The sequence below is a fragment of the Mesoplodon mirus genome (genome assembly GCF_964341445.2).
Source record: "Mesoplodon mirus genome assembly, chromosome: 15".
Classification (NCBI taxonomy): domain Eukaryota; kingdom Metazoa; phylum Chordata; class Mammalia; order Artiodactyla; family Ziphiidae; genus Mesoplodon; species Mesoplodon mirus.
In genome coordinates this window covers 11,484,162-11,555,580 of record NC_138991.1, presented here as the reverse complement: position 1 = coordinate 11,555,580, position 71,419 = coordinate 11,484,162, and the positions used below count along the sequence as shown (strand labels likewise).

General features: G+C 49.1%; 1 protein-coding gene across 2 annotated transcripts; it reads right to left on the bottom strand.

Annotated features, from left to right (window-relative positions):
* Window positions 1-33,687: 33,687 nt before the first annotated feature.
* UBE2V1 (ubiquitin conjugating enzyme E2 V1) lies at window positions 33,688-65,042 on the bottom strand. Of its 2 annotated transcripts, none has more exons than XM_082645381.1 (4): window positions 64,947-65,042; window positions 46,458-46,606; window positions 36,633-36,758; window positions 33,688-35,356 (listed from the first exon to the last, which is right to left on the bottom strand). In XM_082645381.1, the coding sequence occupies exons 1-4, from the start codon at window positions 64,966-64,968 to the stop codon at window positions 35,210-35,212; spliced, it is 444 nt and encodes a 147-aa protein (XP_082501507.1). In that variant the 5' UTR covers window positions 64,969-65,042; the 3' UTR covers window positions 33,688-35,209. The 2 variants fall into 2 exon arrangements, with proteins under 2 accessions (XP_082501507.1, XP_082501508.1); XM_082645382.1 differs by lacking the exon at window positions 64,947-65,042 and adding an exon at window positions 64,637-64,734.
* Window positions 65,043-71,419: the final 6,377 nt, after the last annotated feature.

Sequence of the window (71,419 nt, the reverse complement as noted above, 5' to 3'; positions counted from 1 at the left end):
GGCCGGGCCTAGGGGAGGACCCATGTGGTAGAGGGCTGGGATTGCCTGGGGGAGAGCCAGACCAGGACGGGGAGGCACTGTCCTGACTGCAAACGTCATTTCTCACCACCACCTCCACCCCACCCGTCTCCTGGCATCTGTCAGGACCTTGATGGATAAAACATCCTGCCAGTGCTTAGGCCCTCCCCTCCATCCTGAGACAGGCGCCAGCTCTGGACGAGTGGCTCTGGGCACCGATGGTTGGCAGGGCCGGTGTCAGAGTTGGCCTACAGAATCCCAGAGCGAGGCAGCTCTCAGCAGGCCAGGGTCATTACGGAGGGCTTCCTGGAGGAGGCGGTGGGGCTGGAAGCTGCTGGCCTGGGAGTCAGACACCTGGGCTCAGACTAGACCCCTACCAGGTCAGTGAATATGTCATCTTGGTCACATCTGTGTTCTCAGCTCCCAGACCAGAACCTGGTACATAGTAGGCACTCAATAAATTTCTGTAAAATGAAAGAACAGAAAACAATAGCTTGGGACTTCCCTGGCTGTCCAGTGGTTAAGAGTCTGTGCTTCCAATGCAGGGGGTGCGGGTTCAATCCCTGGTCAGGGAACTAAGATCCTGCATGCTGTGCGGTGTGGCCAAAAGAAAAAAAAAAAAAGAGAAAACAATAGCTGTAGAGAACATTTTCCTCATGTAAGAACTGTGACCAAGCCTATGAGGTATGTGCTAGTATAACCTCCCATTTTCTATATGAGGAATCAGGCATAGAGCAGTTAAGTCATTTGCCAAAGGTCACACAGCTGTCAAGTGACAACTCGGGGTTCACACCCAGGCATTTCTGCAAAGCATGGTGCACATCAGTCTTGAAGGGTTCAATGTCTATCTCTCCCGTGGGGCCATGAAGGCCACAAAAGTGAAGCTTGTCTGATCCCTGCTCGTTTATTTTGGCCTGGCACATAGTAGGAGCTCAATAATTATTTGTGGAATAAGTTACAAAAGCCCTGTCTCTTTGAGTCCTCAAACAAGTCACTTCTCTCTGAGCCCCAGTTTCCTCGTCTGTGTGATGGGGCAGTTTGTATGCTGGGAATCTGGGCTCTCCCAGGCCCCTGTCCGGGTGGGCAGTGACTGGCCCTGGAGCCTCTCCAACCCTGGATCTCAGGGGTGCCCACTCTGATGGTCCCAGACCTGGCAACTCACCTCAGCAGGCAGGTGGAGGAGCTGGTTCTCTGGGCCTGAGCCAGGGCTAAGAACCTGCCAGCTCAAAGCCGGACAGGGCCTGAGCTCAACGGTCCAGCTGCCTAGCAGGTTTGAGCTTCCACTGGGTTAAGCAATGCCCCACCTCACCCCCAAGGAAGGAGATCAGAGCCCTGTTAAATGGAGCACCTGCTGAGTGCCGAGCCCATCCTCTGAACCTGGCCACTGGCCCGGGGAAGTGGGGAGCAGGGCTGTGCCCATTTTACAGATGGGGAAACTGAGCTTCCCAGAGGGCCATCAATTCACCCAAGATCCCAGAACCCAGAACCTCCTGCTCCAGGCTCTTTCCTCTGCCTGATTCTTCTTTTTTTTTTTTTTTTTTTTTATTTAATTTAATTTTGGCTGCGTTGGTGTGTGTGCTTTCTCTAGTTGTGGCGAGCGGGAGCTACTCTTTGTTGTGGTGCGTGGGCTTCTCATTGCGGTGGCTTCTCTTGTTGTGGCGCATGGGGCCTAGAGCGCGCGGGCTTCAGTAGCTGTGGCACGCGGGCTCTAGAGCGCAGTCTCGGTAGTTGTGGCGCACGGGCATGGGGGATCTTCCTGGACCAGGGCTCTATCCCGTGTCCCCTGCATTGGCAGGTGGATTCTTAACCACTGCGCCACCAGGGAAGTCCCCTGACCCTTCTTAAGTCAGGGAGGGAGAGGTACAAGAAGGGTCCCCCCAGAGCAGGAGGGGGTCTGATGACCCCACAGTCATCAGGAATGGCAGGCCCCACCCTCTTTAAAGGCTCGGGGTCTTTTTGTAACCACAGGAGCAGCTCAACCTAATTTTCAGATGAGAAAACTGAGGCCCATCTTGTTCTGGGTAGTGAGCGCCGCTTCTGCCCTCGTCCGTCTCCCAGGCCCTGAATGATCCCCCATCTCTCAGACGTCCCCTCTCCTGGTTCCCTCCCCCTCACTCTGGCTGCTGTGCCTCAAACACACCAGTTGTTCCCTCACCTCAGGGCCCTGGCGTTCAGGGGTCCAGCTGCCTGGGACCCACTTTCTCCTCTTCACTTGGCCGCTCCTCCTTTTCTAGGTTTCAGCCCAAAACTCTCCTCTTCAGAGCGCCCTGCAGTCGACCTCACTCTAAAATCCCTTCCATTTGTCACCCTTATCACGTCTGAATCATCGGGTTGGTTTCTTCCCTTGCTTGTTAATTCTCTCTCTTCCCACTGGAAGGTCAGCCCCTGAGGGCCGCCCTGTCTGTCTCATTCTGCTCTATCCCCAGCCCCAGCCCCGTGCCTGACAAATCCGTATCTGCTGGATAAGTGTTTTTCAATGAATTTGGACCTGGCTAAGTGCCTGATGCATAGTAGGTTTTCAGCCAAGTGTTCAGCCAAACTGAAAGCAAGTATAGTTTTCAGCTATAGTGACAATGATGGACCAAGGAGGGACAAGTTAGAAGAACAGGAAAGACACACACAGTGGGGTTCTGGTCTTGCTTGCTGTGTGACCTTGGGCAAGTGCCTTGCCCTCTCTGAGTCTGGGCCTCCGTTGTCCCAGCTGGAATAAGGGATGATCACAGATTGTCTCCAGGGTTGCTGGGAAGCCTAGCAAACTCTGTGAAAACCGGAACCAGCCTGCCTTCAGCAGGCGCCCACACGCTCCCCACCCCTGCGTCCTGCGGTTCCCCAGCTGGCCAGGGTGAGCGGGGAGGCAGCCTGCCAGAGTGTGTGTGCAGAAGGATGGAAAACTCCCACTTGCTTCTCTCTCCTTAGGCCAGGGCAGGGGTCCACCTGCCCAAGGTCACAGAGCGCAGGCGGGGAGACGAGGGGGTGGGGATCGGGCATCCTGGGGTCTCTGAGAACAAACCATCCATTGTAGCCTTGTGGGTGTTGGGGGGCTTGAAGGGCCTGAATGAGGGTGAGGAGGCAGGGGCAGGTGTGGGAGCAGGTGTCCATTCTCATCTCTCAGCATCACTCCAGGGGTGCGGGGAGTGTCCCCATGCCCGCCCCAGAACCGGCCTGGCTGGTCGGACATGTGTCCTCTGATGCTTTTGTCAGGAGCCATCACAGACATGAGCCAGGCCCAGGGTGAGGTGGGTAGAGGGGGATGGGAGGATGGGGAGGTAGAATGTGGGAGGGGCCTGAGGGGAGCTGGGGGAGAGGGACCCGGCATAGAATCCCAGCCCTGCTCCTTCAGGCTGGGGACACTGGGCAAGTCATGTCACTTCTCTGAGCCTCTGTTTCCTCATCTGTAAAGCGGGGCTAAAACTCCCCTCTGTGTGCAGCGTCTGTGCCCGTGAATCTTCCAGGCACATGTGAGGGGCAGGGGATGGGAGGCTCTGAGAAATGCTTTGGGACCTCAGGCTGCCCACAGCTCAGCCCCCTAAAAGAGTTTATCATTCTCTCACCCAAGAAAAGGTTACTGGGCACCTACTGTGTGCCAGAACCATGCTGGGTGCTGGGGACACAGGAGTGAGTGGGACAGATGAGGTCCTGGGGGGAGGAGAAGGCAGAAAAGCCATAGGCGAAAGAACGAGCAAGAAAATTTCCAGGGAATTCCCTGGCCGTCCAGTAGTTAGGACTCCACGCTTCCAGTGCGGGGGCTATGGGTTCGATCCCTGGTCGGGGAACTGAGATCATGCAAGCCGCACAGCGTGGCCAAAAAAAACCCAAAACACCCCAAACAAAAAACTCCAGACAGTGATACAGGCAATGAAGAATTAAATGGAGGCTGTGTTAGAGGGTGATGGGGTGGGAGCTGCTTTAGACAGGGGTCAGGGAGGCCCCTCTGAGGCGGTGACAGGGAGGGGCGACCTGGAGGAGGGGCAGCCCGGGAAGAGCTGGCGGGCTCCAGGCAGCCGGCACCACTGCAGGGGCAAAGGCCCTGGGGTGGGACTGAGAGCTCGTTTTGCGTTTGCAGAGGAACTGCCAGGAGGCCCCTCTGTGAGGGGATCCGGCCTGAGGGGACCCTCCTGCCCTGTTCCCAGGGGCTGAGGCCAAGGGGCAGGGCAAGGGCCAGGCTGGAGGAAATGGGGCCAAGACCCCGGCTGGCAGACTCTCCTGGGACTCCTAATATCCCGAGTGCTGGTGACAAGACCCAGTCCCAGGTGGCAGGGGGTGGGGGCCTGGGCCTCCATAAACAGCCGTGGCTCGTAAAGCTGATCAAAGCAGCGGGCCTGTCCTAGGCCTGGCCACTTCCTGCATGGCCCAGAGCAGCCCAGCTTGTGGGAAGCAGCCTCTCAGACTTGCTTTGGGGTCTCTGTGTGGCTAAGGGCAGGTCTCTGAGCTTGTCCAGGCCTCAGTTTCCCCACTTACCTCACAAGGAGGGGCTGAGTGGAATCTCTGGACAGCCTGTTTCATTCTACATCTTTGACAAGAGCTCAGCTTCTGGAACCGCAGATCTGGGAGTCTGAGTCCCAACCCTGCCGCTGTGTGACCTCAGGCAGTGACGCCCCCCGCAACTCTGTCCTCAGCTTTCAGCTGGGGTTCATGATAATATCTACTTCAACATCCTAGAGCATGGAGTTTACTGATGTAATTTGTACTGGTAGTTTCTTGCTTATCTAATGGTAATGGTAACATCCTCAGGCATCCTACTGGAGGAGCCGTGTCCCAGGCAGCAGGTTTGACAGAGGTTTGTGGAGCAGAGGGTGAGGGTCTGCACCCCTCAACTGCTCCTTCTGGGCAGGTCTGGGCAAGGGGTGGCCCCTGAGGCAAGGATTTCCAGCTTGTCTGGGCCACAGCCCAAGGCCCTGGGCAGCACTTCCGAGGCCTCGTGGCCTCCTGGGGCCTAGCCTGGCTTTGGGGTTCTCACCAGTTCTCTCTGAGGCTCTGTTTCCTCAGCTGCCAAAGAGGGGTGAAAATCCACCTGAGGAAGATTTGAGGTTGAAAACAGACCCAGGATTCTACCATGTCTCCCCACCTCCTCTGCTGCCCTTCTGGTCCAGCCCCACCCTCTTATTGCAGCGACCTCCTCCGGGGCCCCCTGCATCCCCCCCTCATCCCCCTGCATCCCCCCTCGTCCCCCTGCATCCCCCCATCTCCTGGCATCCGCCTTCATTCCCCTGCATACTCCCCCTTATCCACCTATAGTACACTTTCTGCTGGAGAACCTGGGTCAGACCACATCCTTCCCCTGCTCAGAACCCTCCAGGGCTCCCACCCCACACAGAAAGCCCCCCTCCCCCCCTCCACAGCCCACAGGCCCAGCGTGGCCTCCCCTCACCCTCTCCACCCCTCCACATCGTTCTCATCCAGCCTCACCACGTAAAACTGCTAAAGCCCGTGTTCAGACTGCCTTTCCCTGCTCTTATCAGCTTCTAACACACTATATAAAATACCAATTTATGTTGTCTGTCTGCTCCATGAGCATGTCAGCTCCATGAAGGCAGGTTTTTTTTTTTTTTCTGTTTTGTTCCCAGCTATATCCCCAGTTCCTAAAAAAATGGTTAATAAGTGTTTGTGGAATGTAGGAATGCATCCTTGTCCAGCTCTGGGAGGCAGGCGCTATTGTATTTTGATTTTATGAAGGAGGAAAGTGAAGTTGAGCAAGGCAGGAAGTTGGTGAGTTTCCCAAGATCTCAGACAGCTGGAGTCAGGGTGATAATAATAATAACAGTAAATAATAATAATACAGCTAAGACATATTGGGCTCCTACTATGTGTCAGGCACTGGGATGTTGGAATAGAAGTGGAAGAAAAGAGCCAGGCACACGGTAAATGCTTTACATGGGATAACTCTTGGAATCCTCAGTGGGACTCTGTAGTAGGGACTATTAAACCCACTTTACAGATGAGGAAACTGAGGCTCAGGGGAATTAAGTAACAGATCTCTAACAATAATAGCTACCATAGCCCCAGTTTACTGAGCTATGCTCTGGGCACGCTTCATATCTGGTATCTCTCATCTTTACCACACCTTCTACTGTACTTTACAACAAAGAAGCCAGCTTCTGAGAAGTGCTGTAATTTGGCACTGGTTGTAAGATGGTATGAGAGAGCTTGAGCCCGTTTCCCAGGTTCTTCTGCCCCAGGACATACCTGGCACTGGAAGGTGGAGAGGCCCAAATACAGAAGCCCATTGCACATTTGGTGCCTCAGAGCCAGAGGACCTCTCTGGTGCCTTAGTTTCCCTAAGTCTCTTCAGGGTCTGGGGCTCAGGCTGCCCCCCAGCATGGAACTGGCAGGGGTCTTCATTCCTGTTCATAGTTGGGACCCCCGCTTTGCCTAGGGAGGGTCTGAAGAAGTGGTGGCAACTCTACTGTGTGACCTAGGGTAAGTTGCTGTGCCTCTCTGAGCTGCCAGCCTCAACTGACTCCATGGAGTCATGGTTTGCTGAGGAGGCTCTGGGAACTACCCACCCAAGGCCTGGCAGCTGGGAGCACCTGCTTCCTGCCTGAGAGGACCAGGAGGAGCAACCGAGCCGCCTTCACCCCTGCCGCCTATTAGAGCCCTGCAAGTCCCCAAGAAGTGGGGTCCAGCCCTGTCCCCCATCCCATTCTCCACTATTCTGGCTGCCTTTTCTCACTGGGAAAGAGCGGTAAATAATCAGGAGGCCGCATTCTCCAGGCTTCCCAAAGCCGGCACCTGCACCTCTCCTGAATGTCTCATTCCACCTTCCCCTGTCGCCTGAAGCCGCCCCTCCCCCCTGCCCCCCGCCCTGGCATTCAACCCCTGTGCCCGTGCCATGGCTCTGCTCTTCTACAAATTGAGAAAGTGAGGTGCAGAGAGGTACCCGGTGTGGTCCTGAGTCCAAGGAAGCTCCTCGTCTTTCCCAGAGGGCCATAGGGATCTTTCCAAAGGCCTCCCCTGTCACACCCTTGCCTGGGGTGATAATGGCTCTGTGGGTGGAGCACACTCTGTGTGTACTGTCCCCTACTTTACAGAAGAGGGAGCTGAGCTTCAGAAGGGCACAGCCACCTGCCTGAGGTCATACAGCCGGGGGGTGGCAGAGTTCTGAGACTACAGAGCGGGAGACTGAGGCCCCGAGAGGGGAAGGACCTTGTCCAAGGCCACTCAGGCCCTGTTAGGGTCTAGATCCCCAGTGAGGCTGGGCCAGAGCTGGAAGCACTGGATCCCAGGCAAAGCTTTCCCACGGCCCTGGGGTGTGGGTGGGGGGACTGCCTGGCATTTCCTGTTTGGTCAGGACCTGAGTGGGGTGATGCGGGGAGACTTCCCGTGGCCCCTCCCCGTTCTCAGGAAATAATCCGGACCCAAGGGCCAGGCCCTCGCCTTCCCCAGGATGCAGTGAGGGGCAGAGGCTGGGAGCTGGTGTCCTGGGTTCCAGGCCTGCTCTCCCTTATTGCCTGTGTGTCCTTGTCCCCATCCCAAAGTCTCTGCATCCTTGGGGGGGGTGGTCCTCATTCTTATCATCCAACGAACGGACTCAGCAAAAGTCCCAGGCCCTCGGGAGTCCCAAGGCCGTGACCCTGCAGAATCACTTCTCCCTCTGAGCCTCAGTTTCCTCCTCTGTCAAATGGAGTCATTGTGGGGGTGGAATCAGAAGCGCCAGCTCAGCACGTTGGAACTCCACGTCCCGGAGGGAGGGAGTCATCCAGGTCTCGACACTGACCTGGCATGCGGGTTCCCAGATGGAGAATTGAAGTCGTAGAGGTCAGGGGACCCACGTGAGGACACAGCCAGCTGAGACCTCTCCACTGCCATTTCCTGGGAGGCAGCTGTGCAGTGCCAAGAAGGCACACCATAGTGTTGGATACTCCAAGTTCGAACTTCAGGCCTGCCATTGTCTGGCTGTGTGGCTTCAGGCAGGTCACTCTACCTCTCTGAGGCTTAGTTTTTTTCTTCTGCAGAGTGGGAGAAAACTAACCTGATGGCAGGACTTCATGAGCTAATTAAGCACGTAAACCACCCATGGCAGAGCTTGGCACCCAGTAGGCCTTCAATTCATTTTAAGTCTTCTTCCCTGGGAGGAGGCGGGGTGAGGTCATCTTGGCTGCATTCAGTTGGGGAAGGGTCAAGAGTCCCAGCTGGGGTTGCTGGGAGAGTGAGGAGCGGTCGCTGCCCCACAGCTCTAGGTAAGCAGGACCCGGCTCCTCTGCATCCCGGCCCCACTTCGTGCTGCCTCTGCTCTCCGGACCTGACCTGGTAGGCCTTGCCTGCCTCACCCCCCCACGCTTGCTCAGTAGCGCTCTTCTCCAGCCACACCGGCCCCTTTTCGGCTCCTCCATCCTGCAACTCATTGCAGCCTCACAGTTTTGGCACCTTCAGATCTCTCTCCCTGGATCTCCTTTTCCCAGTGTTTTTCCTTCTTTAACAGAACTTTTAGTTTTACATTCTATCATTAGAATCTAAAACAGGACCTTGAATCTTTTAGGCATTTAATAAATATTTGGCCCATGAATAAATGAATAGATTTTTATTTTTTATTTACTTTTATTTTTTTGCGGTACGCGGGCCTCTCACTGTTGTGGCCTGTCCTGTTGCGGAGCACAGGCTCCGGACGCGCAGGCTCAGTGGCCATGGCTCACGGGCCCAGCCGCTCCGCGGCATGTGGGATTTTCCCGGACCGGGGCACGAACCCGCGTCCCCTGCATCGGCAGGCGGACTCTCAACCACTGCGCCACCAGGGCAGCCCTAGATTTTGATTTTTGATCTAATATAAGAGTCTTTGTTTTTTAATAGACCCATTCAACCCATTTACATTTATTGTTTACAGGGATATATTTGATCTGTGTCATCCTGTATTTTGTTTTCTGTTGACTGAATGATTGAATGAACGAAGCAGAGTAAGTTCTAGGTTGCTGGGGTGGGCTAGAATTGGGGTTCTCCAAACTGCCCTGGGCCATCCAGGGCAAGAAGAACATGGAACTGACCCTGGGTCCCTCACTCTTGCAATTATTTATTCCACTGCCCTTAGTCCCCAGACAAGGGCTTATCGTCTGTCTCTCCCAGGTGTCCCACATCCCTTCCCTCCTACCCCCACCTCCCCTCAGGAAGTGCCAGGTTTATGATTCTGGGTTCTGAAGCCAGATCTGCATGCTCATCCCAGATCCCCCATTAACAGGAGGCATGGTCTTGACTTACCTCCCGAGTCTTCATTTCCACACTTGTAAAATAGGGGTCACGGTATTAGCTTCCGACAGTGATGATCGTTGGGAGGATTAAATGAAAGAACTTGGGTCAAAGGGCTTAGCACGGTGCCTGGCTTGGAGTAAGAGCTCAGTAAGCATTAGATTTTATTATTTTGTTGTTGTACCTCAGTTTCCTTCAATTGTAAATGAGGCTGCTTGTCATTTCCTTCTAAGTACCTCAGGATCCTGCCTCAAAGTCTGGAGTTGGAGAGCTGTTCAGTCTACACTCTCATCTCTGTCTCCCCAAGGCCGCAGACACAGTCATCCTCCAGGACTCGAGGGGGTCCACAGAGTCCTGACCCACCACCAGGAACTGGGGAGAGGAAACAGTACAAGCTGTAAAGAGAAGTTCATTCCTTCCCCCTGGCCACACCAGCATTACCCCATCACACAGATGAGGAATCTGAAACTCACTGGCTCATTTCATCCACAGACGCACCCTGAGCACCTACTGTGTGCACGCTGTGCTGGGCCCTCTCCCACAGGGCTCACAGCTTAGCGGGGAAGACTGGGAGAAAACACCTCACCCTGTAGGATTTAGATCAAGTGCCTTGCCCAGCCCATAAACAGCTCCCAGAGAACCTACCAGCATCCCTGCTTGTGGGGGTGGGCGGGGGACTGTTCCCTTTCCTCAAAAGGAGAAAACCAGGCCAGAGGGGGGCATCCCGTGCAAAGCCTCCAGCTTCCTAGGGGTGTGGCAGCCTTCCTGCCTTTGCATGGCTGGTGCCTCTGCCGGGAAGGGAAGATTCTCCGCGGTCGCCACGGATCCGGCTCTGTGTTTCAGGGCGTCACTTCCTCAGAGACCCTTCCGGGACGGGAGGGCAGGGTCAGCGCCCCAGGGTTTCCTCTTGTATAACGTGGGTCCCACTCACCCCCCGCGGCTGTCCTCCCTGAGCCTCCTGAGGAGATGCAAGCTTTGCGTTGCGCAATGAGCCGCTGCAGGGTCACACCTCCACCAGGAGACACTCCCACCCCCCCAGAGGTCCAGCCACTTGCTACAGGTGCCCACGGCACCCAGAGCCTCATCCCCCTGAGCCTTCTCCAGCTGCAGTTCTGCACTTTGTTTGCAGGATGACTGCGTTGGTGACGAGCATCCTCTATATATTTTAATTTTTTTTCTTTTTTTTTGGCCACGCCGCGCAGCACGTGGGATTTTAGTTCCCCAACCAGGGATCGAACCCGCACCCCACTGCCTTGGAAGTGTGGAGTCTTAACCACTGGACCACCAGGGAAGTCCCAGCATCCTCTTTAGAACATCAGCTCCTTGAGAACAGAGATCTCGGCCTGTTCCATTCACCATTGTGTCTCCCAGTGCCTAGTACAGAGCCTGGCACATAGTAGGTGCTCAATACCTATCTGTGGAAAGAAGGCAGGAAGGAAGGAAAGAAGACGGGGAGGGAGGGGCTGCAATTCATTCATCCAGTTTCGCATTTGTTTGTTCAGCAAGTACTTATTGAGTGCCAGCTGTACGCTGGTTCTGGGGAGAGAGTGGTGACAGCCCAGACAGGTGTCCTGCCCTCAAGGCGCTCGCTGACTCTCTGGTCACTGTCAGCGATTGTGATTTCAGCTGGTGAAGACTCTGAGGAAAGGTGGAGCCAGGAGAGGGGCTGCTGGGAGGAGGGGTCAACCGAACCGGCGGAGGCAGGGGTAGGCTGGGGGCTCCCCCCACCCCGCCCCTACTGGCAGATGCTGGGGCTGTCGTAACTGCGGGCAGCTCGGGTTGCCAAACGCCACCACAGCTGCGTCACTGAGAGCCTGGAGGGCCCAGAGGCTGAGGGGGGCCGGGAGGGGCGCCCTCACCCAGGCTGGTTTCAGCCCCGAGTCAGACAGAGCTGGGTCAAAGGTCAGCCCTGTGTCCACTGTTAGTCACTCTACGTAATGTGGCTGTGTGGCTGTGTGCTGTTGCAGCTTGCTTGCAAAAAAAGTCCAGAAATGATGCATGAGCAGCCACATTCCCACCTCCAAGAGAGAAATGAAACATGCAGAGACCGTGGGAGACCCCACCCTCCCTCCAAAAGTGACTTCATCCTGAATTTGACATCTGTGACCCTGTGTGTGACTTCACAATGTTACCTTCCTGGGCCTACCTCTGTGTGTCCCTGGGCAAGTCACTTAACCTCTCTGGGCCTTGGTTTCCTCACGCGTAAGATGGGAATGCTAACAGTCCCTCCCTCGGAGGACTGGTGAGAATAAACAAGCCATCTGCGTAAAGTGCTCAGATGAGGGCCTGGCACACAGTAAGTGCCACATAAGTGCTGGCTATGATCATTATTGTCATTGAACACCCAGAAGAGGGGACAGAGAGCCGTCACTTGTGTCAAGGTCACTTCGGGTGGTGCCAGGGTTCACATCAGCGGCTGGCTCTGGAGTGGTGTCGCTCAGGTGCCCAGGCACTAATTCTGGTTCATTCTGTTCCACTTCCTGTTGGGTTTGCCTTTCCCACCAGCTTTGAAAAACCAGAGCCTGTGCCTGGCTTGTTCTCTGCTGTCACCCTGCAGAGGGTGACAGCCCAGGGTCTGGCGACTGAAGGGTGGGTTTGTGGAGCAAATGAAGGGGGCTGTCTCCTCATCTGTATGATGGGTCTTGCAGGCCCAAAGAATGAGGAAGTGCCTGAGTAGTGTAGGTGCTTTATAAACCCTTCTTTATTTCCTCCTCTCCCAGCTGTACTCCCCTCCCCCTCCCCTCAGGGCTAGGCCTGGACCCCACTCACTTCAGGACAGGCATTCTGCTGACAGATTGCTCCCCACTGATTCATTCATTCATTCATACCTTCACACTTTCAACAAATATTTTGAGCACCTACTGTGCTCCAGTCTCTGCTCTAGGCTCTGGGGATACCGAAACGAATAAAACATGTAAAAATCTCTGTCTCCCTGGAGCTGATATTCTGTCAGGAGAGACAGCCATCAGACAACAGTGTGATTCAAGCTAAGATTCCCAGGGGCCCGGGCAGCAGGGATCAGGCGAGGCCCTGCCTACCTCAGTCTGGGGGTTTGGGGAAGGCTGTGAGCTCAGACCAGAAGGCTGAGGAGAAAGTTAGCCAGATGAAGGGTGAGGAGGGTGTTCCGGGGCAGGGACCGGCCTGTGCAAAAGCCTGTGGGTGAGTGGGCATGGCAATTTGGGGACCTACCTGTGGCTTGGCCTGGATGGAGGGGAGGGAAAGGGAGGGTGATGGGGGTTGAGCTGGAAGAGGCCTGAGTTGATTTAGGTTTTACAAGGTTTGCTCCAGCTGCAGCATGGAGCTGGGACTGGAGGGGTGAGGCTGGAGGTGGGAAGACTGGAAGGGAGCCTGGAGTCCTGTCCACCCATCAGAGGAGAACAGGAGGGCAGGCTTCATGCAAACCAAAGAACCCTGGATGTGCCAGGCGGGGCCTGGGTTTCCCTGGAAACAGGCCCAGGATGTGGCAGCTGAGGCTTCCTCCCTTCTTCCAGGGAACTGGATCAGGCGTCAGCATCACCTCCGTCCGCCACAGAAGACAGTTGGGCAGTGGCCCTCCGCCCTTGCACTGCTCACCCCTGTGACTAGCCAGGCCCTTCTGAGAATGGACCTCCCCCCAGTTCCATGTGGCATGACCTCACACGAGGGTGTTCACGGCACATTTAACACCAGCCCAAGATGGAAACAACCCAGTGGTGCATCACCCAAGGCCTCGTCAAAACCACCAGATCCATCCAGACAGTGAACTATTTTGGAGCCTCGGAGCACAGACCTGGGAGCCCGACTGCCTGGGCCTGAATCCCAGCTCTGCTAGTCACTGCTGTGTGTCACTGGGCAGGTGCCTGGCCGTTCTGTGCCTCAGTTTCCCCATCTACAAAATGGGGATGATGAGAGTGATAGAACTTCCCAATAGGAGCACTTCACTCTTATGATTCATTAATTAATCCATGTAAAGCACCTGGAACTGTGCCCAGCACATAATAAGTCCTCTAGAAACCTTTGCTGCCGTTATTTTATTTTTTCTTTAATTTTTATTTATTTTTTGGCTGTGTTGGGTCTTCGTTGCTGCATGTAGGCTTTCTCTAGTTGCGGCGAGCGGGGGCTACTCTTCGTTGCCGTGCGTGGGCTTCGCATTGCGGTGGCTTCTCTTGTTGCAGAGCACGGGCTCCAGGTGCATGGGTTTCAGTAGTTGTGGCTCGCGGGCTCTAGAGCGCAGGCTCAGTAGTTGTGGCGCACGGGCTTCGTTGCTCCGCGGCATGTGGGATCTTCCCGGACCAGGGCTCGAACCCGTGTCCCCTGCACTGGCAGGCGGATTCTTAACCACTGAGCCACCAGGGAAGCCCTGCTGCCATTATAAATCAGCAATCATATTAACATTATGATTATTAGCAGCAGTAGGGGTAGAAATATGGATTAATCCAAGGGAGAAGTGGCAGGACAGAACGTAAAGTGGGCTGCCGGCTGCAGAAAAAGGCAAGAAGAATACCTAGATAGATGTGTGTGTAGACGCTCACACCACCTCAGAAGGAGCTCCGAGACACTGAAAACATTCGATTTGCCTGGCTGGGGAGTGGGGATCTGCGGGGAGGAGGGGAGGGACACTGACTTTTCACTCTACGCTTTTTACACCCTCTGTACTGTTTGAGCTGTGTGTGTGTTTCCTCTGTGCACTTGTATATATATTCAAAACCAAACATGCCAGAAAGCAATTCTGCACGAGATTTCCTCCAGGAAGGCCCCAGCTCTCCGCACCCCCCCCCGCCCACCCTCTCCATCCACCCCCGCATCCTGGCCTGTGTGTGGCCCAGCCTCCCCGCTGCTGGTTTTCAGAGCTCTAGGCCCTGGAGCAGGTCCGAGCTGGAGTGCCCTGCAAGAAAGGGGGCTCCTCGGAGACCCCCAGAGCGGCCTTGGCTCCGGGTGGTGCAGGGTGTGGGGTTGGGGGGGCTCCCGACCCACTGACTGGAACTCCGAATACTCCCCAGCCTGGGCCGCTAATCGCTTCCAGATTGGCGGGGTCAGGGCCAGGGCCGCCGCCGCCTGGCTCCATAAACAGCCCGTCGCTCCAGATGGTGGCTGGCTCCAGCCTGGCGAGCAGGTTCACGGGGGACTGGGGGGTGGCAGCAGGTGGAGGACCCCCACCCTGCCTGGTTGGGGCAGGGAGGCCCCCGCCAGCCGGCCTTGGCTGCCGCTCATCCCCGCTGCCCTGAGTCAGGATGCTGGGCCAGAAGGGGCTGTAGCAGTTGAACCCATTGCTCGGAGGAGAGAAACTGAGGCCCAGAAGGGGCAAGGGACGGTTCCAGGTTGGTGGTTGACAGAGACGTGAGGCGGGGGCTCCTGAGGGTTCACCCTGGGTTTGCTTGTGTCTGTGAATCCAGCACACAGTTGGGGGCACAGTAAAGACCCAAGGAAGGAAGGGAGGAAGGAGAGCAGGAGGGAGGGCGGCATTATGGCCTCTTGGGTTCAAATTCTACTCTGGCTTTTAGTCCCTGAGGGAATAAGTTAGTTTTGCTTTCTGGGCCTCAGTTTCTTCATCTGTGAAATGAGGATGGCTGGAGCACAGACCTTGCCGACTGCTGGAACAGTGACCTGGCTCTCGTGAACTTCTGGGCAGTGCGGGCTGTGTATGTTGCAGGTGCTCAGTGCTGTCTTTCTCTCTCCCTGAGCCTCCTTTGATTCCTGCTTCTCCTCCCCCGCCCCCCCACCCCCACCCCCGGGAGCACGGTGGCCTCCTCTAGGAAGCCTCCCTGGCTTCCACGCAGACCTCGTCCTCTGTGCCAGGCTTTGTGCCCTTCCCGTGGCCTCACTCACAGAACCTCCCCGGCTCCGCGCCGTGACTGGTGCCTGTGCTATTTGCCCCTCTGGCAGGTGAGGACGTGGAGGGTCAGGAGGCACCTGTGCTGTTGTTCCTGCCCCGTCATGGAGGCCACAGGACACGGTGAGGGCCTCACCGCCAGGAACATGCAGAACTCGGTGTGACTGGAGAGGCTTCACCTGGTCTGAAGCCAGGTAATGTGGCTGCTTCCTGCCCCCACCCACCAACCTCTTGGCACATGAGGTGAGGACCCCGGCCTGCTGCTCCCAGGCAGGTAATGGGTTGTGATCCCTAGGGAAAGGCGTGTGGAGCCCTGGCCTGGAGTCCAGGCTGGCCCTGGATGTCCCTTGGGTGGCTGGGCCGTAGCCTCGTCAGCTGAGCAGGGATGCAGCTCCTTGAGTGAGGGCTGAATCCCCCGTTTTTCACCACCTTAACCCTTGTACCCAGCACAGAACACCCTGAGTTCAGCTTTGTTGAATGACTGACTGAGAAGTCATAGTATCAAGCATTGATAAGCCAGCCACTCTTCTGAGCAATTGACTGAGGGTAACTTCCCTTTTATAAAATTTAATTTAATTTTTTGGCCGTGCCATGCAGCATGCAGGATCTTAGTTCCCCGACCAGGGATCGAACCTGGGCCCCCTGCAATGGAAGCGCAGAGTCCTAACCACTGGACCACTAGGGAATTCCCAGGGTAACTTCTTTAATATTCACATAACCTGCTGAGGGAGGGACTATTATAACTTCCATTTTACAGAGGACAAAACAGAGGCTCAGAGAGGTTGAGTGCCTTGCCCAAGGTCACACAGCTGGAGCTGGGATTTGAACCCAGGTCTTCTAGCTCCAGTGCACCCACTCTCAGCCACCTGTTTCCCCTCCCAGGGCAGCAGTGAGCCTGCAATGAGCTCAATGCCCCACACATAGTAGGTGCTTTCCCATGGCCCGCGCCCCCCCCCACCCCCGCCTCCATCGCCCGGTACCTGGATTCAGATTTCGGCCCAGCCTCGAGGTCAGCGGCCCGTTCTGCCCTGTGCCGGGAGGAATGTTCGTGGTGGCCTCGTCCTGGGTCCGAGAAGAAAGGCAGCCTTGTGGGCGAAAGGTGAGCTGCTGGGTGGGCGCGGGGCTGTTTACCCAGTGCCGGGCGTGTGGCTCGGGGTGGCGCCGCTGTCAGCCGCGCCGGCTGCCCCAGGCCTGTGCTGGCCTCCAGATGTGAGCTGGCTCCAGCCGGCCGGGCCCCCCCACCCTGTGCACAGAGGGGCTTTATCAAAAGCGGCTGTGAGGAGGCCCGGGAGGCCGCCTGGCTCCAGCCTGCTGGCTCCACGCCCCGGGCCTGCAGAAGCCCGGCGAGTGAGCTGGAGCTGCCGTGCCCAGGACTTGATCTGCTCCGCCGCCAGCTCTTCTGCTCGGGGCCTATGGGGGCCCAGACGAGGGGTGCAGCCCTCTGTTCCAGGAAACCGAAGCTCCAGGAGCAATCTGGAGGGGTAACAATGCAAGAAAACTTCTTTGAAATTAATTTTCTACATCCCTGAGGGGAAAGGTAACCCACACAGAAAACAAAGTACAGAACTCAGTTAAAATTCAAGCGGTGCTAAGTGCAGAGCAAAGTGAAGACACTCGTGGGAAGGATAAATTGCAGGTTCAGAACAGCAGTTCCTGTGAGCCGGGAGGAAAGTAACTGGAAGGGGTCACCGGGCGCAGTTCTCTCCATAGTGTATTTCTTGGGCTGTGTGGTGAGGATGTTAGTCTTTATGTTTTCTTTGTTGGCCTGAACTCTTTTGTATTAATAAATAATAATAACTGGAGGAAAAGAAAGAAAGAAAAAAACAAGACTTCTTCCTGCTTCTGACCCTTAGCCCTGCCCCTGTTAAGAGTGTCTTCTGGTACTTTCCAGGGATTGTCTGAGAATCCACAAACAAATCCACATCTCTTCTCTTTCCTGTGTTGTTTTCCTATGTTGTTTTTGTTTTACAAATAGTATCAAGATATACATTGTACAGTGCCAGGCTCTTCACTATATATCCTGGGCACCTCCCTGCAGCCTTGTTCTTTTTCACAGCTGCGTAGTATTCCACCCAGGGAAGGCACCTCAGCTTATTCTCCAGGCTCCCCTTGATGAACTTTCAGGTTGTTGCCTGTTTTTGCTACCACAGACCATGCTGAGGTGGACTCCACCCCCATCCATGTCTTTGGGGACTTAGGCAAGTATTTCCTTTTTTTTTTTTTCAGGCAAGTATTTTCTAGATGATCAGCTCTTAGAAGAATCTCAAAGGAGTCCTATTTACTCTTCTGAGAGTCACGCTAATTTGCCCTCCCTGAAGTTTGTTTCCTTGTGTCAGCCCACTAGCTATGCTTGCCGACAGGAAACTGAGACCCAGAGCCAGTCAGCTGTTCTCCGGGGTGAGCGGGGGAACAACCGCACAAGGAATCGCTCCTAAAAAAAGACAAGTCAAAACACCCCTTTCTTGGTTTTGTTTCCTTTTGAATGCAAAAGAGAAACATGTTCACTGCAGAAACTTTAGAAAATAAAGAAAACCGCAAAGTTAGAAAATAAAGCCTCCCTCCCCTGGACAGCCACCGCTGCCCCCACCCAGCCCGCCACCAGGGGCTGGATGCAGACCAGGGTTTGGGCCTCGGGGTGGGCTGGCTTCCTCTCCATCCTTATGCCTGACTTGCTGTGTAACCTCAGGCAAGTCAATCAGCCTCTCTGGGCCCCTGCGTTCTCATCCGTAACTGGGGCTACCAAGGGCTCCAGCCTTGAAAGGCTGCTGTGAGAATCAGATGAGATCCCGTGGGTAAGGGGCGGCCCAGAATAACGTGCTTTGTAAGGGGAGGCCGTGACAAGTTCTCCCCGCACCTGTGCAGCCAAATCCAGGACTTTCTTTATATTCGGATTTTTTTGTTTTTTGGCTGCACCTCAAGGCACGTGGGATCTTAGTTCCCCGACCAGGGATCGAACCCGTGCCCCCTGCAGTGGAAGGACAGAGTCCTAACCACTGGACCACCAGGGAACTCCCCAAATCCAGGACTTTCTCATTGACCCTCCCCCTCAGTGAGCTCTGGTATTTTATTCCTGCTCCACCAAGGCCCACAGCCCGATGACTCCCAGGACCCACACATCCAGACCCAGCTCCATTCCCACCCGACACAGATCACACAGCTCCCGCCTCCGGGCTTCCTGGACCCAGTGGCTCAGCCAGAAACCCCCCATCCAGCCTGTCAGCACCTCCTGTCTGCTCCTGCTTCAAACTAGATCCAGAACCAATGGCTTCTCCCCAACACCCACCACCAGCTTCCCAGGCTGGACTGTCGCAGACCCTTCCTCACAGGTCTCCTCACTTCCCGCCTCGCTCCCTGATAATCTCTCCTCGCAGGCTAACAGGGCGATTTGCCCCCCACCCCCGGGGGACGTGTGGTCATGTCTGGGGACATTTTGGTTGTCACAACCGGCAGAGGGGATGCTATTGGCACCTGGAGGGTGGAGTCCGGGGGGGCTGCCAAACCGTCCTCCAGTGCCTGGACAGCCCCACGACTGAGAACGATCTGGCCCCAACATTAATAGGGCTGAGGCTGAGGACCCTGTGTGAGATCCACATCAAGTCTGTTCTGTGATCTTACCTTCCACGGCTCCCACCCACCTCATCCAGAGAACAGCCAGCGTCCTCTCAGCGGCCACAAGGCCCCATGGGACGTGCTCCATCGCCTCCCTTCCCTCCCGCCCTCCCGCCCTTGGCTCCAGCCACATCAGCTCCTCCCTCTTCCTTGGACCTGAAGCCAACCTCACACCACAGGCCTTTCCTCTGCTTTTCCCAAATGTTCTTTCCCAGACATCTAACTTTCCCTCCTCCCCTTCTGACTCTCTGTCGAATGTCACCTCCTCCAGGAGGCTGCCCTGATCTCCTTATTTAATATCTGCCATTCCCTGAACCCTTCTGCCTTCTTTCCCCCTGGCACTGGGTTCTGATATCTTACTGATTTGTCTGTGTCTGTCCCCCAACCTAGAACACAAGCTCCATGAGGGAGAGACAGGGCTGGTCTTATTTACCACTGAGCAGGTAACGTGACCTCCAGCTCACAGTAGGTGCTCAATAAATGCTCATGGATTGACCAGTGGGCCCTACCTTGCAAGTTCCTGATGTCTGGGCAGCGGCTGTGGACAGAAGACCTGGATACTGAAAGCTGGCCCCTGGAGGATTGGAGGCCCAGAAGGAAATTCCCTGAGGCCATGGGCTGGAATTTCCCACATCCCTGCAGCCACACCTCGCCCTGACTGCACTAAGGGGTCCCCTCACCAGGGACAGCAGCAAAGATGGAGGGGACCCCACAGGCAACTCCCCAGCCACCACCAGCATTCATGGAGCACCAACTGTATGCCCCACTCTAGACTGGGCAGCACAGAGATTGTACCGCAGTGAATTCCTGGGAGCCAGGGGCGGTCACTTAATCATCTCACTGTCTCCAGGGCCTAGTACTGGCCACCCATGTATTCAAATATTATGGAGCACCTACTGTGTACCATTGACTATGCTGAGTGCATCTACCAGATAATTTCCAGACAGTGGACTTATGGAGGGGAGAAAGTCACTGCATTTTTCTATCAATGCTTTCAATTATTATTATTACTTGTTTACAGAAAGCATTATTTTTGTAAGTAAACAGACTTGAAGAATCCCAAGTTAAAAAAATACAACCCTACCACCTACTGATGCTGGGCAGAAGTTTAGAGGGCCTTGGGCGCCCAGAGTGGGTTCCTGTGGGGTCGAGGAGGCTCCCAGGAGGTGAGTCCTGAGCTGAGGCCCCAGGTCGAGTATGAGGGGACTAAGAGGCGGGAGGAAGGCCACTGCACAGACCTGGGGGATGCAGCGAGTCAGCTGCGGGGATGCTGATGGTCTGGCCCCAGCCCAGCCGAAGGCTCCACCTCTGGCCGTGCATGTCCCGAGTCCAACATTTCCTGATGGAGTTTACTGTACCATCATTTCTGTAATTATCTGTTTCTGTCTCTCCCCAGCCCACCTCTGAACTGGAACTCCGTGAGGGCTGAGCCTGCCCTGTCTGGTTCACTACTCTGTCCCCAGGGCCTGGAACACACAGTAGGTGCTTGTAGTGAGTTGAATACAAATTCACGTCCACCCAGAAGCTCAGTATGTGACCATATTTGGAAACAGGATCTTTGCAGATATCATTAGTCCAGGATCTTAAAATGAGATCCTACTGCACTGGGGGGCCCTTAAGCCAGCAACTTGTGTCCTTATGAGAAGAGAACACAGACACACAGAAGGCCACGTGAAGATGGAGGCCAAGACTGGAGGGCTGTGTCTGCAGGCCAAGGAACGCTGGGAGCCCCCAGGAGCTGGAACAGCAGGGCAAGATTCTTTCCTAGAGCCTTCAGAGGGGGCATGACCCTGCTGACACGTTGATTTTGGAATTTCCCAGAACCATGGGAGAATACATTTCTCTTGTTTCAAGCCACCAAGTTTGTAGCAATTTGTTACGGCAGCTGCAGGAAATACATACAGGTTCCTCGTATGGATGATCAAGTGAACAGAAGAATGAGCCAGGAGCAGCTCAGCTTTGGTGGGTGGTCCAGGGCCAGTCGGGTGTGGCCAGATGGCTGTTTGCCTTCACCCCTTATGACTGGGTTTGCAGACTGGGGTGCCTGCTTGGATTTCGGGGTGGAGGGAGCTAGAGGCCGTCCAGCCAGTGAGGGGGTGGGTGTGAGGAGATGTTGAAGTCGTCCAGCTAAAGTGACAAGGAAATCAGGTTCTGCAGGTGCCACCCCCCGCCTCATCTCCAGAAACTCATGTCCACACCCAGCTTGGACACCAGGAGCTGAGGTTCTGGGCACCTCACCACCCATGATGCTGATGCCTTTCAGATATGCTGCAGCCAGCGCTTGTCCCCACTTCCTGGATACTCTGCAGACTGTCCACCCAAGGAACTCTCAGCACCGTCTGTTAGAGCCCAGAGCCTAGGACGTTGGGAGGGAGTTTCTCCACCTGTCTGCCCTTAGTCCCTCTCACTGTGGCCTCTGGAATGAGGGAGGCGGCGGGATGCAAGGGAAAGAGCCTAGAACCTGGCTCTGTGCTGAGTGATGGTTGAGTGGCTGCTCTTCCCTGAGCCTCAGTTTCCCCATCTGTAATTGGGGGAACGTCACGGGCTTCGTGGAAACTGCTACGGAGAGTGCATGAGATGAAGCCCGCCCCGGGCTGGCAGGGCACCTGGCCCATAGGTGCTTGCTAAGAGGAGTGCACCTGTGGTCCAGCTCTCCCAGGACATGGCCCCAGATCCTAAAGGGGGGATTAGACTTTCCCTCAGATCCTTTCAAAGCCCAAGCCCCGCCCCATGGCCTGTCCAATGGCCCTACAAGACCACCCCACCCCCGAGGAACACCATATCTTCAGAAGGACCAAGGCTTGGATTTCATGCCCATAAAATGCCTGAAAATCAAAGCAGGGCTCACAACAAGGAGGGTTTTGAAGTCGGCTCAGGACAGGACGGGGCGCGAAATTCCCAGGGGTCTTGGCCTTTCTCTTGGGATCCACCATAAAGCAGGGTGTCTAGGGTCCAGGCAGGAAGGTAGTGGCCAGATACAAGGGGCACCTGTCATTTTAGCAGTGATCTGAATTCCAACGAAGACTTAATCATCCCAAGTTTTAGAGAAGACAATTGGGAAAACCCAACTGAAAAACCCCATTTACTTGATGCTAGAGGCAGTGAGAGAGCCAGTGGTTGGCAGGTGGGAACTTGGGTCTTGAAGCGAGCGTTCCAGTCCCCGCTCTGCCACTTACTGTGTGACATCAGGCAAATTGCCTAACCTCTCTGTACCTTAATTTCTTTTTACTTATTTATTTATTTATTTTTGGCTGTGTTGGGTCTTTGTTGCTGCGCGTGGGCTTTCTCTAGTTGCGGCGAGCGGGGGCTACTCTTCGTTGCGGTGCGCGGGCTTCTCGCTGTGGTGGCTTCTCTTGTTGCGGAGCACGGGCTCTAGCCGCGCAGGCTTCAGTAGCTGTGGAGCACGGCTTCAGTAGTCATGGCTCGCGGGCTCAGTAGTTGTGGCACGTGGGCTCTAGAGCGCAGGCTCAGTAGTTGTGGCGCACGGGCTTGGTTGCTCCGCGGCATGTGGAATCTTCCCGAACCAGGGATCGAACCTGTGTCCCCTGCGTTGGCAGGCGGATTCTTAACCACTACACCATCAGGGAAGCCCCTTCAATTTCTTCATTTGCCAAATAAGGGATAAAAAACAATCCTTGCCTCAAAGCGTTGGGTCAGGGTGACCCGAGTGACTTTATAGGACGTGCTGGCCCAGCCCCTGGGCATGTTATTATTTTTTCCTAACGACACAAACATTAACTTCTCCTGAATTGAGGGTCTACTGAGCCAGCCCCTTCGCAGACATCGTCTCACTGAATCTTCCCACAGCTGCTGGAGGTGGGTGTGCTCCCCAGGGCACAGCCAGTGATCAGGGAGATAAGGACACTTGCCCAGGGGTACACAGCTGGGGAGATGCAATATAAACCCCAGTCCTGGCTGCACAGTCCATACTCTTAATCACTTCTCTTTAAGAAATAGGACAAGCTAAAGGGAAGAAATACACCCGCCACCCCCAGTGTTCACACAGGCTGGAGCAGCGTTTCTCCGCCCTGGTACCACTGACATTGTGGACTGGCTGGCTGTCTGCTCTGGGGGTGCCCTGTGCCCTGTAGGATGGTTAGCACGGCTGGTCCCTACCCATCGGATGCCAGTAGCACCCCTACAGTTGTGACAACCAAAATGTCTCCAGACCCTGCCAGGTGTCCCAGGGAGGGGGCAGCCCCTGGTCGAGAACTGGCTGGAGTGAGGGTGTTAAAATACTGGAGTGTTTCCTTCTGGATTTTTCCCCCTACATTCACACACACACACACACACACACACACACACACACACGTGGCATTCTTGGCTGCTCCTCAGATTCAAGGACCCCTGCACCCGTCTCTAGGGCCCCCCAGGGGTCAGGGCTGCAGCAGCTGCAACTGACTTGCAGCCCGGCCATGGAGCAGATAATCCTGAGTTGCTCAGACGCCCATTCGAGCCCCCATCATCCACTTACCAGCTGTGTGTCTTGGGACAATGGCATCCCTCTCTGAGCCTCAGGGTCCCTGCCCACCCCCCTCCTCCCGCACCAGGGCTATGCTGGCCTCCAGGAACTCGGGCCAGGAAGGTGCTTGGCTGTACCAAGTGTCCAGTCACGGGTGCCGTTTTTGTGATTAATCTGAACAGAGCTGTGGTGGGTGCCGAGACCACCACGCACAGCCCTTGCAGATCCAGCCCTGCCTGGCTGGTGTCTGCCTCCCTGGGCCTGGCTCAGAGCCCCCCAGGGTCACTGCTCTGCCAGGCTTGAGGGTCACGTATCTATAGTTTCACAGGAAGCACTGGCCTTGGGTAAAAATGTCACAGGACGTCAGCCTGATGGATCCGGTTCTGGGCTGGGAGTGAGCAGGGGGGTTAAAGTATTCCTCCTGGGGCTGGGTTTTTTTGGGGAGACTCAGGGCTCTGAGTCATGGCCTGTGGTCAGGCTGAGGGTACTGAGGCTCAGGGGCCAGCAAACAGCCCAAGGTCACACAGCATTGTTAGCCTCTCCCACCACCTCAGGGCCTTTGGGAAGGGTGGGGTCAGTGGAGACACCATGTGAAAAAAACACACATCCTCTAATCAATGACACACAGTGTCAGCATCCACCCACTTCTTACTTGCTCTCCTGGGAATGCCCAGGGTGGTCCCATCCTCTCCTCCCTACCTCCCTACCTGGGGTCTGTCTCCATCTCTTCCCTGGTCCCCTGTTCCACCCTTGCCCCACGGCCTGCAGCAAGAGGAACTCCGTGAAAACCTGAGTCCCATCTGTTTCTCCTCTACACAGCTCCCATCTCCCTCAGAGGAAAAGGTGAATCTTTACAATGCCCTGCATGATCTGTCCCTTGTCTCCTGGGCCTCATCCTCTCCCTCCTCCCCCCAACTCACTCTGTTACAGCTGCACTGGCTTCCTGGCTGTTTCTCCAATAAATAAGGCATGCTTCTGCCTCAGGGCCTTTGCACTGGCTGTTTCCTCTGCCAGAAAGATTCTCCCCCCAACCCCCACGGTGTCCACATGATTCAATTCCCTACCTTTTTCAAGTCTGATTCAAATACCACCTTCTCAGGGCTTCCCAGGTGGCGCAGTGGTTGAGAGTCCCCCTGCCGATGCAGGGGACACGGGTTCGTGCCCCGGTCCGGGAAGATCCCACATGCCGCGGAGCGGCTGGGCCCGTGAGCCATGGCCGCTGAGCCTGCGCGTCCGAAGCCTGTGCTCCGCAACGGGAGAGGCCACAACAGTGAGAGGCCCGCGTACCGCACAAAAAAACCCAAAAAACAAACAAACAAATACCACCTTCTCAAATATCAGGGCTTCCCTGCCCTACTCCTATCACCAGCACTCCCCACCCTGCTTTAGTTTCCTCCATAGAACTGATCACCAACCAATATTCTTCATAATTGAATTTTCACTTGTTTATTGTTTCTCCCTGCTCCGTACACCATTACCACACCCGGAATGTCAATTTCATGAGGGCAGGTGTTTCTGCCTGTCCTTCTCCCTGCTGTATCCACTGGGCACACAGTAGGTGCTCATTAAATACTTGTTGAATGAATGAATGTGGAAGCGTGGATGCTGAAGTGTCCCTGGGTTAACTGTGAAGCTCCAGGGAGCTCTGTGGTTTGGAATCACCCTGTAAACTGTAGAGTGCAATGCTCCCTGACATCCATGGCTGGGTAAGCATGTTCTCAGGTGGGGTTTGTGAGAAAGGGGCAGCTGAGGGTCCTGGGTGTTTACAGTCAGATTCCCAGAGATGGGTGCTGATCAGGGGCCCAGGCAAGAGGGGGAGGCATGGGGGCTCCTGGGTCTGCCTTTAGGCTTCTGACCACAGTGTCCAGTTTGTGGAGTGAGAAAGGTCAGGAAGGCAGTGAGAACGGTGTGGCCGGAAGTGGCCAGCCCCGTCTTCTGGCCTGAATTATCTGGGAAGAAAAATAATCACATTCCAAAGAACCCATGGCTTGGGTGCTGGAGCCACTGCGGGGGCTGAGGGTGGGGTGCAGGGCTGGCCTGGGCAGGTGGTAGCCCTGCCTGAGGCTCAGAAAAGTCAAATCATCAGCTCAGGGTGACCCAGGGGTACTAGGATTTAGACCAGGCTGGGGGAGATGCCCCCAAATTGTGAATGGCTGGGGCATGGCAGCCAGGGTATGGCTCCTTGGGAGGGGAGACCACTGCTGGGGTGCCCCTCAGGGACTCCTGGAGCTGGCTGAGCCATCACTTTGTGCCAGGCAGTGTTCATTCCCATCCCCCAGGCCCTGGTGGGGGCAACTGGGCCAACAGGGGTGACTGCTATGCTACAAGCCACAGGTAGAACCTGAAAGATTGGACAGCCCTTCTTAGGATGGTCCCAAGGCCCAGACCTGGGGAGGATGTTGGTGATTGATAATAATAGTAATAATAATCGCTCATATTGTGTTTTAGACACTTTCTTGTACTGTCTCGTTTAAGCCTCACGTCACCCCATGCGGAGGCCACTATCATTCTTCCCATCACAGCTGTCCTCGAGGGTCTGAGGGGTCTGCCTCCATCTCATCCTCCTCTCTCCTACCGCCGACACACTCACATACTCTGCTACAGCCACAGTGACCTCCTTGATGTTCCTTTCTCCCACCGAGCTCATGCCTGCCTCAGGACCTTTGCACCAGCTGCTCCCTCTGCCAATTCTTTCTCCAATGAGCACTCAGCTCGGATGTCATTCCTTAGAGGTCATCTCTGACCACCCATGTAAAGCAGCTCCCAGCCTTTCTCCTCTCGACCACATCAGCTCACTGTATTATTTTCTTTTCTTTTGGCCACGCCACTCGGCTTGTGGGATCTTAGCTCCCCAATCAGAGATCGAACCCAGGCCCAGCAGTGAAAGTGCTGAGTCCTAACCACTGGACCCCCAGGGAATTCCATCACTGTACTGTTCTTATTGTCCTGATCCAGTGGTGAAATTATCTTGTTTATTCATTATTTCTTTACTCTCTGTCTCCCATGTCTGGAATGACGGCAGAGACTTTTCTGTCCTGTCCATTTCTGCGTCTCCAGTGCCTGGCAGAGAGGATGCCCTCACAACAGTTGTTGGATGAGCAAGAGTCAGACAGACAAGACAGATGTGTCCTCACTCTGTGTGCTGTTCATGACTGGATGTGCCAACCTTGCCACCCTTTAAGAAAGATCTCATTTCATCCAGGCTGGACCCCAGCCCAGGGCAAAAGTGGGGTGGGGGCTGCTGTAGCCCCCAGATCACTGCCTTCCTCTGAGGAGAGGCCTGATGTTCCTGGAACATCCTGCCCACCCTGGCCCAGGGAAGTCAGATATCAGCTCAGCTTCCCTCTCCACCCCACACCCCTGGATAAGCCACGTGGACTCTGGCCCAGTGTTTAGGCCACAAAAACAGTGAGCTCAAGCCAGATTGGGGGGTGATACCTGGGGCTGTGCAAGGCCCTTTCCAGCCAGAGATGGGACTGGAAAATTTCCAGCCAGGCTGTGTATGAGGCCAGAGTGTATGGGGAGAGGCCTGTGACCAAGCTGCTGACCCCAGAGCAGAGGCAGCTGGATTTGGGCAAGCCCTGGGTCTGTTCATTCATTCATCAGGTGTTGCCTCCCCAGTGCCCATCACAGGGCCTGGCGCAGCACATCCATGAGTTCACTGATCCATCCAGGGGTGACATGCATCTTCCCACCCCAGGGCCCTTGCTCTTGCGGTTCCCTTCACCGGGAACTGTCCACTCTGCCAGGTTCTGGGCACAGAAGCTCCTCTGCACATTTGGAGTTACCTCCTCAGAAAGGCCCTCCCTGCCCAGTGCTGCCTTCCCATCCCATGCTCTTACTGGGGTATTTCAGGTACATGCTTCATGCTTTGAAATGACATTGCGAATTCACTTTGTCTCTTCTATTCCAATGTCAGCTCAAAAGACAGGGACTTTCGGTTTGTTTTGTTCTCTGCTGTGACTCCAGTACAGAGATCAGCACACAGAAAATGCTCAATAAATGTTTGTTGAATAAATGAATGAATGAATGAACAAATCGGTGGATGAAAGTTCCACTGGGAAAACTCAGGGATAGGGTATGGCTCCTAAGCCAGATGTAGGAGGTGACCTGTAAACTGAGGCCTGAAGGAGGAGGATAGGGTGGGCAGGCGAAGAAAGGAGGGGACGTGGTTTTGTCTCAAAATGCCTTTCTCCAAGGGAGAGTTAAAAGGTAGCCCGGGGCTTCCCTGGTGGCGCAGTGGTTGAGAGTACGCCTGCCAATGCAGGGGGCACGGGCTCGTGCCCCAGTCTGGGAAGATCACACATACCGCGGAGCGGCTGGGCCCGTAAGCCATGGCCACTGAGCCTGCGCGTCCGGAGCCTGTGCTCCAAAACGGGAGAGGCCATGACAGTGAGAGGCCCGCGTACTGCAGAAAAAAAAAAAGGTAGCCTTGAGGTAGTAACTGGTGATTAAAATTTAAAAAGCCTTTAATCCATTGACACCATAAAAATTGAGATATTTTACTAAATCTTGATGTCTGGCTTTTCTCTCAAAAAACTGAAAGATGTGGCCATCCTGAGCCCTCCTTCCTGAGGCAGAAAGTTCAGTTTCCCAGTTTGTAGCAGCCCTCATCAGGCCCCTGAAGCATTTGTTGGCGACCCCTGAAGCCAGAGACCGCCTTGGCATCGCTGCAGGACCCCACCATGAACAACCAGGCTGGGCGACATTGGCGACGGCCTTCTGGACCGTAGCTCAACCTGGGTAAAGTGTGGGCTGGTAACGCAGGTGTACTGGGTCCTCCAGGTAGGTATGGGGTTGGGCGGTGGCTGTGCACCCCCTCCCCGGGTCTCTTGCAGGCTCCCCCTGCGCCAAATGCACACACCCAGACGCCTGAGAGCCAGCTCAGAAGTGGTGCCTCCTTGCCCAGAGGCCACATCTGTCCCCTCTTCCACTCCAGCCCTGCCCAACCCCTCCAAGCCGGCGCATCAGTCTGCAGCGCGCGAGCGCCCTCTGCTGGCGCAGAGCGGGCGCGCAGACCTGAGCCCGAACCCAGAACCCCGGCACCGGAGACCTGGGGAGTTTCTCCTCTTCGGTGGAACGGGGTGATTTAACAGTATCTTAAAGGGTTTGCTGTGTGACAAGAACTATGAGAACCTCACTACACGTAAGACCTTACGTAATTATTAGAACAATCCTGCTGGGAGTTCCCTGGCGGTCCAGTGGTTGGACGTCCGAGAGGGGAATTAAGACCCCGCCTGCCGCGGGGCGTGGCCAAAAAAAAAATCGTATGAAGTGGATACAGAGAGGCTAAGGAACCTGCTCAGGGCCACACAGCCCATAGACGGAGCTGGGGTTGGCGCACTTGACTCCGGGTCACGTGCTGAGATCCCCTGAGTTAGAGAGATTCCGTGAAGAAATCACTTCCGTTCACTCACTTGTGTCTTCAGACTGCCACACTCCTTAGCCTGTCCACCTGTTTGTCTACCCCACAGTCCACTTAGTGAGTACATGGTGGCCCACCGGCACACTTCCCTCATCACTGCCGATGGCCTGGAGAGGAAGCCGAGGCCCCGCGCTCTGGAGAATAACTCACGCGCGCACTGAACGCATTCCGACTTCGTCCCAGGCACTGCCCTCGGCACTGGAGACAGAGCCGTGGATAAGCCAGAGGAGGCAGCCACCTGCATGACGCCCATTCCAGTGAGGGAAAGAGGAATAACTAACCCAATAAATCAGCTTGTTAGATATTAATAATTGCCAGGAACCAACCACAATCAGGCAGTGGGGACAGACAGACTGGGCGTGGCTACTTTAGATGGGGCCCAGCCTCTCCCAGGAGGATACGCATGACCTGCATTCCGAGTGATGGGAGTCAGCCCCATAGAGCCGAGGCGGAGGGAACAGATGGGGGTGAGGTTGCCACGTTTCGCTATGTGTGGGAAGTGGCCCGTGGGGGATGGGGACAGGGCTGAGAGCCCAGGGAGGTGACGGCGACTTGGGCCAGGAAGATGGTGGTAGACATGAGAACTGGCTTTTGGAAGCAAGAGGTTTCTCAAGTATCAACTTAGTGCACCGGCCAACTTAGTTGGCACATGGTCTGCGCTTTTCAAAGCCCTGCTGGGGGCAGTGCACATCAGAACACAGAACACACACCAACGTCACCCAGGCAGCTCTGGGTGGTGTCAGGAAGCCACTCTGCTGGCCAGGTGCCTTTCTCCAACCCTACTCATCCATGGGACGCTGGACTGGACAGGCCTCGACGAGGGACTGAAAACGTCCCCAGTTGACCACAGGAAAGGGTTTCTGATCTGAGCTACTGTACCACAGGGTGCTCGGTGGCTGGTGAAGGTGGCCACCCATCGGCTGACCCTGCCAAGCCACACAAGAGCCATCTGTGTATGCTTCAAATGACCGTCTCGGACAGCGAGAACTCCTTTATGGAAGGCACGCTTACAAATCAGGAGGGAAAAGAAACAAAGATGAGAGGGAAAAAAGGACTTTTCAACTCAAGAAAAGACAGCCTCACACATAAGAAAATGCACATGAAACTGAAATAGCATGTTCAGCTCAGAGATGGGCTGGTGAAGAAGTATGAGCATAGAGAAAGGGAGGAGAAGTAACCTGTCCTACATTGTTGGTGGGAGGGTAAACTGGTACTTCTTAGTTTGGAGGCAACTTGAAAATGACAAAATTTAAAATGCCCATGTCCTTGGATGGAGAAGTCCACTTCTGGGACTTTACTCTACTGATGTATGCACACACGTGCCCTGAGGCTGGTGAGCAGCAACAAAACGTCAGAGACGACCTCAGCGTCACCAGTAAGGCCCTGGTCACTGGGGGTGGCACACTGTGTACTGGGTGCTCAGCAGCTGTTCAGAACTACAGGGCGGTTCCCTAGACGCTGCTCTGCAGGGGCCTTGAGAGGTTCTGTTAGGGAGAAAAAGGTCTGGAGGAAGAGCCAAGTGGAGGCCACATTCCCAGTTACATTAACAACAGCAAAACACAGTGGGTGAGGAGAGGGGGAGGGGGCACGGCTTGCACATGCCTGCCTGACCTCAGAGGGACCCACTCAGGGCTTCGCCTTGAGAGGATGGTCAGAAGCGGCGGGAACTTCACCTTCCATTCTATTCCCTTGTGTTGTTTGAAGTACAGTCTAGGTTCGTGTAGTCTCTCTTTAGTCAAAATAAAAATGGGGTCTCCAGCTCAGATTTCTCATCATAGTGTAAGGGGCAGGTTAATTTTTTAGCAGGGGATGTGATGTGGTCTCCGTCCTTCACTGCCAGGGTGGCTGCCACCTCTGTCCTTAGCACAACTGACAAGACACCCTACTTCTCGCCAAACCTAAAATGGACACTTTTACATCTTAACGTTTCTGGAACTGGGACGTTCCTTACGATCAGTAGCGTCTCACCCTTATGATTGGCAGCCTTTTTTTTCTTGGTAGTACATGAAATCATGGTGCATCTCACAGCGGACGGCATCTCAGACTCAATGAAATGTGGGTCTGTTTCCCGGGGATCCGGCAGCAGCCCAGCGTTACTTGGCACCTTCCACCTGGGCCACAGGTAGTGCTGCCCACGCTCTGGGGACCCACTGCACGTCCCTGGGCAAAGCTTCCAGGACTGCAGGCCTCCCAGAAGTCAAAGGCCACCAAGATGACAATCTTGGGAGGACAAGATACAGCTGGTGACGGAGCCTTATGTTTGGAGGCCTCAACTGTGGCCAGCAAGCTGCCATGTACTGTTCTACATGGGAATGAAAAAAGTGTATCAGCTTGACACACTAATGTTGGGAGATTTCACATAAAAATCTGTATCAGAAAGATTACACCTAAAATTAATATATGAATAATACTGTAAATCAACTATACTCCAATTAAAAAAAAAGATCTGGCATTCACTCAGCCCACATCCGCAGCACCGAGGAGCACCTTCATCAGACACGTGGCGGAACCCCAGAGATATGGCCAGTGCCTTCCTGTTCACGGTGCCAGGGCCAGCAGCAGCGAGGCTGGCACTAAGTGCAAAGATGTCCCCTCCTCCAAGGCCACCTGCAGCCAATGTGCCAACAGCTCTAAAACACAGCAGCCAACTTTATGTGATCGCCACGAGAAAGCCTTTGAGGTACGTCCAGGTGTCACCCCTATAGCTCAGAGCCACGTGCTGCCCACAGAGCCCACCCCAGTAGCTCATTTCTCACATGGAAAGAGATGCTTTCACACGCTGCCCATCCTTAGAATGTTCTCCTCTGCTGAAATCCTTGACACCATGTCCCAAGTCCTTCACGGGGTTCTGTGGATCAGGCACAGGCAAGGAAAGGGAACGTGACTGAGTGTCCACTGGCCATGGGGGGGAAGGGCAAGAGGCCAGGCAGGGACTGGCTGGCAGCCAGGCAGAGGAGCAGACACTCCGCAGGGCCCATGCCGTTGACTCGACACAATCCACGTTGCTACATCACAGCTGGAGGCAGTGGTGGCGCCTCCACCTGAAGGGCCTAAGAACTTTCTCAGCAGAGAAGCAGCTCAAGGGCACTGCCCTCACCACAAGGTCGTGGCCAGAGGTCACGTGGCAGTGGAGACCCCTTGCTGGTTTGCTGTAGGTCGATCAGAAGGGGGTGCTTCCCCCCAGCATTGTCAGGTCACTGTGAAGACGTCTCCGCTCCGTGCAGTTCTGCACAGTGAAAAGGAACAGTGGAAGTATCTTCTCTCAAGAGCAGAGACCTGGCAGGAGCTGGGGATCGGAGGCCACCTGGCACCTCAGACGAGCGCTTCTTCTCTGCCCTAAGTTTAGGCTGTAAACTTAAGACCACCTGTGAACGCACCAGCAAAGATGAGGAGCAAATCACACGACTGTGGGACATAAACACAGACCAAAGGTTCAAACGGTTGTCACAGAAGGCTCTGGTTGAGTTCCTGAAGCTCTAGGCCCAGTTCCCTGTAGCCCGCTAAGAGGGTAACAGGTGCAGAGTCTCGGATTTCAGATGGGACTTGTTTCCTCTCTGGAAGTCACTGCACAGAAGAGCTGCCACCCTGACTCTGCTTTGGGGCTTTCCAGTAGAACTTTGAAATAATTTTAGAATCTCCCATCTTCTTTCTCCCTTGAGAGAACTGAGGGTGAAGAGCTCACAAATGTCTCTGGCCCGATCCCCTTTCAGGGGACCTTGAAACGCAGCGATTTGCTCCAGAGGACAGATTCCTAAGGACCATTTGGCAGAAATTCTGGCAGCACTTTCTGGAGGGTGGCCTGTTAGGAACAACCCGACGCCCTCCATGAAGTCAGGTCCAGCCCCAATGGCCACAAGGGATGACCTGGCTCCTGGCACCGGACACCAAGGTGGTGCCTACTGGTGGCTGGGACCACAGCAGAAGTGCAAATCCTAAGTAAAAACAGCCGCCGACGTGTTTCCACTTCTCACACAGGAGAGGGTAGACAAACTGTCAATCAGATCAGAACTCGTTTCAAACACTAGAAACACATGGGAAAATTCTATTTTCTTTTCCAACCAGAAGACAACTACATCCAGCCAATAAGTAGGTACTAGTGGAGACTTAGCAGCTAGTGTCCCACAAAGCTACTTATAATTTTTTAAAATTAACTAATTATTTTTGGCTGTGTTGGGTCTTCGTTTCCGTGCAAGGGCTTTCTCTAGTTGCGGCGAGCTGGGGCCACCCTTCATCGCGGTGCGCGGGCCTCTGTCACGGCCTCTCTTGTTGCAGAGCACAAGCTCCAGACGCGCAGGCTCAGTAGTTGTGGCTCACGGGCCTAGTTGCTCCGCGGCATGTGGGATCTTCCCAGACCAGGGCTCGAACCCGTGTCCCCTGCACTGGCAGGCAGATTCTCAACCACTGCGCCACCAGGGAAGCCCCCCACAAAGCTACTTAAATTAAAGGAAAGAGGGAAGACCACAACCCTTTTTTTCACTCAATCTTTTATGGCAGGGGTTGGCAAACTATGGTCCATGGGCCAAATCTGGCCCACTGCCTGGTTTCATACGGCCCCTCAAATGAAGAAAGATTTTTATAGATGAACATTTGCAATAGATTTGATAATAGGGAATACTAACTTTGAATCCCAATTAAATGTTATCCCCTAAAAAAAGCATTTCATTCTTCTTAGTATACCTGTAACATTATAGAAACTGTACTCAATTATGATGTTTTGAATTTCATCCAAAAAATTGTGGAAATTTGTTTTCTCTCATTACATAAATACTCACGTAATTTCTTTGATTTTGCCTCTTGGACGATAAAGCCTAACTATTTGGGAACTCCCTGGAGGTCCAGTGGTTAGGACCCCACGTTCTGTCGAGGGCCTGGGTTCAATCCCTGGTCGGGGAACTAAGATCCCACAAGCTGTGCGGCATGGCCGAAAGAAAGAAAGAAAGAAAAAAAGCCTAAATATTTACTGACTTGGGCCCATCATAGGAAACGTTTGCCGACTCCTGCTTTAGGAGGTCAAATTGAATCCCAAAGACATTAAATTCTATTACTGAATAAATTATATGCCAAGAGGAAGAAGAGCACAGCTTCTTAAATATTAACGCACACTTTTTATTATATTAAAATCAGGCAATGGTCTGACAATAAAAAGTCTACCTATGGAATACTGTTACGTTAAACTTTACTTACAGGATGTTAAATCCTTAGAACTAAGGTTTTCCCCAGAAAAAGATGAATGGAAACATCAATTGCTTTTCAGACTTGATAGTTGCTGCTTCAAAAGGTGGCTTTACACAAACACTAAGTTAAAAAAAAAAAAAAAAAAAACTTAGAACACAATGAATTGCTTTTATTTCGGTATGCGTCCAACATCTCAGCATTTAGTGGTCCTGAACAGAAAAGTGGAAAAACGCAGCCATTGGCCAGGAATTCCGGGGATCTGCCGTGCACACCGAGTTCTTTCTTATCCCTGCTGAGGACCGAGAGAAGCAGCAGCACCGAAACCAAAGTGTGCACCGAGTTCATGGTTCTTTTTGTTCCAGTTGTCAGATTCCAAACTAGACCCAAATGGATTGCAAGGATGACCAAATGAGAGCCCTGTTTAAAACTTCTTCAATTTTTAAAAGCAAAAGCAATTACAGGAAAAGAAAACAATTCATTCAGAGGGACCGTGTGTGCTTACAAGTGTCTTCTGTGGCCTTTCTCCAAGTTTAACCACCAAGGACTTTGAGAGCTGGCAGGTCTGTGACCCTGGTGACTGTTCTTTTCACCTTATCAAAACCTGAGCTAAAAAAACGTATCAGCTGATGATGACAGCAGAGGGTGGCAGGGCTGAGGACCCAATATTCATTTCCCAGGCTGGTGGACAGTGAGGAAGTGTGGTTCCAAAACTAAATGAGGGAGGTCAGATATGCTTTCCAACCTTACCTGACGGCTTCTGGCCAAAGCAAGGAAGTGTCATGGAAAGTGTCGGGTGGTGATGGTGCAAAAAGGGACTTGAGGAGGAAGGACAAAGCAGCACCCCTCGATTAAGGTGGAGGGAGAAGATATGGGGAAAGCCCTGAATTCCTCACCAAAGGCCAATTTCAGAGGGGAGCCGAGGGGGTTACAATCTATGCTTCGGCCAAGGGTGGTAGTGGAGAGTGGGAAGAGGATGGGGGCCTGGAAGGGGGGCAGCATTTAAGACTTAAAGAAAGAAACCAGGGGTGCAGACGAAGCATCCCCCACACCCAGCAGGAGTCCCACAGGCTGTGACCTGAAACCCTTACATCTACTCTAAGAAGCCACCCCAAGCTGGGGGGCTGTTGCAGAGAGGGAAGAGGCAGGGGGAGGGAAAGGGGAGAAGGCAGAGACCCCAGGCCATGTAATCAGCAGCAAGGTGATTGCGTGGTGTGTCTTTTCACAGTTGAGTTAGATGTGCCCCACCGGTTACGATGGGAATCAATTTAAATATACTTTCTTGATCCCAGAAGTTCAACTATGTGGACAGTGGTTACACTTGACAGGATGATTTGTTATAGCACAACTTATATATTTCAAATGGACAAAAAAATTAGTATCATTTACAGTATCTTAAGATAAACTGCCTTTGAATGGGAGCTTCCTTTCCAGTACTTTGAGGTCTACAAGACGTATCTAGAAAATTTACTACTGTGGAAAATGAAGACTGCTTAAATCGAATGGGGGGTAGGGGAGGGCCTGTGGTTTTTCTTCTTGATTAATTGCTGTAACACTGTCCTTCAGGAGGCTGAGGGAGTTTCATGTTTTCTTTAGACATCATTAGGCGCCGAAGCTCTTGCAGGACAACTTTGATGCTATATGAATTCTGCCATTTTGCTAGCACTGATATGGCTCTTGGGTCCACCTACAAAAAGGCAAACAAAGAACAAATTACCGTCAGGCTCTCAAACAAAAGAAAAGTGGTAAAAGCTGGAGCTAAGCTTCAGCAGAAACGTGAATAAAATGCATTTTTCAAGTTGAACATGCTGATCACACAGTGGTAGCTGACATGCAGAATACCCACAGGATTCCCTCCCTCCAGTTAGTCTGTTGTTCCCTTTTTGTGCCCCAAACCCCCACTGTGTGGGAGAAGGAAATTATGAATAAGTAAAGCCACCTTTAGAGAAATGGCACTGACACTTGGTGAGACTCAACCCAACTGGCTCTGAAACAACGACCTGAGCTGCCCCTGGGCTGGCTGCTGCTACTGCTCAGGGCCTGGCCTCTCTCAACGTTACGCCCAGGTCGTGGGCGATGAAGAGGTACCGGGCAGTAGGGAGACCACAAGCAACGGGTGGTGAGGACCCGGGCTCTGATGACCAGGGCCTTCCTCAGAGCCATACCCCCTCAAGTTAGTGTAGCATTCCCCAAGAAATTTCCCAAAGTGTGAGCTGAGTCCTGGGTTCAGGACTTCAGGTGGAACTCAAAGACAACACTAAACACTGAACACAGTAACAAGGCTCATCTCTTTTCAATTTTCTTTCAAGTCTTCTGAATACCTCAAAGCAGAAGGCTTACTAGCTCATGCAATGCTAATATGCAGCACCCTTTAATACTTGCTGATCTCCCCTCTGAACAAGAGAGCAGGCCTCAGAGGCTCAAAAACCTTAGGCAAGCAACATATGGAGGAAGAATTTACCAACTTTGCTTTGCTTTTGTAATATTTACCATTGCCGTTACTGCCTTCTTACGACAAATGAGACTGGTTTCCATTTATGGCAGTGCAAATGGTGGTAAAAATAAGTTAAAAAAGCAAGACCATTAGAGGAAAAAAATAGTATGTCGTCCCCAAATAAGGCCCATGAGGTCAAAGTGTGACATTGGGCAAGCTCTTTCACCTAGGTTTCCTCACCTCTCTACCTCTTGGGTGTGTATCAGGAGGACTGAATGAGCTCTTATCTCGAAGTGACCGGCACAGTGCTGAGTACTACAGGCCAGAGTAAGTGCCGTGTAAGTTGTGGTTAAACACAGTGGGAAACAGGCCCTCACCCCAAATCTGCACATGTTCATACTGCAGTATATTTTATCATCAAATAACCAATTAACATATGGACTCCGGCCCAAAGTGCCCCTGATATTAAAGTACAAAGCATTTTTCAGAGAACCCCAGAGAACAGGTAGGGGCAGGAAAAACAACTTACCACTCCATTAGAACTATTAACTCCATTCATATTAATTTTTGTTACAAATCTTACAAAGGGGGGTGCTTCTGGGTATTTAGGTCCACATTCTATTTTAAGGCTGTATATTCGGTTTTCATAAATTGTCTGGAAAAAAAAAGGGTACAGCCATGTCAGGCAATTACAAAGAATTCAAAAAGGTAGAACTTCTGAAACCTCATTTATTCCTGACTGCAGAACTGGTGCATCTGCTTCCATTACACAAAGTCTACTTGTTATTTGATAAGTTAGCAGTAATTAGTCCTTACACTGGTGTATATGAATCCTGGCCTGGGGGGGAATATAAGGAAGGCAGAAAATTTACGCTAGTTATCACTGAAGTTTCTGCTAGTATTATTAAGCCCAATCAGATGGACTTGTTTTTATGTTAATTTTTCTACGCTCTGGGAAATGGTGTGTAAGAGGCATTCTTCATTATGGGAAGTCACACCAGATGTCTACTCATGCGGGGATCATCAGCCAGTGCATTAAATACCACCATGTACAAAGCACAGAACAGGTAACTCTTGAGAGAACTTCAAAACGAAGCACAAGGTGGGGGTGGGGGAGAGACAGGAGAGTCGCTTCCCACTTCATCACCACTTCGGGGTTGTGCTCTGTGAAAGGGACCTCAGCTGTAGGTGCCATCATCTCTCCCTGCTGTTTTTATGATGACCTGAGAGATTACTGGCATTTAGTACGTGAGGTGGGGAGCCAAGGATGCCAGACCTGCACTGGAAAAAAATAGTCCTCCAAATGCCAACTGTGCCTCTGTTGAGAAACACTGGAAAGCTCCGATCCCCTAAGCCAATGAACTTTTCCCTTTAACTTCCACCCAGTGAACAGCAGAATGTGCTGATTTTCCCAGGTTGTTCCTTCTGCCTAGAGCGCCGTGCCCCAACCTGGACTACTTCACAACCTTCAAGACCCAGTTCAAACATCATATGAAACAGAAGGCTACTTCACAAGTTTTCTGTCTTATATGAAGTTGCATTATCATCATTTGCGTGTCTGAAGACCACACCAAGGGGTGACAGCTCCCCATCAGACTGGCCCCCTTGAGGGCAAGGACCACCCTCCTCTGGGTTCCCCTCTCAGGCACCAGTGCCCCTTCCTCACTGCATACTGCACGAGAAATGGCTCCTGTGTAAACAGTGACATCTAGCGGTCTTTGGGGGGAATAAATTAAAGAAGATGTGATTTAAATGCTTGAAAACATTATGTCCAAATAGTGGCCCGTCCCTAATTTTAAAACTGGGACATATATTAATATTTTAAAATTCAGAAGGCAGTCTTAATATACGCATAGAAACTTTTCACATCCACTTAACAGGGACCCCAACCTATAACAAAATCAAAAATCAATTCTGGATTTCCACCCACCCCCAAGATGCTCCCCCCTTCTCTTCTTCCCTCATAAGTAGCAGCACCATCCAGCAGTTAAGGCAAAAACCTAGCAGCCAGCCATGATTCCCCTTTTCCTCACCCCTTGCCTCCCAATCATCAAAAGGTCTCAGCTTCTACCTCCAGAAGAGATCCCACACTCACCCACTTTCCTCCACCACCTCACCGCATCTGAATCACCCCAAGTCTCTGCCTTCTCTCTCGCTCCCCTAGCATCTGCTCCCCACACAGCAGCCTGACTGACCTTTCAAAACCGGAAGCTGTTCCTGTGGCTTAACCCCTCCAATGGCTTCCTGGTGACCTAAGAAAGGAAGCCCCAGTTCCTGGATCGGACCCTGTGCACCCCTGCCTTTCTCTCCGTTTATTCTTCTCCCTCCTCATCCAGCCCCAGGTCCTCTCTCCTCGGGGCCCTGATACCAGCTGCCCCACTGCACACTGCAGCTCACTCCTCTCAGCGTCCTCTTGACCCCTCATCTGAAGACTGACTCCCAGTCTTGTGTCTGACACCCCTCACTAAACTCATAACAAGGAGGGCAGGGGCCTCAACTGAACTGGTATTCAACTGTTTGTTGAATGAATGAATGTTGCTCTTTAAGCTTTTATAAAAGGAACACCTTGTTGCAATTAAGGAGTTTCCTCAGAGAAAGAAAAACTCACTCAGTAAACGTAACAAGCAGGAAGCGAAGAGTGGCACGGTTTCCGTACAGATTTATGGAAAATATGGTAAAAGGTCCAGCCTCAGCGCCTAACACAGTCTCACACTCAATAAATATCTGTTGACTGCATGGATCCCAAATTCATCTCTGGGTGTGTCCTGCATTCCTGCTCACTGGTTTTGTCACACAATTCAAAGACAATTTCTTACATTAAAAAAGTCCCTGGGGGCTCACAGTAATTACCAAAATCACAAAGTCTGTTAAAATATTTGACACTACATTTTGGAGGCTCTGATGCACCGATTTATTCACCTGCCAGCATGGTTTGTGGCTTATCAGTGTTGATAGGAGGTCACTGATCACTCTATTAACAACAGCATCAAAATGGTTAAGAAGGTAAGCAGTTTAGTAATAGGATTCTGATTATTACACAGATTAAATCTTAACGTTACTCTTGACACTATGAAAGTCTAATTTAAAAACATGCGTGCTATGACTAACTTAGAACAAGAGAAATATCGAATTTCTGACCACTTATGTTCAACTGGCAATTTCACTGGAACACAGTGAAAAGTGCCTCAAGTCAAGTGAGCAGAGACACTGAAGGGTCACTAAAAAGCCCAAAGCAAAACTGTTATAGAAAACGAGGTTCTGGTTTTCTTCTCTTTTGTTTACGAGGGCTCCAAGGACCTGCTAAAAAGGTTTCATTGAAGAAAGGAAATGTGCCTGAAGGAGAATTGCTAGAACATTCTGTCTCTGTGAGGAACACTGCTCTCTTTAAGATTCATTATTTGATCATGGAACAACTTTGTTGTCATGGCTTGAGCTTCACGGGGCAATTTGGCAGTGCCTATCAACATGTTGAAACAGGCGTGCTCAGACCAGCAAGACCATTTCTAGGAATTTCCTACAGACGGACTCGTACAAAAAGGTGAAGCACTGTTTAGTTATTTTTGATACTGCAGACAATCTAAATGTCCACCTGCAAGAGACTGACTAAACAAATAAGGCATACTCCTGTAACTGGATACTCTGTAGCCTTTTCAAAGGCTGAGGCCCAGACACAAACACACACACACGCAAGCATGCACGCACGCACCCCTGCAAAGGATGCCAAGACATAGCTCTTGGTATAGCCAGCAAGTTGCAGATTATGTACAACCTACAGAAGCAGACAGACACCTCCCTCCAACTCTGGATATATTTACATGTACATAGGCTGTTTCATCCATTGATCACTACATGCCCAGAGCCTAGAGATTACAAACTTTTCTTGGGCCTAAAATATATATGTGAGATCTAGCCTGATCATGAGGAAAACATCAGATCAATTCAAACAGGGAGACACTCTACAAAATATTTGACCAGGTCTCCTCCAGACTGTCAAGGACAACAAAACCAAGAAAAACCTGAAACTGTACAGGCACAAGGAGCCTAGGACATGACAACAAAACACAATGTGGTACATTGGATAGGATTCTAGAACAGCAAACAGACATAAGGTAAAAGCTAAGGACACCTGAATAAATTATGGACTTAAGTTAATAATGTATCAATATTGGTTCATTGGTTGTAACAAATGTACTGTACTAATATGTTAACAATAAGGGAAACTGGGGTAGGGCGGTGTATACCAGAACTTTCTTTCTACACCACCTTTGCAACTTTTCTGTAAATCTGAAAGTATTATAAAATACAATGAATGTTTGCTTATTTATCTATTTATATTGCAGTATAGTTGACTGACAATATTAGTTTCAGGTGTACAACACAGCGATTCAATATTTTTATAGATTATACTCCATTTAAAGTTATTATAAAATATTGGCTACATTCCCTGTGCTATACAATACATCCTTGTAGCTTTATTTATTTTATACACAGTAGTTTGTATCTCTTAATCCCCTACCCCTATTTTACCCATCCTCCCTTCTCTCTCCCTACTGGTAACCACTAGTTTGTTCTCTGTATCTGTGAGTCTGTTTCGGTTTTGTTATATTCATTTGTTTATTTTTTAGATTCCACATAAAAGTGGTAACATACAGTATTTGTCTTTCTCTAACTTATTTCACTAAGCATAACCCCCTCCAGGTACATCCATGTAGTTTCAAATGGCAAAATTTCATTCTTTTAAAATGTATTTCTAAGATGTATGAGATGTGAGAAAAGGAAAAAGGTATTGGCTGCAAAAATATGCAAAGCACAAAATCTAAATTAATGTATAAAAGAAAGATGACACTAGGTGAACTAGTCAACCACTACTCAGTTCAAATCTGATACAGTTATATAAAAAGTATGTTTAATGTGCAATGTGGGCATATGCTATGTTAGAATAAAGGATGGGCCCTCTAAAAAAGGGAGACGAGGTAGAGCCTGAGAAGATCTCAACAACTTAGGACATGGACAGGTAGTAAATGTACAGGAAGAGGTGTGAGAGGAGACGCATCGAACTACTGTTCACAGTTAATCTGGGGAGGAAAGTGGGGATTTGAAAGTTCGGGAAAAGCTGGGAAAAAAAGACACCACATTAGGATTTTAACAGAGTATTTAATATAGGGAATCGGTTAAACAGGTGTCACTGGACTGAAAAAAGCTTTAAAAGAGGAGCCTGAACTAACACAGAGGTAGTAACCGCAGGGAGCAGGTATCACCTCTGGGTTAGCTAAGGCTTATTATTCCCTTTGTTCCCCCTTAAGGCTGGGGCGGCAAAGGAACAAAGCTGGAGTTGATCAGATCTAGAGGCTCAGAGGAAGAGGGCTCCAGAGTTGAACCCAGATCTCTAATGAGGGGGTGCCCCCAAAAGCTGGAGGCTGGAACCCACTGCTGATGCCAGGATGAAGGGCAATTACCAGAGTGGCGCAGACAGAGCAAGAGGCAAACAGGAAGGAACAAGTCTCTTCTCTCCGCCTTACAGGCTCTCTCCTGTGTCCTGATTGGTGGAGCCTAACAGGAAGCCAGCTGACAAAGGAAAAATGTAGTTTGCAGAGTGCCAGCCCCAGGATCCAAAGCAGAGCAGGGAAAGGTGGGCTTGGAGCTTACTAACCAGCACCTGCACACACCCCTCTAAACAGTGACAAGACACAATTTTCCTCTGTACAAAAACTCTTCCCATCAGTCAGGGTATCCTTCTGAGTGAGCCATAGGTCCCTCTGAAGGCAATATTAATTATTCATTTCTCTAATTCAATCATATTGCCACCTGAATATTCTACAGCCTAAAGACTAAACTGCTGAGTTGACCACACAATCCTAATAGAAAATAAAAAGGCGAAAGGAGGCATTCGCTTCTTCCCATTTGCTTTCTGTTCCCACCAATGTCAGTCTGGCATGAGGCCCTCATCCTGGCAGCAAGAGCTGTCTCTGGTCTCCAGCTTCTGGCCTTTCAGTGCTCCTCCAACCAGCTCTGCTGGGCCCCACAGGAAGTAACAGCAGAGGGTATCTGTCCTCGAAGTGTTAGGTTTCGATGGCCCCAGCCTCCCCTGACCCATCCCCCCAGACCCAGGTGGTGTTGATTGCTTTGTGTTATCTTTGTGTTACCCCAGTGTGCTTTTTTGGCTTTTTTCAGTCCAACACCTATTTGATCAACTTCCTATATTAAATTCTCTCTGTTGAAATACCTAGTATGGTTTCTCTTCCTGACTGACATAAAGAATTAAAGGGAACAAAGAGAATTGCTTACTCTGTACTGTCTGAAAAACTTTACCAGAATATATTCATTTATCAGACATGTAACTTAAAGCTTTTAAAAAAGATATGGATAAATATGCACTGATATGGAAAGATGTCCACCATCTGCTAAGGGGGAGGAAAAAATAAAGCTGCAAAACATTAAGCATAGCAAGGTCTCATTTTTATTAAAAAGGATATGTATTTGTTTGTGTACCCACAGCAAATGTCAGTAGAAACACACCACACACCAAATTATCAGTTTTTATTCTGTGGGGAGTATAATGAAATGGGGAAAGGATCACTCTCCTTTTGCTTCACACACTCCTGTAATTCTGTTTGTTCTTAAGCATGCATGCAGTACTTTTAGATACGTATGTGTATAAATACACACCTACACTCTAACCCACACATACAAACACTATCTTGGAGAACCCCAGAGGTACTAACAGTACTTCTCAACCAGGGTAGTTTCTGTCCCTGTCCCACTCCTCGAGCGGTGGGAGTCAGGCAACCCCTGGAGACATTTATGACTGTCGCAACAGGGTTGGGGAGGTGCTTCTGGCACCTAGCGAGGAGACACCAGGGATGCTGCTGAACACCCTCTAAGGCAAAGGACCGCTCCAAAACAAAGACTGACCCAGCCCAATATGCCAACAGTGCCAAGGCTGAGAAACTGTTCTATAACCTGGCTAGTGTTACCACCTCACGGTCAGAGTAGAAAGACCCCACGTCTAATGCTGTGGACAGTCACATGTTTGCCAGAATTTTGCAAGGGGCACTTGGATGGGAAGCTTTACTTTTAGGTTTGGAGGACTTGCTTTCAAAAAAAAAAAAAAACCGATTTATATATATATATATATATTTTTTCAAACAGCTAACACACACACATGATTAAAGCATAAAGAGTACAAAAATACAGTGAAAAATAAGCCTCCTTTCCACCCTGACCCCAGCCAGCAATCCCTTTTGAAGGCAACTACTGTTATCAGCTTCTTTTATGTTTTCCAAAAGTATTCTAAGCACACAGAAGCACAAGTGTATGTCTGGCCTCTTCCTCTTCCCTCACCCACCCCCACCCCCACCCCAAGTGACCGCACAGTCTGTATACTGCTTTGTACCTTTTTTCACTTAAATATCATGGAGATCACTCCATTTCAGCACGTATAAATCTGTCTCATTCTTTTGAAAAGCTAAACAGTATATAATATGGTCCACTGAAAGATACTGAGGTGCCTTCCAATATTTTGCTACTGTTGAAAACACTGCATGAAATAATTTTGTACATACAGGCTTTTGGGCAATATATTCAAGAAAAGCTGAGTAAATTCCTAGCAGAATTGCTGGATCATATGGTATACACCTTTTAAATACTGGTGGAAGATTCTGAGTAATACAATAACAAAAATACAACAGGGAGATGAGCTACTCAGAGCTCTATTTAGATGCTTTAATAATTAGCTTGATATTCCAGATGCACAGCATATACTCTGTAGGTTAATCATAAAATAGACTGGTCACAGGAAGCACCTAGAAGCAGGTAGTTCCTTTTATGACTTTGCTTTTAACCTTGGGGAGCCAGGGCAATAGAAACTATAAGGGTAAAAAGACAGACAGTAACAAGTATTGGTGAGGGAGCACAGAAACTGATACACTCATGCACTGCTGGTGGGAATGGAAAGTGGTGCAGTGCAGCCACTTTGGAAAACAGTTTGCCAGTTGTTTAAAATGTTAAACAGTTACCATATGATCCAACAATTCCACTCCTATGTATATACTTAAGAGAACTGAAAACATCTGTCCACATAAAAACCTGTACACAAATGTTCGTAGCAGTATTATTCATAATGTGCAAAAAGTGGAAAAAATCCAAATGTCCATCAATTAATTAATGGATAAACAAAATATGGTATATCCATACAAAAGAATATCATTCAGCCATAAAAAGGAATGAACTACTGATAAGTGCTATAACATGAACGAATCCTGAAAACATGCTAAGTAAAAGCCAGTCACAAAAGACCACATATTGATTCCAATTACATGAAATGTCCACAACAGGCAAATGCATAGATACAGAAAGTAAACGGTGATTGTCAAGGGTAAGGAGTGAGCTGGTAGAAGGCAGGATGGGAGTGACTGCCAAAGGGTATGGGGTTTCTCTCTTGGGTAATGAAAATGCTCTGAAATCAGTGACAGCTGCACAATTCTGAATATAATAAAAACCACTGAACTGAACACTTCAAAAGTATATTCTATGGTAAGTGAATTCTATGGTTTGTGAATTACGTCTCAATTAAAAAAAAAGGATGTAAAGGATATATGGAAAGTATCTTGCATACTGTAGCTACTCATTAAAAGTTAGCCCCCTTTGGAAAGAGGTAAACTGAAACTCAGGGTAATCTAAGACGTTTTAGGTGGAACAGCATATTTTCAACAGAACTTAGTGTTCATTTGTTTGTTTAAGTATATAATTCAGTGGTATTTAGTGTATTCACAATGTTGTACGCTGGTTCATTCTTAGTTTGTTAGAACCTAAAAATCAGTCTGTTAACAAATCTGTTGAACATCTACCCCATTCTGAGTCATTTCTAGGTGCTCTGGAGAGTAAAGAGAAGGGAAGAATAGTTCTCATCTTCAAAAAACCTAAACCATTCTTAGGAAGATAAGAATGCAGTGAAGGAAGCCATCACTATACAGTGGACTTTCAGAGACAGCAAATGATCTTTATGAAGAAACAAGCCTTCTAGATCAAGGTTTTTCCCAGTATTTAATAGATTCAGAAAACCCCGATTTTCATAGATTAAAAAAAGATCAAGAAATGAGTAAAAACAGATTGAATATATTTTTTAAAACCCCCCAAACAAAACAACAGGGTCACAAAAATGATTCAAAAAGTAACATTAAATATCAAAGCCAGTCATTCACCGTGAGTGTTTATGACAGTCTACTGAGTCCTAACACTGAGTGAGCACCACACTCTTCCTTTGTTCAGACAGGGCCACATCCCATGTGTCCTTCTATCTCCCAGAGGCTGGTGCAGAGCCTTGCACGAGGTGAAAAGAATGACCGAACATCATCACCCTTAAGCACAAGCAGACACAGGAAAGGGCCTGCTACACTCAGGCAGAATCTCCTACCGCTTGTCTGAAACAAGTGTCACATTACTGCAATCTATTTCTTCACGCCTACATCAAATTGCTACTTAACACTAGATAATTCTGTAATGGGAACAGATGAAAACTCAAAATATAAATAGGAAGGAGATAATATAGCACAGCGGTTAGGAGCACATGCTCTGGAGTGAGACGAGGTTTGGGAATCATCGGCTATGTGACGTTGTGCGAGTACCCTGACTTTTCCAAGTCGGCTTCCTCATCTGGAAGATGGAACGCAACTATGCAACAGGAGCACCTTACAGCAGGCTCTTGTGAGAATTAAAGGGCATTTCTGGGGGGGGTTACTATGTGCCACAAAAAAAGGTTAGCTGGCATTATAAGACTGGGAACGCTCGAAAATCACAGAGCTCTAAAAGAGAGGTCCTGTTCCCCATCCCCATTGTCTTTGTCTTCTTTGCAAAGGTCTTTGGGCCCAACAGAGCCTGGAACAGACCAGAGCAGACCAGGCAGGCAATAACCCTTTGTTGAATGGCCCAGTGAATTAGGCTACAGACGCATGGCAGGACTGGGAAACAATGAATAAAAACCACAACCATGAAGGTTTTCCAAAGTCCAGTTGGACACTGTCTTCAGGAATGCTGGCTGTACCTGGAGCCTTGTTATTTGATAAGCCCAGGAGTTTGTTCTAAACTACATGAGGGTACAATTACCTCAAACCTCACTGTCTACATTGTCATGTAAATTCACACTATGAGTCTAAACAGGTTTTTGCTTACCATTTAGAGGGATTAAACAGCATCAGAGGAGGTTCAAATATATAAACTGAAACTGGTCAAAAAAGAATAGCCACATTTCAGAAAATATACCATTGGTGAGCTTTTTCCGTGATAAGGCTAATATTTTTTAAAAGGAGGCACAGTGAATTTAAGACATTGACATTTATAGCGGTAGCTCGACGCTTACTCTTGGAGGCCCAATTATCATCCCTGTCCATCTTGTAAGTGTCATGTCTTCGTCATCTTCTAGACCCCAGCTAACTGTGCCATCTCCTACTCCTTTCTGGCCTTCTTCGAGTTCTTCCAACAGTCGGAAATTGCGAGGGACTTTTACTCCTAAAATAAATGGAAAGAAATTCAAGATACTAGCAACTCCAGGGGAACTTGTAAGCCTAGAGCCAGCTGCTCATTATCACTAGGTCAGAATAAAGATGCTTATGTGCTAAAAACTTCTGTAAGTTGTCGTACCTCAAGCTTGCTGCTTATGAAGCTATCTGTATTGACCAGCACAACCAGAAGGAAGGGGCATGTGGTTTGTTACAGGTGAAGTGACGACTACACCAGGGCTGGATGACGGAACCTAGAAAGACACCCCACCCCCATCCCTGGAGCTTTGACGAACTTCATAAAGGGTTTACCAGCCGAAATGTTGATTAATTTGGGCCCAATAGTTTGAGATGAAAACTAAAGTGCTAACAAAAGCGCCTTGGAAGAAAAGAGGCCATTTCTTTTGTTTTGTTCTTATTCTACATCTCTGAGTCTAAGGGCATGCTCATTTGTTGGAACGACTCTCAAACTACCTTAGGAGGAACAGACGCCCTGGCCCTATCATGTAACAACAGTGTCCTCTTGATCAACTCAGAGTCAACAGAAGGCGGCAAGGATGAAAAACTGCAAATATTTCAGTCATAGTTTCTCTCTTGTGAAAAAGCTAAGAGGGCAGCCAGTTCTCTGCTTTACCTGTTTCCCCAAATCCCAAAGCCTGGAAAGTAGCTCATGGAAGCAAGCACACAAACACATCTCACAGGTTCATGCCACTGTACCTAAGTTCAGGCTGAGGCTTGCACCGCTTCTGGGTGTCTTCCAAAACAGAGTCTAGGTACTGGGGCCCAGATGGGGATGTTATTCTCCCAACCAGTCCTGCCTACCTCTCCCCGCACTCACCTCTTCCCCTGGCATTTAGACTATTCCTCAGGAGAAAACTCAGGATCCAGGCAAGTTACAAGCTTTCTTTACTGAGCCTCCAACTGGCCAGACTCTCAGAGCCAAGCAGCACTTAACATATGATTATGAAGAAAGGCCCACTGGAGGGACTCAAGGCTGTGGGAGGTGTTCTCTGTATAGCTCAGTATTTCCCAAAGTGTGGAACACATGTTACTATTAATTCAACTGGAATAAATACCTGAGGAAATCAGGCACTTTTCTAGGCACCAGGAAATAAGCTGTGAACAAAACAAAAACGCCTGCCCTCATGGAGCTTACATTCTAGAAGGAGACAAATACAAATTATGCAAGTTATGTAGTATGACAGATGGTGGTGTTCTGGAGCAGAGAGTACTGGTGGGGGGAGTTACAATTTTAAATAGGGAACATGACTTATCGGCAGCTGAGGGGAGAGTCTTCCAGTCAGAGGAAATAGCAGGTGCAAAGGCCCTGCAGTACGACCTTGCCCAGAGTGTCAAAGAACAGCAAAGATGCCATCTGAGCTAAAACCAAGTCAGTGAGATGGAAGAACAGTAGGAAACTAGGGACTCCAACTGTTAAAAAGCCACTGGAGTTCTGAATAGAGGAATGACAGGATTTTGACTTGTTTTTAACAGGATCCCTCTGGCTGCTGTATGAAGAGTACAGTGAAGGCAGCCAGGGCAGAAACAGCTAGAAGGCTATTGCAATAATCCCAGCAAAAGATCACAGGTGTTAACAGTGAAGGAACAGGGTGATAACAGTGCAGGTGGTGAGAAGTAGCACCGTTTTAGGTATTTCCGAGGTCTGAGCTGGTAAGATCTGCTGTCAAGATTGCCTACGAAGTGCGGGAAAAAGAGAAGTCAACTATGGCTCCCAAGCTTTTTTTTCAGGTGGTACATGAGTGAACACTTCATTTTACAGTCATGTATTTATTTTTAAGAATAACTTATTTAGGGCAAGTAATGTTAAACTAATTTCCCCTTTAGGATTATGTTAAAATTTTCCCTTTAAAATAAACATAAGCGAAAGAGTCAGCTGACTGAAGAAAAATATTAAATAGCACAGATGGTACTTGAAAGGAAACAGGAAAAATCTGAAAGCATTCTTGAATGGTCCGTTTGGAAAACACTGGCATTTTTTATCCACAGAAGAGCCAACTGGATTATTCACTTATACTGGATTAAGTCTCCTCCAGCAAACACGAAACTGAAGGCTGTTTGTTGACAGTATAAGCAAAAAACCAGACAATTCAATGCCTTTTGTTTAGCAAGAGTTAAATCTTTAATAATCCTAATTTGGCTTAGGAGAAAAAAAATCACTGTGCATTACTCCTGCTGTTACTATTGGTTACTTTATAAGCCTGCACTAATAAAAATGAATATCCAAATAGCACAGAATTGTACTGATAGTAAGACTGATAAACATCTGAGGTACTTGTTCACAGATGGTGTAATGGGCTGAACTGTGTCTCCTCAAGTTCGTATGTTGAAGACCTAAGTTCCAGCATCTCAGAATGTGACTATATTTGGAAACAGAGCCTTTAAAGAGGGGATTAAGTTAAAATGAGGCCATTAAGGTGGGCCCTAATCCAATATGACTGGTGTCCTTACTAGAAGAGGAAACTTAGATGCACAAGGAAACAACAGGTAGCACATCTGTATGGAGTAAAGACCATGTGAGGACCCAGTGAGAAGGCAACCACCTGCAAGCCAGAAGAAATCAAACCTGCTGATACCTTGATCTTGGACTTCTAGCCTCCAGAATTCTGAATTTCCATTGTTTAAGCTACCCAGTCTGCGGTATTCTGTTATGGCAGCCCTAGTAAACTAATATAGATGCTAAGTGACATCTTAAGAAACCTGGATAGATTATCTCTAGGTGCAACCTGGTTATCTCTAGGTACAAGGATTATGGGTGGTTCCAACCCCCCCTTTCCAAATTTTCTGATTTTTTTAAAAACCACGATTGTGACTTCCTTCACTCTGTATGACAGACTCTAGATCCATCCATACCTCACTACAAATAACTCAATTTCCTTTCTTTTTATGGCTGAGTAACATTCCATTGTATATATGTGCCACATCTTTAACCATTCATCTGTCAATGGACACTTAGGTTGCTTCCATGTCCTGGCTATTGTAAATAGAGCTGCAATGAACATTGTGGTACATGACTCTTTTGAATTATGGTTTTCTCTGAGTATATGCCCAGTAGTGGGATTGCTGGGTCGTATGGTAGTTCTATTTTTAGTTTTTTAAGGAACCTCCATACTGTTCTCCATAGTGGCTGTATCAGTTTACATTCCCACCAACAGTGCAAGAGGGTTCCCTTATCTCCACACCCTCTCCAGCATTTACTGTTTGTAGATTTTTTGATGATGGCCTTTCTGACCAGTGTGAGATGATATCTCATTGTAGTTTTGATTTGCATTTCTCTAATGATTAATGATGTTGAGCATTCTTTCATGTGTTTGTTGGCAATCTGTATATCTTCTTTGGAGAAATGCCTATTTAGGTCTTCTGCCCGTTTCTGGATTGGGTTGTTAGAATCTGTCATACAGAGTGAAGTTAAGTCAGAAAGAGAAAAACAAGTACCGTATGCCAACACATATATATGGAATCTAAGGAAAAAAAAAAAGGTCATGAAGAACCTAGGGGCAAGACGGGAATAAAGAGCAGACCTACTAGAGAATGGACTTGAGGATATGGGGAGGGGGAGGGGGAAGGGGAAGCTGGGAGAAAGTGAGAGTGGCATGGACATATCTACAATACCAAACGTAAAACAGATAGCTAGTGGGAAACAGCCGCATAGCACAGGGAGATCAGCTTGGTGCTTTGTGACCACCTAGAGGGGTGGGATAGGGAGGGTGGGAGGGAGGGAGGCCCAAGAGGGAAGAGATATGGGGATATATGTATATATATAACTGATTCACTTTGTTATAAAGCGGAAACTAACACACCATTGTCAAGCAATTATACTCCAATAAAGATGTTAAAAAAAAAAAACATGATTGTGTCATTTGATCAACAAAACACTTAGGAACCATGTCAACCAAACTGCACTTGCTATTCGCTTTGCCTGGAACACTCTTCATCAGTCATGCTTCCTCACCTTCTCTAGGGATTCAGTTATGTGACACCTGATTGAAATAAGGATCAAGGATTCTCTGAGAGTGGGAATCTCACTTCATAGTATTCCCTAAGTGACTAACTTTAAGTGGTCTGTGTTCTTTAGTGTTACCAAAACTTGTTCAAGTCAAACAATCAACAGCAAAGTACAATAGCTCCCATGGCTAAGCCCTTCACTCTCTCTCTTTTTTTTTAAAGATGATATTGGGGGTAGGAGTTTATTCATTAATTTATTTACTTTTGCTGTGTTGCGTCTTCGTTTCTGTGCGAGCTTTCTCTAGTTGTGGCAAGCGGGGGCCACTCTTCATCGCAGTGCGTGGGCCTCTCACTATCGCGGCCTCTCTTTTTGTGGAGCACAGGCTCCAGACGCGCAGGCTCAGTAGTTGTGGCTCACAGGCCTAGTTGCTCCGTGGCATGTGGGATCTTCCGGGACCAGGGCTCGAACCCGTGTCCCCTGCATTAGCAGGCAGATTCTCAACCACTGTGCCACCAGGGAAGCCCAGCCCTTCACTCTTGAATGAAGTTACACATGTGACCTCTATTTCAAGTTGCTCTCTTTGGCAAGATAAAAAATGTGCTTTCTTTTCTTTTCTTTTTTTGCTGCTCCTCGGTTTACAGGATCTTAGTTCCCCGACCAGGGATTGAACCCGGGGTCCCAGCAGTGAAAGCGCCAAGTCCTAACCACTGAACCGCCAGGGAATTCCCCCAAATGTGCTATTTTTTGTTTCAGATCTTTAAATCAGGTTGGATTAATTATTTCAGGTGTAACTGTTCCTCTTGTAAACTTTAGCAAAGAACATCCTTATAGGTGGAAATATTCCCTCTTCATCTAACAACCAGGTCTGATTAGGAAATCTTTTTTTTTTTTCAATTTTTTGGCCACGCTTCGCGGCAAGTGGGATCATAGTTTCCCGACCAGGCAACGAACCCGTGCCCCCTGCACTGGAAGCAGAGTCTTAACTGCTGGACCACCAGGGAAGTCCCCCTGATTAGGAAATCTTAATCCAAATATCACAAGCTCATTGCTATTAATTTCAAAACAGGTAGTGAATTCAACTTATATCTTTCTGACGCTTGATTTTTTTGACTTCTGAAGTAGGGGAAAATATTATATTAGTAATGAATCTTGCACTTCCAACAGGTATTTCCATTGGATTAGACATTTAATTACTTAAAAACAAAGCATGCAAAGCTCATATACACAACTGCACAACAACAAATTAGTCACTTAAACTTATTTTAGGTTAGTATTTGGAACAGTAAATGAGCACCACAGAGGACAAAGTCAGCTTTTCGTTGTTACTTCTGTACTGACATTACAGGATGATTCAATTTGATTCAATTATAAAACAGGCATCAAAACAGCTTAATAAATGAAAAATTCTGGATTGGCCAGCATCTATTAGGCAGTCTAGAAATATTCCAAGCAGGAGTTGGAATATACATATGAATATCAGAATAATTGTACTATATACTGGTTAATTATGATAAGCATTTATTCCATTTGAATAGCAGTTCTCAGCTTTTTTGGTCTCAAGACCCTTTTACACTCTTAAAAATTATTGAAGACTTCAAAGAGCCTTTGTTTATGTGGGTTATAGCTATTGACATTGACCAAATTAGAAAATTAAAACTGAGAAATTATAAAAATATTTAATTCATTTACAACTAACCACAACCAACCATTATGTGTTAAGATAAATAACATATAACTATATTTTCCAAAGAACAAAATTAAACTAGTGAGAAGAGTGGTATGGCTTTGCAGATGTCTTTAATGTCTGGCTCAAAACAACAGGAAGTGTTAAGAACTGAGGTGAGCTGGAGAATACACATCCTGTCTAAAGGGGACAGTCACTCCTTTGCCCTGGCCAAATGTCTGTGAGTCAGATTCTGCTTATGGGACACCACTTTGCAAGATCCGAGGTCACCTAATTGTTCTCAAAAATCCCTTTGAGCCCTAACATCCTAGGTTTAGCTCAGAGGATATTTTAAACCCTCTGAGGGTAAGGGTAAATAAAGGTTGATAAACGTTGTAATCTGGCATTGGGCAGTTAAGTACTCAGTTAACCTTTATTTAGCAAAATCTCGAAGAATTTAAGTCCACAAAGTGGATAACTTTTATTTTTTTCATTTTATTTAAAAAATTATTTATTTATTTGTTTATTTATTATATTTTTGGCTGCACTGGGTCTTTGTTGCTGCACACGGGCTTTCCCTAGTTGCGGTGTGCGGGGGCTACTCTTCGTTGCGGTGCATGGGTTTCTCATTGTGGTGGCTTCTCTTGTTGTGGAGCACGGGCTCTAGGCACACAGGCTTCAATAGTTGCAGCACACAGGTTCAGTAGTTGTGGCACACGGGCTTAGTTGCTCCATGGCATGTGGGATCTTCCTGGACCAGGGATTGAACCCATGTCCCCTGCACTGGCAGGCAGATTCTTAACCACCGCGCCACCAGGGAAGTCCCTGGATAGCTTTTAAAGAGGACTGTTACTTTTAAATTCATTTTTCCTAAGCCATAAACTTTTATTTTCACTCAAAAATTGATTAAGGGCTTCCCTGGTGGCGCAGTGGTTGAGAGTCCGCTTGCGGATGCAGGGGACACGGGTTTGTGCCCCCATCCGGGAGGATCCCACATGCCGCGGAGCGGCTGGGCCCGTGAGCCATGGCTGCTGAGCCTGCACCTGTGCTCCGCAACGGGAGAGGCCACAACAGTGAGAGGCCCGCGTACTGCAAAAAAAAAAAAAAAAAAAAAAAAAAAAATTGATTAAAAGCGAAGTCTGGGGAATAACTACAGGTAGCAGAAATCAGGAACTGCAAAAATTTACAAATTATGCAGTGATTCATTTAGCTTTTTTTGATATTTAAATAGAAGTGGCTGATTAGCATCTGGTTAGCTGGTATACTGACCTCTATCTAGTAAGGAACCATCTAGGGTTCACCATGTTTAATGTGTGTAAAACTGAGCTCATTCCACCTTTACAAGCAATATCCACACATTTCAGGACTGCAATTTTTTTAAATGTTAGCTACACTTGTTACCTGTTGTCAAAATTTCTCTACCCATAAATTTGTTAGTAATATATATGTACACATCCTTTCTTTCAGTACAGTAATTATCAAACACTTATCCAACACCATGCTAGACCGTATTGGGGCTATGAAAGAAATAAAAACAAGAGCTTCCCAATCACAGTATAAAGTCTCACTATGGAAACAAGATGCACATACAAAGTTCAATAAAACAAAACAGTATTAGAACGTATGAGAGAAATATAACCACAGGGCAACGTTTCTTAATCTTTGAGGGGGTCATAGACCCCTCTGAATGTGATGAAAGCTAAAGAGGTGGGGCCATGTTACTAAGAGGACTTTATCCTGAGGGTAATTAGTGGGGAGCTGCAAAAGACTCTGAGCAGGGCAAGAGATGAGGCAAATCTCCCAGGTAATGTTCAGGATGGGCTGAAGGATTACAGGCCAGGTTAGGGATGTGTTACTACTAACATCTCAGGATACAAAGCCAGAAGCATTTGCTTAGAGCAAATACTTGTGACAACGGAACAAGTTATGAACTTCTTATAAGCTGAGGTAGGTGGGATGTTAAAGAGATTTAAGGCAGCACATATTAATTTGCATGACTGTGGTGATGGTTCCCATTTTTATAAAAAAAAAATTAAAACAACTGGCCTTTACATGGTAGTCTTTAGATAAATATTCGTTGAAAAATAAAAAAACTGAGCAAAGGATAAAAAGGTATGCACACTCCATTTTATAAAAGATAAACACAAAGTCAACCCATGCTTCCCCGTTATGTGTATACTCCCATAAACGATCTTTAGATGCCATGGAAGTACAATCACAAATGTAAGGATACCTGGTTGACCACTCTATTTTTATTTTTTTTTTAAAGATTTTTTTTTTGACGTGGACCATTTTTAAAGTCTTTATTGAATTTGTTGCTATACTGCTTCTGTTTTATGTTTTGGTTTTTTTGGCTGCAAGGCATGTGGGATCTTAGCTCCCTGACCAGGGACCGAACCCGCACTCCCTGCACTGCAAGGTGAAGTCTTAACCACTGGACCACCAGGGAAGTCCCGACCACTCTATTTTAAAAAGGCTGGTCAGAGGAATGGCGAAGTTACCTCCCACAAATAAGAATCAGAATATAATTTAGAGAAAATTCTATAATCTCTCAGCAGAGGGTTAAAGACCAGGAACCTAGTCTCAAATCCATGCTCTGCAACTTTCCAGCAATCTAGCTGGGTGACTATGCCAAGTTACCCTTGACCCTCAGCGTAACAGGGATCCCGATACTCCTTGCCTCTACAAGTGGTGAGGAAGAACCAATGAGGTAAAACCTACAAAAGCACTTTGTGTAATACCTGGGACAGAGATTGAATCACCTTCATCGGCACTGTACTATCCACCGTAGTATAAAAAACAAAAACCCTCACTTGATCCCATATCCCCTTCTAGCTACCATCTCATTTCTTTGTTCATTTTTAGCAAAAAATCTCAAAAGGGCTGTCTAGACCCCCTGTTTGCAATTCTTCACTCTACTTGCACCTACTCCAATCAGGCTTTTCCAGCTAGTCACTCACCCAAACTGCTCTTGTCAGGGGCACCAAGCAGCACCCTCTAGCCAAACCCTGTGGTCAACTCTCAGTCCCCATCTCAAGTTCCTGGAGCTCTCAGCAGCACCCATAACTCCCTCCTGTAACTCTCTTCCCTTAGCCTCAGGCTCTCTTCCTACCTCACTAGTTGATGGCCTCACCTCCTTGACCTCCAAACACTGGCTGCCAGGCCTCAGGGCACAGCCTACTGACCGCTGCTTTCCTGTCTACTCCCCAAGTGATTTTACCCAGACCAATGAAGCTTAATAACTCTCCAATCTATATTTCCAACTAACTGCGTTCTACACATCTCCATTTATATGCCTCATAGGCCTCTCCAACTTAAAACAATTCCAAACAAAACTCCCTTGCACTCCTCAAAAAACAAAAAGTACCCACTCTTCGATCTCAGTATATAGCACAGATTTCTCTGGCTAGAAATCTTGGAGTTATGATAAGAAATCTTTCTCTTACACCGCATATCTAACCCATTTCCAAATATATCCCAAATACAATCACCTTCACCATTCCCACTGCAACCACTGTTAAGTCAGATCCCATCACTCCTCTTCTCAAAGCCCTCCACTGGCTTTCCCTTAATATCTAGCATCCAAACTCCTTACCTCACCTACAGAGCCCTACCTGTTTCTCCAACATCGTTTCCTGCCACCCTTTCCCTTGCTCCTCACCCTCCTTCAGCCATACCATCCTTTCTGAAGTTCCTGAAGAGGCAACCTGACTTTGCTTTTGCACCTGATGTTCCCTCACCCCAGAATTCTCTGTCCCCGAGCTGGGAATGGCTGGCTGGCTGGCTCCCTTATTCTTCATCTAAGTTCCAACTTCCCATTCCCTTATCTTGCTTTATTTTTCTTCACAGCATCATTACCACTTGACATTTTAAATGTATTCTCTTCCACTTCATTAGTTGTTTACCATCTGTCTCTCCCATGTGAACATAAACTCCCTGAGAATAAAACTTCATCTGTTTTGTTCACTGCTGAATTTCCAATACGTCAAAGAGTGCTTTGCCTAAAGCATGTACTCAAATGCTTGCTGAATGAATGAATGGTGGCCGGGTGTTAGCTAGGGATGTTATTTCAGAAAGAATAATGCTCAACGTCACAAAATTCTAACTCTGGTTTATTTCTGGAAATACAGCAGGGAAACATTCATAGCACTATTAAAAGGGAGTCTAATATTATAAAGATGATCAAAGGGGCTTAGTATGGATTTCAAATAGCCCAAGAAAAGTTATACATTAAGTTTTGAATATGATGATCTTAAGAAGAAACACAAATCTTCAACTCAGAGCTGGGCAGTCCGCGGAGGTCCTCTAAGAGCCCCCTCACCCCCAACCTCATGCTCCTTTACCTTCACACAATGTCTGCGCTGTACCTTTTCTTTTTCTTTAAATTTCATTTTCTTTCTTTTTTTGTTGTCTGACTCACTCTTGGAGCTTCTCAAGTTAGAGTTGTGACTCATTCAATTCTACCTCCCCAGAATCTGGTATGCTACCTGGCATGTAATGGTACTCAATAAATGTTTCCTGATTGAAGAAAAGGCAGTACCTCTTCCTTTCCTACTGTAACCTCTCATATGGTCTACTGTGGCCAAAATACTGGACACTATACCATATAACTGAGATACCTTAACAAAGATAAGGTTCTTTGTTTTGAGATAATTAAAATTTGATAAGTAGTTTTATTTTTTAATGAAGTGTGATCAAGACTTTTAGAGAAACTTTTTTTTAAATGAGGGAACACTGGTTTTTTTTCCCAAACCACACAAGTCAAGGATTCTTCATTACAAACTGAACTTTGTTTCATAAAATATATATGAAAGCATGTTACTGATATTTCAAACCATTTAGAAACTGCATACAAAGTTAATACATCAATATTTTCTACAAAGCAAGAGCATTTAACTCCAAATGGCCTAACTCCAGTATTTTCTACAAAGCAAGAGCATCTGACTCCAAATGACCCTTGTTCTAGAACCTCAGGGGCTACCCCAGGGACATAAATCCAAATATTGGTGGAGTTCAGAGCTCCTGCAGACCTTGTGAGTGTATCAGTCACAGGGACGACTTCATTCCATCCCAAATGGAGAGAATAGGCTCAAAATCATGACACGTTAAACAAAAGACTTCAGTGAATATATTAAAAATTAAATCCATATATGTCAAAAACCAGAAGCATAACAGATCAGAAAAACTCAGTGATACTCTAACATATTTTCTTCCTATGGCACTTTAATCCATTGAATCAAGCTAAATTTTAAGATTCCTAAAATTTGTGTGTTAATCTGACACCTAAAAGGCAGCTGAAGGAACAGCTTCAAGAGGCAATAGAGGATGTAAAAATGGACTCTTGTTAATCTTAATAAACTATAACTATTAAAAGGTTAACTATGAAAATGTTAAGATAACTCTACCAAGGTGCTAAAATAACGCAGTAACCCAAGATTTTTAAAAAGAAAACATTTGTTCCTGTTACTTCAGAATTCTTTTTTCCAGAAGGATTTTTCCTGGATTTGTGTCAGTATCAAAAGTCAGCCAGTTTTTCTCCTGGCTAAATATAAACTGAAAAGTCAGCAGCTGCAGGATATTACAAAGAAAATATGACAACCAGGTTAAAAAAGTATGAATATTTGATAGGGTTTTACACCATGTCCTAGTAAAACATTTAATGCAGTAATTCGAAACACAGCAACATATTAAAATATTTGTGGTACAAAAAGGATTTTGAAGCCCTTTAAAACATCTTTTTTGGGAAAAGCATTGCCACAAAGCAGCGGCTATTACAGCATGCCAATCTTGGAAAACCCTGGCCTGGCCTGGGTCTTGACTTAAAATGGCAGAGCCTCACAGGTTTCTCCTGGAAAGAAAGCTGCCAGTTGAAACTGGTTTGGTTGCCCATTCAGGGAAGACAGTGAACTGAGCTAGGAGTCTGGTGCTGCTACCATTCTGAAAATAAGGAGGCCTGGAAGGTGATGCACCTGGATTAAACGTTCTTGAAAAGTGGGCATAAAGTCAGGGGCAGGTAACTTTTGTTTCTGAGCAACTGGCAAGTGCAGTGCAGTCTGGGTGCCTGGTTAGGGCCTGTCCAGAGGAGCATATTTCTTCTCTCCTTCTATACAACAATGATTCCCCAAGTATGGTCCCCAGACCTGCAGCCTACACATCACCTGGGAACCGGCTGGAAATGTAAATTCTCAGGCCACACACCAGAAACACTACACTACATTACACCATAGAACTATCGAATCTGAAACTGAGGGTGGAGCCCAGCAATCTAACAAGCCCCCCAGGTGATGCTAATATATACTAGTTTGAGAATCACTGATCTGGGGGAAGAAACAGCGGCAATCTATCATTCTTTACAGTCTAGACAATGTGACAACAAACAGCTGGTGACAAGATGCAAGATCCTGTGTTTCTCTGCTGCTAGGGTGACCAAGGCCAAAGATCAAATTTTCTCTGAAAGGGGTGGAGACAAAGAATAAGGTGTGGTAAGTGCCTCAGGACAGTCAGGGAAGGAGAGAAAGAGTTAATTCTATGCTAAAGTCCCTCTATAAATGCCAACTAATCAGGACAAGAGCTTTCCTTTTTGCAAAGCTGAACAGGCACTTTTGCTTCTGCCCTATCAGATATAATGTTTCTCCAAATATGTCAAATTTATATATTTGGCTACATCAAGATGAGACCCTGGATTAATTCACTGCAACATTCAATATTTATTGAGCACCTACTCTATGTCAGGGACTATGTGGGTGCTAGGGACACAGCAGAGAACAAGGCAGAATCCTGCCCTACTGGAAAGGCACAGAAATGTGGAAAAACAAACAAGAAACCTTCAGATAAGGTTAAGCACTTCAGAACAGAACAGAGACGTGATAATGAGTGAGAAGACTACATTGAAAGGGGTGGGCAGGGATGGACTTTCTGGAGAGCTGAGACCTGAAGAAGGAGAAGCAGGCAGTCACAGGCAGGCAGAGCATTCCTAAAAGGGGAAGAGCACGAGCATAGGTGTGCACATCACGTGAGCTCAGGGGCAGGCAAGGCCAAGACCATGGAAGCCCTTGTGGGCCATGGAAAAGAGATGGATTTGATTCTAAGTGCGGCGGGAAGGGCTTTCTGCAGAGAGTGGCAGTTTCTGTTTTCTCGCCCGTAAAAAACCATTCTGCCTCCTCTATAGAGAATGGATTAGAAAAGGGCAAGACTGGAAGCAGGAGGCTTTTGCAGTCTTTCAGGCAAGAGAAAGGTGGTACTGGTAGGACAAGAACGACAATAATGCCGATGGAGAGAAGGAGGATTTGGCATCTATTTTGGGGTTACACCTACTGAACTTGTACGGGGTGAACGTGACAATGAAGAAAGAATCATACTTGGTGTCATTACTAGCCACCCATGAAAGAACTAATCCACCAAGGCAGGAAGGTCAACAGACCTGCCAATGGCTGAAGGAACTTGAGATGCCCAGCTGGAGAACAGGCAACGGGGGCTGGAAAAATGTTAATATGGCCAAGGGCATATGTCCTGGAGCAGGGCTGTCCCAGTTCTGTACCCTGGTTTGCAAGTCACTGGCTCTGGGCTTCAGGCAAGTCAGTTCTCCTCTCTGGGCCTCAGTTTCCTCACCTTCACAATAGATACCTGCTTCAAAGCGTTGCTGTCAGAAACGAGATGATGTATTTAATACAGTGTCTACCCATAGTTAGCCTTAGAAGTGCAGCTTAAAAAGAAGTCTGAAGGGCGTGCATGTCAGTGAAGACAAGGACTGACTTTGTACATGACATGAGGGGGCCCTAAGCCCAACGAGTGTTGAGTTATTGAGTGTAAAGTATAAGTAAGAGCAAGCAGTGGCCTTCACTCTCATTAGACAGCACGTTACCCAGAATGGGTGAAATGTGGCCAGGGATATGCTATAAAAAGAGTTCCTGCTACAGGTGGCAGACGCTTCTCATTAAAGCCTGTTCTCTCATCAAGATTAAACACGCCAAGACTGAGGAAGAGCACATGCCTGAATCCATGCCTTTCCATTTCCCTCCTAAGGCAGTGGAGCAGGTTGGGGAAGGAAGTGGAGTCAAAACCCCCTGGGCTCTAATCTGAGTGTCACCACTCCTCAGCCAGCCATCCACCTCCCTCAGGAATATTGGGGGGCCAATACTTCCCCTGGTGAGCTCACTAGGTTGTGGAGAGTTGGATGAGATGACATAGCAGGTTAAGTCGAAGTACTAGGAGACCTCTAAACCACTATACATAATATAAAAGTTACAGTGTTAACATCTCTACTTCACCAAATGTGCTGCTCCATACTTCCCTGGGGCCTTTCAGAATTAAAGAGAGGATTCCTGGGACTTCCCTGGTGGCGCAGTGGTTAAGAATCCACCTGCCAATGCAGGGGACACGGGTTCGATCCCTGGTCCGGGAAGATACCACATGCTGCGGAGTAACTAAGCCCGTGAGCCACAACTACTGAGCCTGCGCTCTAGAGCCCGTGAGCTGCAACTACCGAGCCCGCATGCTGCAACTACTGAAGCCCGTGCACCTAGAGCCCGTGCTCCGCAACGAGAGAAGCCACTGCAATGAGAAGCCCGAGCACCGCAACTAGAGAAAGCCCGTGTGCAGCAACAGACCCAACGCAGCCAAAAATAAATAAATAAAGGTGTCTACTCTTTAAAAAGAAAGAAAGAAAGAAAGAAAGAAAGGATTTCTAACTTTACATTTTCTATTCTACATTTATCAAACTACTGTAGAGCTACACTTCAGGAGAGAGAGAGAGGGAGGGAGGAAAAGAATATGGTGGGGGGAAGAGGGTGGTTTTAAAGTTATTGTGAAAGGGAAAATCATGATCATCAAATTGACCCTGGCAATCCATAAGAGGAACAATAGACTGTAGTGGCCCAACAAAGCGTTTCCCCTCCATCACTAGAGCAGACTGCTGTTTCTTCAGCTGAGTACAACATGAAGAAGTTCTCTTGAAAGCAGGGCCCATGTTGTACAAAAGGCACTTGGCTACAACCGGCACAAGAAGATGCTCACAGTGAGACACACGGGAACGAGACCAGCTAAGAGACTACAGGTTCTCATCTGCCAGCTCCAGCTCTTTCTAGGCAACTCCCTTGAATGGAATGGAAGACTACATAACCCCCACTGCCCCTTTGGTTAAATGTTCGTAAGAGGAGTGAGTGTATGCGGCCACTCCAACGTATGCGACTTTAAAATGTAAAGGGCTTACTTTGCTGGCACTCTGTTTCTGGTTTACTGTCAGGGCAGCCTGTGGGATGCTGGGTGAGAGGAAAGATCTGGCAGCCAAGGGCTACTCTTTGAGGCCCTGCAATCCTGGCCAAGGCAGGAGGAAGTCACCTGTCACAACACCAGCATCCTGAGGATTCCAGTGGGTTTTCCACAGTTCCACCCTCTAAGATCTATGAGGAAATCACACACTGAAGAAGCAAAGGAGGTGGGAAGCTGTTGTCACCAAGTGTTGAAAGCAGTGACCACAAAAAACTAAGTTCAGCTCTTACAGGAACTCAAAGGCTTCACAGCTGTTTCCTGGCAACCAGGGGCACAGATTAATCAAGAGGTTTGTTCTAAACCTAAGGAAGGCCTCAGGGCCCCTGCCCACACCTGAAAGACTTCTCAGGGTTAGAAAGCAGGCCTGTACACTCATTTTAGTTTAACCCAAATATGGTCTTTCTGTTCCCTTAGCACTCTGCACTCCTCTCACTGCCTGGGAGCAATGGTCAGATCTTGTCATTCCTCTCTTTTTAAGACTCTCATTCATTCATTCAACAAACTTTTACTGAACGTTTACTTCAGACCAGGTACTTGTTCAATGGCTTTCTTCCACACTGAATAAAATCCAAACTCATCCCCCTCCAACTCGTCTCTTTAACAAGCCTCCCTTGCACACGGAGGCCTTTAGCCTGTTCTCCCAACACGCCAAGCTCAGTCCTGCCACAGGGCCTTTCCACTCAGTCTCCCCATCCCCTGCCTGTGACACACACTGTCGGCTCCTTCCATCATTTGTCTCAGTTCAAACACCCCCTCTTGGAGAAGGCTTCCCTGACCACCTCTCCAGACACTACATCACACAATTTCCTTCACAGCATTTACTGTTATCTGAAATCTTAATTATTCACTCCTTTAATGGGCTTCTCCCTGACTCGAAAAGAAGCTCCTCAAGGACAGGGGCTATGTCCATCTTGTTCACTATTCACAATGGGACACAGCAAATTCTTAATAAATACCTGCTGAATAAACAGACAAAGGAGTTCTGGGAAGCCCTCCCCCCCCCTTTTTTTTTTGCGGTACGCAGGCCTCCCACCGCTGCGGAGCACAGGCTCCGGACGCGCAGGCTCAGCGGCCGTGGCTCACGGGCCCAGCCGCTCCACGGCATGTGGGATCTTCCCGGACCGGGGCACGAACCCGTGTCCCCTGCATCGGCAGGCGGACTCCCAACCACTGCACCACCAGGGAAGCCCCTGGGAAGCCCATTTTTAGGCACCTCAAAACCTCTTCCATGTTATCTAAACCATGCCAAGAGCTCTTGTATGCCACTAGACAGCAGCTGACGATGGTTTATCTGACCACCACGGCATTTATGAAGCACTCTTCAACTGGCAGGGCTTCAAGAAGTTAGAATTAAGGAGCTGTTAAACCGGATTACAGGTAGCCAATCTCAAGTGATTGCCAAGGGGCTGAGCTGCAAAGCCGTCACAACGCTGGCTGCTGCAGGCACAGTGTACCCCCAGTTCAGAGCAACCTGGCAGGGGTGTTATTCTCGTGAGACGTTTCCCACAGCAGGCTGGCCTGACTCAGCCCCTCTCTTCTGAGAATGTCTGTGGCAGTCTCTTTGTAAATGAACTGACTCAGCACTGTTCCAACTGGAACCAAACCTAGGAAAAAGATGTGTGGTTTCCTCATCCTCCAGGAAGACCCCACTGCTTTAAGTGTAAAAGGCAGCTTGGGGTAGGTGACTTCGGTCAGATCCCCTACTTCCAATTCCTTCTATTCCCATTCTAACAATCAAACAAAGGTGGCCCCTTGGGATACTAGAGGAGTAACATCCTGGACAGACAGACTCCCCTCACCCTGCTCGCTTCGGCTCACCAACTCTCTCCTAATAGTGCTGCTGCGGCCTTAAACAGCTGGAGGATTTCAGTACTCAGGCAGGTGGTCCCGTTCGTTTCCTCCATCAGACGTCACCCACTGTCACCTCATCTGGGAGGACTTCACTGGCCAATGTCACTGCCAGGCACCTCAGGGGACACCCTCCTCACCAAAAGGGGGACACTCTGTTACTCCCAAATTCTGCACTTCCAGAATCTGACCCTCTTGCCTCGTCAGCCCCTCTGCGGGACCTTCCCCAGACGATCGTCACCCTGCCTCTTCCAGAAGGCCACCTGAGTCCACCCCCTGATGCCCAGCTGTGAGTGTTAGCTCTGAAACAGATCCTTCAGGACTTGATCCTCTGGTGCATCTTAGGAACACAGAGCAGTGAATCCAGTCTCATCATCAATGCTCCTTCCCTTTACCTACCAGGGCCTGGAAGAACTCCCCCTGGCCCACAGTGTAGCCCCCTCCTTCCCTCTTGCACCTCAGCTCTCTTCTCCAGTCACCCAAGACTTCCCATTTTATGTGTTCCTCTCCCCATAACCCATCCAGCCACTGGGGAACTTCTGAGCTGAACTCCCATATGTTACCAACACCCGAAAGAGTGGGAGAGAGACAGTCTCCATAAAACAGACACTCCTAGGGTACGCTCTCCTCACCCAACAAAGGAGATTTTTCTTCTCTAAAAAGAACATCTCTGAAACCTGACCTTTTCCCACTCTCACCCACTGCACGGGGCTCCCTTCCCCAGACAGGCACCTCCAGGGCTCCCAACTCATCTGTTCTTCACCCAATATCGCAAGCTTCCACTAACCGCCCTACTCGGAGCTTCCTCCTAAAACCTAACATCTCCAAAACTAGGGGCCTGGGAACGACGGGGTCATTTCACTTTCAGCTGCTCCAACCAAATCCCTCTGGAATCTGAGAAATCCCTTTCCTCTTCTCACGTATCCTATGGAGATGCTCTTCAGCCCCCCACAAAGCAGCCACCCCAAGACTCCCCCTTTCTAATCAACATAAAAATTTCCTCAGCTCACCCAACCCCCCAAACTAACACTGGAGCCCTGCCCTTTACCAATGGGGGATCCTCTCAGTCACCCCCTCAGGATGCTGTTTTCTTCCCTCATCCATCCTGAGGGGCTTCTCCGAAGTCCCCGCCAAACGGACATCCCAAGGCTCCTCCCCCAACCCGGACACCCAGCACCCAAATAAAGGACTTTCATCCATTTTGGGGCGCCTCCTCGTTCTCTAGGGGACCCCTCGATCTCCCCTAAAGAGCCGCCAGCCCCGGTCTCCTCGGGAGTGCCTCTGGGCTCGCCCCTCACCCGCTCTGGCCGCTCCGCTGCGCCGCGGGACCCGGCCCTTCCTCTCAGCAGGGTCCTCACGCCGCCCGGGGGAGCCTCTGGGCCTCGCCGCGCCGCCCACAGGCCCCTCAGGCCCCTCAGGCCCCCGCCCGTGCTTCCGGCCACCGCCTGCTCCTCCTCCCCACTCAGGCCGCCTGGGTCGCCGCCACGGGGCCCAGGGGACAGAGGCATCGCAGAGGCCCTGGCCCCGCAGCAAGGGCCTTCGCGGGTCCCCGGCCCCCGGCCCGAGCCCATGCCCCCTCGGCCGGCCGGGACCGGCGCCCCCGCTCACCCGAGCCCGTGGTGGCTGCCATCTTGCGTCGCTGTCGCTCAAAGGCCGGCCCCTTCTTCACCCCCCACCCGTTCTCCGGGCTCTTTTGCGCATGCGTGTGCGCACACGCAGACGCCTCCGCTGACGCCCGCTCCGCGGACTGCGCGACCCGTTGCCGGGAAGGTATTTTTTCCTGTCTAAAATTTTTAGAGAGAGGAAATGTTTGCGTGCGTGAGGGCCCAGCAACCTGCAAGGCCCTCCAGGCTCTGGTGCGACGGAGGTATTGAGGTGCTTGGTGGGGAGGGCAAGGGTGATCAGACTTGGAAGGGTGTGACTGTGAAAGAAAAAGAAAAGAAAGCTTTTAAAAAGCGCCTATTGTCACAACCTATAATGGAATATAATCTGCAAAAAAACCCCACCCAAAACCAAAAACCTGAATTACTATGCTGTACACCTGAAACTAACACAATATTGTAAGTCAACTATACTTCAATAAATATAAATAAATAACTAGATGCAAGTTTATAATATTTTTAAAAAGCACGTATTTTGCCTGGGGCATTTTCCTATCTAGTTGGATCCTCACAACAACATCGCTACCAGGTCGGGCTTAAAGTGAAAACTTAAGGCGAGAGGGGTTAAGCCATTTATCTAAACTCAGCTGTTAAATGACTGAGTCAGAATTTGAACCCAGGCCAGATGTCTTGCTTCCAAGATCGATGCTCCCAGGCCAGAAGGGGCTTGTAGAAGGGCAGCTAAATGACTTGGGGCATTAAGGTGGCAGTGAATGAGCATTCACTCATTCATTCATTCGTTCACTCTTTCACTCAATCCATTCATTCCATCGAACAAATATTTACTAAGCATCTACTATGTGCCAGACGCTGTCATAGGTGCTGGGGATGGATATACATCCCTGAAGAAGCAAGCTCCTGCTCTCATGGGCTGATTTTAGTCGGAGACAGGAAGCAAATAAACAAATAGGGAAAAACATAACTATAATAGGATAGTAAACCAGAGAAGAAGTGGTCAGGGAGGGCCTCCTATGGAAGTCACATTTCAACAGCGACCTGAATGATGAGAAGGAGGTAGAGGGAACGGCATGTGCAAAGGTTCTGGAAACATATACTTGTAAATGTTAAATCCAAGAAGTGACTCCTCTATGACAAATGGTCTGAGAAGCTCTTATATGGATATGGAAACAGGCTGAGAGAGGTGAAAGGATTGCCTCAAAGCAACACAGCTAAACACTGGCTGAGAAAGGACTAGGACTTTCAGTACAGAGGAACAAGGAATCTGGAAGCCTTCACCCAGTGCATCCAATTCATCACCTTGTTCTGACACAGTGTCTCCTAAGCATCTCTCTACTCCATCCACTTGTCTCCCACTTGGATCATCCCAGCAGCCTCCATTCTTGCCCCCACGCTCCATTCACCTAAACCTTTCAGTAGCTCCCCATTCCCATGGGATAAAATACAGACTCTACAAATTGAGTGACCACAGAATTATCATCCAACAATGACAATCAGCAGATTGAAAGGGGGCCTAGTATGACCTTGCTGGGACAACAACCAGGAATCTCCAGGGCAAACCAGGATGGTTAGCCACCCTACCCACAATGCCCTGCACCTAGGCCAGGACTAGGAGGGGGCCAGTGAGGGGTCTAGGGCGCCAAATTTAAGGAGGCTTTCACTCTCCGATCCAGACTCTGCACTTGCACCACCCTTCAAATGTGTGCCTCCCTAAAATCTGCACCCTGGGTGCCTCACTTTCCCCCTTCCCTGGCACTGCCTGCACCTCTGAGACTTGCTGTACCCCTCCAGTTACACTGGCCCTTTTCAAGACCTCTGGAACACATGTCCTCTCCCTCCTCACGGCCATTGCCTGTGCTGTTCCCAGTCATTGCCCGCTCAGGGAAACTTTCCTTGATTTCTCCCACCAGGTCAAATTCAGCCATAACTGACGCTCCAAGTGCCACGTGCGTCTTCTTCCCAGCACTGGCCACATGCAATCATCTTGACATTATTCCGTGTATCACGTGAGTCAAGTTTACCTTGAAGAGCACAGAAGATATTTGCCCTGGACTTTGGGTCACTGTAAAAAGTCATATAGCAAGTGGGAAGCATTTGGGCTCCTCAGGTGGACTCACCTCTGGCGTGAAATTTTCTGGGTTCGAGTCCTCCTTCACCACTCACTTTGCTGTGTGACTTGAGGCAAGGGACTTGAACCTTTCCTGGCATCAATTTCCCCTTCTGAAAAGGGGGATGATGGTATCAACCTCATAGGGTTGCTGTGGGGATAAAATGCGTTGATAAACGTTTTGGCACCGAGAGAGAAGGGGACAATAGAAGAGCTGACAGTTACCAAGCTGTCATATCCACCTTTTAATCCTCACAACTCAGTGCCACAACTCCTAGGAATATCCCCAATTTAGAGGTGAGAAAACAGACTCAGAGATAACAGGTGGAGGAGTGACGATTAAAACACAAGCCTCTTATTCATGCTCATAAATGTTTACTCGCGTAGATTCCGTGGTTCCCGTGGGGAATTTCTGTTAAGCAAACTGACGATAAAGCGAATTTCTACACAGAGCGCCTCGCAGGCGGACTAGATTAAGCACGGCAGCCCGAGGCATGCTGGTAATTATAGTCCAGCGGGGTTGCGGAGCCTGCTGGGAGTTGTAGTCCTCCCCGTACTAAAGCGCTCTCGGAGAGGCTCCGCCCCCTTCCCGGTGGTCGCCACCAGTCCCCAGAGCGGGATTCCTCTGGCCGCTGCGCCCCATTCCCTCTCTGCGCTTGAGCTGGTAGCTTCTGCTTTCGCGGATGTGAGTCCTGTTTTATCGGATTCGTGGGAAGATTTCAATGGCTAATAGAACTAAAGAATTTAGAAAACGGCTTGACAGAGCGAGTGCTATATAAGTATTAGCTGCTGCCATTATTACTACAATATTATTATTATTATTTCCTCAATGACCCTTGCAAAGTAGCTGTTGTTATCTCCACATTTGTCAGATGTGGAAACTGACAGTCGGTGGAGTAAGATGGCCTTCCTAGGGTCACACAAGAAAGGAGTAAATTCAGGTTTGGAATCCAGTTCTTTTAACTCTGGGGCACTTGATGTTTCCTGTGTGGTGAGGGAGCTGAAGCCTGGAAAGTTTTAAGCAAAACGTAGGCGGGTTTGCACTTTTACATTTTTACAAAGTGCAGCCTGGCTGCCTCAAGGAAATTGAATTGGGTGGCAGCAAGACTGCAGGTGAGGGGTCCAGAGAGGAGGTGTGTTGGACACTGCTAACTGCCAGTCCAGTCATGACCTTCCGTGCTCACAGAAGCCTGATTCTGCTTAGGAGGCCGAAAATCCAGGTGTGAATCCAAGCCAATCACAGGCACTGCCATTTCCTTTTTTTTTTTTTTTTTTTGCGGTACGCGGGCCTCTCACTGTTGTGGCCTCTCCCGTTGCGGAGCACAGGCTCCGGATGCACAGGCTCAGCGGCCATGGCTCACGGGCCCAGACGCTCCGCGGCATGCGGGATCCTCCCGGACCGGGGCACGAACTCGTGTCCCCGGCATCGGCAGGCAGACTCTCAACCACTGAGCCACCAGCGAAGCCCACTGCCATTTCCTTTTGCCAGTGGTTGGTCCAGGGATGTGCCTGTGATCTAGTTCTTTCTGGCCAGTGGAGTTGGGGAGGAGGTGTTTGGAAAGTTTCCCTCTTCTGAAAATAGCTGGAGAGAAAGCCTTTTTTGTCTGCTTTCCTCCTTCCTATATATGAGGTTATGATGGTTGGAGCTGTGGCGATCATATAGATACCATGAGGCACAAGCCTGAGGATGAAAAACCAACACACCAAAGATGACAGCACAGAAAGATGGCAAGAGCTAAAGAGGACCTGGATGATGTAGTTGAGCAGCTGAACAAATCCCAGGGCTGCCTACCTATAAGCTTCTTAAGATGTGATAATTAATGTCAGTACTGCTTAAACTGCTCTTAAAAGTAAGTTGTTATCTACAGCCAAGGAAGCTGGCACAGTGTTCCAGGAAAGAGATATATGGACTTGGACTGTTCCACAGCATTCACTCAAGAACACTGTTCTCAACAAGGCGGGAAAACATCCAGGGAGTTCCGGAATCTCTGAGATGTGAAAGGCATGAATAGATTGAAAAAGTATATTGAAAATGTAAAAAATGCAATATACTTTACAAGACCTACAATATCATTTTTTAGAGCAATACTTCTCAAACTCTAATGTGCAGGTAAATCACTAGCAGTCTTGTTTAAATGCAGATTCTGATTCTGTAGGGGTGAGGGGTGCTTGAGATCCTGCATTTCCCACAGCCTCCTGGGGATGCCGATGCTGAGGCACAGACCACACTTTGAGTAGCGAGGTTGTGGATAACATTATAAAGTTTTATGTTTATATTTCCAATTCCTAGTTAAGAAAAAAACCCAAATTCATGCTATAGTTTTTATAATACAAACTACAGAAAGTAAAGCTGAGGAACTGTTGACGGGAGGGGTCATGGGCACCCAGAAGACAGAGAATCCCTGGGGAGGGGTCTGTGGTGGATGGGATGTGCGACACATTTGCTCGTGGAATTTCATGGCACGTACATGGAGTTATGCCCCCCTGGGGTGTGTCTGAAGTATAGCATTAAGATATTTAATGTTTGATGTAGTTGCTAAAATACACAACCAGAAAGGGATAGGAGTGGGTAGGTAGGGGGTAATGGTACAATTCATTTATTCCTATATTGATGGACATCTGGGTCATTTCCATTGGCTTCTTCCTATACAATTTATTTCTATAATGTCTGAATTTTGTATCATCTGTTACTTTTATGGTCAAGGAAAAAGGAGTAAAAACCAGGGGTCTGGGATGGGGGGAAAACCAAAAGGATGTTTCCTTAATTTATAAAGAGCCCTTGCAACTCATTAAGAAAAAGAGATCCCAAAGGAAAGATGATAATCATAGCAAACATGTATGGAGCATTTAGTATGTTCCAGGGACATAGTGTTTTGCATATATTAATTCATTTAATCCTCACAATGACCCTATGAGTTAGGTTCCCATCTCACGGATGAGGAAACTGAGACACAGAAAGATTAAGTAACTTGCCCAAAGTCACATGCTTATAAGTGGCAGAGCTGGGATTTGAACCCTAAGTTCTTAACCATTACTGTCCTGCCTCCCCCCAAAAATCAGAAAAGAACAGGTACAGAGAAAGGAAATGTGATAAGATACCCTATCTCACTCAACATATTGTATTTCAGTGATTCTAAGATGCAAATTTTTATATTCAAACATCTCTGAAATCAGGATGGATGGTACAATCAATGATATCTTAGATTCAATGAAATACAGTAAGAGAAATGCAAATTAAAACCACCTATCAGATTGGCAAAGAACAAAACACTCGATAACACTCTGTGTTGGCAAGGGTGTGAGGCAACTGGCACTCTCAAAAGTTCTGAGAGTTTAAATGGGCACGGCCTCGGTGGAAGGCAATTTTGGCATGAGCTATCAAAATGCAGCACACAGACATCCCTGACCCAGCAATTCGATCCCCAGGAATTGACCCCTCAGGTCTACTGGCCCTTATGAGCAAAGACTTAAGTTCTCTGATGCACACAACAGCAGTTTGTATTACCTCAAAATGAAAATTATCTCAAAAGTCAACGAGCGATGAGTTAAAAAAGAAAGGTCCATCCTGAAGTTGGAATGTTATACAGCTGTATAAAGGAATACGGAAGCATTGATATAATACTATTCCCCAAAACATATTAAATGAAAAAAGGCAAGGTGCAGAACTGTGTATATAATATTCTACCTATTGTGTGAAAAGGGGGGACAGGCATGCCTCTGTGCCTATGTAAGCGACTTGCAAGGGTCTTATCAAAATGATGGGCTCTGGGGAAGAGAAATGGGGGCTTGGGGGAACGTGAATGGGGAGCACTCTAGACCTGGAGTTGGTCAATTTTTTTCTGTAAAGGGCCAGGTAGTAAATATTTTAGGTTTTGTGGGTCGTTTGGTCTCTTGACTCTGCTGCTGTATTGAAAAAGCAGCCATAGACAATATGCAAATGAATGGCTGTGTGTCAGTAAAACTTTAGGATTGACACTGAATTTGAATGTCGTGTGTTAGGAAATATTCTTTATTCTCCCCACTATTAAAAAGAAAATGCTAATGGGGGGACAGTAGAAAAACAGGTGGGCCAGATCTGGTCTACTGGCCAGTCAGCTGACCCCCGTATTGTTTATTATTCCTTACCTTATGCATGTATTACCTATTACAAAATCATGTTTAAAAGGTTAGCTTGAAATTTTTAGATTTATCAAAAGGGGGTGGGGTTAATGTTGGGAGCAGGCTCCCTGCCCAGACCCCCTCTAAGGGCAAGTCAGCATAGCGGGGGCGATGCATGATGTTTCCCAGTGGAGCTGGAAACCCATGTATTTGCTCTGCACTGCCACCTGCCCCACTCCACCACCAGATAGCAGCAC

Excerpts from the sequence above, each read along its gene's own strand:
- UBE2V1 (XM_082645381.1), bottom strand. The coding sequence starts at position 64,968 with ATGGCAGCCACCACGGGCTCGG. Across the intron at positions 46,607-64,946 it reads GGCAGCCACCACGGGCTCGG|GAGTAAAAGTCCCTCGCAAT; the intron begins GTGAGCGGGGGC and ends CATTTATTTTAG. Across the intron at positions 36,759-46,457 it reads TGATAATTGGGCCTCCAAGA|ACAATTTATGAAAACCGAAT; the intron begins GTAAGCGTCGAG and ends TTTTTTTTCCAG.